This window comes from Acomys russatus, chromosome 12 (assembly GCF_903995435.1).
Source record: "Acomys russatus chromosome 12, mAcoRus1.1, whole genome shotgun sequence".
NCBI lineage: Eukaryota > Metazoa > Chordata > Mammalia > Rodentia > Muridae > Acomys > Acomys russatus.
The window spans coordinates 14,150,063-14,211,010 of NC_067148.1; the positions used below are offsets into that span (position 1 = coordinate 14,150,063).

The window sequence follows — 60,948 nt, forward strand, 5'->3', positions numbered from 1 at the left end:
ATGTCTGTACCTATTGTTATGTTACATAGATATAATTTAATAAACATTTTCAGATAAATGCACTTTTTTAAATAGTAAGGAAATACTTTATTACCCAGTAAAACAATAAAAATGAAACCCTTAGATACAGAGCAAACCTGTTATAAAGGAGACAGACATTGTAAACATTAGATACAGAGCAAACGTGTTATGGAGGAGACACACTGTAAGCCACCGTCATAAAACTCATGTCTAGTGGTTGCTTTAATACAGTTGACACAGTTACATGTAAGGAAATGAAATGGGAAAAGTTTTCTGTAAAGATGTTTTAAACAGAAACAATAATAATTGTTTGACACTAAAGCCCAAATTATTCCTGTGAACTGGGCAAACAGATGTATTCTGTGTTTTCCTTATTGGAAACACACACACACACACACACACACACACACACACACACACACACACACACACACACAACCCCAGGTTCATTCCCCTTTTATTTTGAAGAACTAATTAAGTTAAAAGGAGGCTAATTTCTACAATTCCAGAGCCAAATAGGAGCAAAAAACCCCAGGAAAAGAAAGAAAGAAAGAAAGAAAGAAATCCCAGCAAGATGTAAAAGGCAGAGGAGAGAAAAGAGTAAGGCAGACTGACAACCAGCAAGTTCTAGAGTAGGACTGCACAATTTAAAATTATTCTTTCTCTCTCTCTCTCTCTCTCTCTCTCTCTCTCTCTCTCTCTCTCTCTCTCTCTCTCTCTCTCACACACACACACACACACACACACACACAAACAGAAAAAAAAAGAAAAGAAAAAATGATTCACAAACTTCATTTTGAGCAAAAAGAATCCAATGCAAAAAAAAAAAAAAAAGGACTAAGACTCAGTATCAGAATCAGAGTGTTTGCCTGGCAACTATGAGGTCCTGGGTTCACCCCCCCCCCCACACACACACACACTAATCCCCAAATCAAACTCAATTAAAAAAAAAAAATCTTGAAAAGCTAAAAGCCACACTACAATCCAAGCACATGCTATATGATATTCACCTAAAACAAAATGACACAAAAGGAGTAAAAATAAGGAGATATGCCATAGGCAAATCTTACTAACATACACACGAGACAATACACAATAAATCTATAGAAAATATTGAAACAAGTCAGAGAACCCAGTTGTGAAGTTCATATACTTTAATTAAAAATCAACTAGATGTGGCTGGAGAGACAGCTCAGCAGTTAAGAGCACTGGCTGCTCTGCCAGAGGACCTGAGTTCAATTCCCAGCCTGCGTGGGGCAGCTCACAAACAAATGTAACTCCAGTTCCAGGGAAGCCAATATCCTCTTCTGAACTCTGCCAGCACCAGGAATGCACATGGTACACAGACATACATGCATCCAAAACACCCATATAAAAAAGGAAAAGGAAAAGGAAAAAAAAAAAAAAAAAAGGAAAAAGAAGAAGAATAGAGGGTATAGAGAAATTTTCCAGTGGTTAAGCGGCTGCCCTTCCCAGGACTCAGGTTCAATTCCCCGCACCCACATGGTGGCTCACAACTGTTTGTCTGTACCTCCAGTCCCAAGGGAACCTGAGGCCATCCTCTGACCTCTACAGGTACCAGGCATGCACATGGCACACATAAAAACATGCAGACACACATGGTGTGCATAAATACATGTAGGCAAAACATCAACATGGAAAAATAAAGAATTTTTTAAAGACTTTGACTGGATGGCTAGCGTGGTGGTGCACACCTAGAACCCCAGTACTGGGGAGGCCGAGGCAGGCGGGTCTCAAGTGCAAGGCAGCCTGGGATACACAGTGAGACTCTGCCTAAATAATTAAACAAGTAAGTCAAACTGGCTGAAATGGCTTAGGAGCAAAGTGAAATAAAAATGAAACCGTAAGAATTTAAGAACAGGGATGGTCGGGGAGGGGAAAAAAGAATTTAAGACCAGCGCTGGAGAGATGGCTCAGAGGTTAAGAGCACTGGCTGCTCTTCCAAAGGTCCTGAGTTCAATTCCCAGCACCCACATGGTGGCTCACTACCATCTATAGTATGATCTGAACCCCTCTTTTGGCCTGTGGGGTTTATATGCAGGCAGAGCACTGTATACATAATAAATAAATCTTTAAAAAAAAAAAAAAGAATTTAAGAACAGAGATATAAGTAGATAGTGGGACAGAGAAAGACTATTTAAAAAAAAAAAAAAAGACAGAGTGGGACAGAAAACACTCTAAGAAATACGGTGTCCAGGGCTGGGGAGATGGCTCAGAGGTTAAGAGCACCGGCTGCTCTTCCAGAGGTCCTGAGTTCAATTCCCAGCAACTACATGGTGGCTCACAACCATCTATAATGAGATCTGGTGCCGTCTCCTGGCCAGCAAGGTGTACATGCAGGCAGAACACTGTATACATTAAAAAAAGTAAGAAAGAAAAGAAGAGAAATGCCGTGTCCCTCAACCGTGTGAGTGACAGTCATAATGTATAAATACAATGAGGTGGACAAGCCCAGGAAGGACAAAGAAATAAAACCATAAACGACAGGAAACAAAGATGGCAAAGAAAATACTTCAAAGGCAGAAAAAAAGTATTTTTTTTGAGAGAGAGATTTCCACTCTGTAGCTCACTCTGATCTGGAACTTACTAACTCACTACTTGGCCTTGAACTCATGGTGATGCTCCTGCCTCAACATCCTAAGTGCTAAGATAGCAGACAGGAACCACCAGACCAGGATAAGAAAATCTATCTTGAAAAGCACAATGAAGCCAAGGCAGCGGTGGCGCACGCCTTTAATCCCAGCACTGGGGAGGCAGAGGCAGGAGGACCTGAGTTTGATGCTAGTCTGATCTACATACCAAGTTCCAGCACAGCCAGGACCATACAGAAAAGCCTTGCCCTGTTCCCCTCCACCGCCTCCCCCCCCCCACACACACACAAAAAGAAAGAAAAAGAAAAACACAATGAAACAAAAATACTGATGTGAGTTTTCAATAAAATAGCAAAATTAAGTGAAATAGAAAGCTATACTTAAAATATTAGGAGAAAATTTTTAACCCATAATTTTGTATTTATGAAGCCGTCCATTAAAAATAAGCCTGAAGTAAGCCGGGCATGGTGGCGAGCACCTTTAATCCCAGCACTTGGGAGGCAGAGGCAGGCAGATCACTGTGAGTTTGAGGCCAGCCTGGTCTACAAAGTGAGTCCAGGACAGCCAAGGCTACACAGAGAAACCCTGTCTTGAAAAACCAAAAAAAAAAAAAAAAAAAAAAAAAAAAAAAAAAAAAAGCCTGAAGTCAAAGAATTAAAGAGATTAAGGTAAGATTATCATAAGTTCCAGGCTATCCTGGGCTACACAGAGAGACACTGTCTTTTTTTTCTTTGGTTTTTCGAGACAAGGTTTCTCTGTATAACAGTCCTGGCTGTCCTGGACTCATAACAATCCCCCTGCCTCAGTCTCTGGAGTGCTGGGATTAAAGATGTGGGCCACCACATTGGCTCAGACAATACATTTCTATCACAATCTTTTTTCTTTTTTGGTTTTTCAAGACAGGATTTCTCTGTGTAGCCTTGGCTGAGCTAGACTCGCTTTGTAGACCAGGCTAGCCTTGAACTAACAGAGATCTGCCTGATCTGTCTCCCCGAGTGCTGGGTCTATCACTATCCTTAACCAATCTGTAAAGTCTCTTTGCCACAGAAGGCAACACCTCTTTCGGGCACAATACCATGGTGACTACAGACTATCATGAGAGTTTCATCCCTGTCTGACAGAAGAAACGGATCAAGTAATTTGCTTGGGAAAAGGAACTTGGAACATAAACTTTCTATGTCCCTGGATGTCTTAAAATAAAATCGTTTTGTTCTGATCTGCCATTAGAGAACGGAAAGGGGCCTTTGGCCTCCGGTTTGTAATATTGCGCTCCCACCCTCCCTCTTTTTTCTGAGACAGGGCTTCTCCGTGTAGCTCTGGCTGGCCTCACTTTGTAGACCAGAGTGAGGCCAGGACAGCCAGAGCTACACAGAGAAGCCCTGTCTTGAAACAAAAACAAAACAAACAAAAAAATTCCATCTGTCTAAATCCTTTCATTTTAACCTCAGGAGTAAAAAAGGCAAGCAGTAATGGGCACCCTAAAATCCAGGCAATTTGTGGTACATTTAAAATTAGTTTTTGCACTGGGCATGGCACACACTTTTCATGCCAGCAATCTGGGAGGCAGAGGCAGAGGCAGGCAGATCGCTGTGAGTTCGAGGCCAGCCTGGTCTAAAAAGTGACTCCAGGACAGCCAAGGCTCGAAAAAACAAAACAAAAACCCAAAACAAGAAAAACCTTGCTTAGAAACGAGGGGTGGTTGTATAGAAAACAGAAACAGGAAGCACATCCATCAAACCAAAGTGAACCAAGCCACCACAATCAGCCTTGCCGGCCTCTGGAGCAAAGGCAACCGTGGCACCCAGCGGCCACTTCCTGCAGAGACTAAGCTCACCAGTGCCCAGGGCCCAGGCTGAGACTGCACCGCAGCTCTTCCCCAGGTGACTAGGGAGGGCTCATGTGGGTCTGCTTTTACTATTCTCAGGCGAAGATCCGGCTAGAAAAATAGATAATGTACAAAACAAATAACAAGAAAAAGCAGCATTACATGAAATTAAAAGGAAATACACAGAAAGAAAGAAAGAAAGAAAGAAAGAAAGAAAGAAAGAAAGAAAGAAAAGGCAACTGAAAGAATCCCAGCACTTGCGAGACAGAGGATGGGGGAGCCTGGTCTACAGAGTGTTCCAGGGCAGCCAAGGCTACACAGAGAAACCCTGGCTCAAAAACGAACAACGAAAAAGGAAAGAGAAAGACATATTGATTTGAAGGCACATTACAAACAACTAGAGGCAGAGCGGCTGCGTGAAAACCCCATCTGACAGGCTTTGAAAGAACGGCAAGTCCAGGGCAAGCATGGCTTGGTTTGAACAAGGATGGCGGATCTAACGTGAGCAAGAATTCTGGATGGAGAAACACAGGTACTTGGAGTAACCAAAGCAAGGGGGGGGGTTTAAAACTAAAATGGAAAGGCCTTACCACACACTCCAGGACAAACTGATAATGGTCCAGACTGAGATGTCTCCTGAGCATTCTTCAAGTTCAAAGAAAAATAAAGAGTGCTCTCAGCACCTGGACAGAGACGCCGGCGCCACCTCCAAAGTGCGTGATTTATACCGCCTCGGGCACCCACTCTCAACATAAGGCGGTAAAAAAGAAAAAAAGTGAGGGTTGAGGGTGAACCTCTCCCGCAGAGAGACTGCCTGGCATGTGCGCGGCCGAGTTTGAGACCCAGTACTACATGGAGAAAAAGGTAAACACTGTGTCGGGTGCTGAGGGACAATGACTACCATATGGAATCGTCTACCAGCCAGAATAGAACAGCAATGTCTACATGACATTCCGTCGTACGGATTGTACTGGTTTATTCTTGATGGATATACACTGTTTTCAGACTTGGTGTGACCTCAGACAACAACACAGAGAAGACTTAAGATACATACAGGCGTATCTGTTGGAGAGCCTTATCCAAGAAGCAGAAAGGCACAGACGCATTTTAAGATGTTCAGGTGGGCTGGAGAGATGGCTCAGCGGTTAAGAGCACTGACTGCTCTTCCAGAGGTCATGAGTTCAATTCCCAGCAACCACATGGTGGCTCACAACCTTCTATAATGTGATCTAATGCCCTCCTCTGGCTGTAGGTATACATGCAGGCAGAGCACTGTATACATAATAATAAATAAATAAATCTTAAAAAAAAAAAAAAAGATGTCAGGCTTTGCTACGGTGGCCTCCATATCACACCAACCAGTACCATTTCCCCGACAACACGTGCTTATGCTGTTCATCGCCACAAGGTTAGCTCTGCTAATACTATCTTACAGAAGACAAGGGGCGTTCATAGGGCTCACGAGGCAACGCACAAGACTCAGGAGCCCTTTCGCTCCCCAAGATAAAGAAGCAGTTCATTCTCAGCGGAGAAGCTCCCTTCTGCTGGCACAGGGCCTGTACACAGCCTCAGTTAAACTCTGGGTCACTGGCTAAATCACTTCTTTGTTTCTGTCGTCAGTGTCCCATCTAGGGTGGGTAAGATGTCTCCCCAGAAAAAAAAACAACACACAACATATGGTGATCTGTGACTACTGTAATATCTGTGTTGTTACAATTACAAGTAGTTTCAGGTGCAATGAACAACGCCCACACATACAGGCAACTAAGTAAATGGCTTAGTTTACTGTTCTGGCTGCCCCAGCTGTTAACTATTATATCTCCTATCTCTCTCCCTTTCCCTGCGGCCAAACAGTATTAGAACTTGGTCAGTTAATAATCCTGTAGTGACAGCCAGGCAAGGTGGTACACGCCTTTAATCCCAGCACTCGGGAGGTAGAGGCAGGTGGATCTTGGTGAGTGTGAGGCCAGCCTGGTCTACAAAGAGAGTTTCAGGACAGCCAAGGCTATTACACAGAGAAAATGTCTCAAAAACTAATAATTAATAATAATAATCATCATCATCATCATCCTGTGGTGATCACCAATCCTTCAAGTAAAAAAAGAGTGGCTTATCTCTCATCTTAAGTCAAATGCTAGAAGTTAAAGTGAGAAAGCTACAACAAACTGAAAGTTGGCTCCTATACTGACCAGCTAGCCTGACTGTGAATGAAAGCAAACAGTCTTGAAGTAAATTCAAAGTTCCACCCCAGTGACCATACAAGCAACGAGAAAGCGAACCAGGATTACAGAAAAAGGTTTAGTGGTTTGGACAAGATCACCCTGTGAAGCCTAATCCAGAACAAGACCCTAACTAACTCTCCTCAGTCTGATGAATATATAGAGAGGTCAAGCCGGTGCAGAGAAAAAAAAAAATAAGACTGTGTGAACAAAGTGTGGCCCATGGGGCTGTCTTATTTAGGGCTGGAGCTTTTTGTCTGTTCTTGTCTTGTTTTTTTGAGGCAGGATCCTGCTTTCTACACTAGGCTGGCCTGAATTCGCTTGCCTCAGTCTCCTGAGTGCTGGAAATGCATGTGACATACCATCCAGCTCTGGTTCATGAGGATAGGGAAAGATGCCATCTCTATAACCTTGTCCCGGTCAGTTTCAATTGTCAACTTGCAAAGTGGGAACCTCAACTTAAGAAATGCTTCCATCAGCTGGACGCTGCGGTCTATACCATTAATCCCAGCATTCAGGCAGCCTGCTCTACAGAGTGAGTTCCAGGACAGCTAGGACTACACGGAGAAACCTGTCTAGAAAGTCCACCCCTCCTCCCCACACCCCGAGTTCCATCCAACTGGCCTGTTGCTGTGTCTGGGAGATTCTCTTGATTGGTATGAAAGGGCCCAGCCCACTGTGGGCAGCACGATCCCTAGGCAAGTGGGCCTAAACTGTATAAGAAAGTTAGCCGATTATTAACCAGTGGGTAAGCCAGTAAACAGTGTTCCTCCATAGCTTCCGCTTTAGATTTTCTCGTGTTCCTGCCATGACTTCCTTCAGTGATGGACTGTGACCTGAAAGTGTAAGCCAGATAAACCCTTTCCTCCTCTGAGTTGCTTTGGTCGTGGTATTAATCACAGCAACAGGAAGAAAACTAGAGCAGACACGACAGGCAATGTGAACCACCCAGTGCTGGCGCAGAAGCTGCAGGAACTTCTCCGGAAGACCCAGCTAAGATGACTGAGGCGGGTAGCCACACATAAACAACAGATCTTTTTTGTTTTGTTTTGTTTTGTTTTTTGAGACAGGGTTTCCCTGTGTAACCTTGGCTGTCCTGGACTCACTTTGTAGACCAGGCTGGCCTCAAACTCACAGCAATCTGCCTGCGTCTGCCTCCCGAGTGCTGGGATTAAAGGTGTGCGCCACCACCGCCCAGCACATAAACAACAGATTTTAAGGGAGATGAAAATGCCTTCTGATGGGAGACGACTCATCTAGGACTTCCCACAGCCAGAGAGAAGTCAATGCTGACTTCAAAGGACAGGATGACTCTCTTGTCAGGGGCTCATGCGGCTGATGACTTTAGGCTGAAGCCAGGAGGGCCGGGCCCATTGATTATTCTGAAAAGTCTAGGTTATTTAGGAAACAGCGTGACTATCTACCACTTCCGGTTCTTCAACCTCTCCACTTCCTCTTCTGCAGTGATTGCAGAGCTGAAGTGACGGGGCACTACAAGGAAATAGTGTTTTCTATACACCGCAGGGCAGTCGCACACATGACCTCACAGAGGTTGTGATGGCATGCACAACTCCTGCAAGACACAGTCCCAGTACTGAGAGGAGGAGAAGTGGGCACAAAGTCCCACCGCTAACTGCAGAGCCTTGGGCAATCGATAGCTTTAAGGGTGTGCCCCACCCCCACCCATAGATCTACCATGCTCCATTGATTGGACTTGGATGGGGTTTGTTTTGGGAGGGGGAGGGCACAAAATTGGATAGGTAGATATGGGAGCATGATCTGCGAGGAGTTGGGGGAAGAGAGTGAATATGGCTAAAATATACAAAATTCTAATACACTGTAGAAAAGAACTAATAATAAAAGTGACTGCATTTCTGTGCACCAGCAATGAAGCATCCAAAAAGGAGTGCTGAAAATTCCACGTGTGATAGCAAAAAGAAAGATAAAGTAGAAACACGTGTAACCAAGGAGGTGTAAGAATTTTACATCCAGAACTACAAAACATTGAAAAAAAAAAAAGATCTACAAAAAAAAAAAAATGCTTAGGAGACTCCTGGGGTCATCTAGAGATGGACAGAATTACTGTCTGGGGTGAAAAAATGTTCTTGGAATAGACAGTAATAGTTACATTGCTGGACAGTGGTGGCACATTCCTTTCATTTATTTATTTATAAATTTTTTGAGGCAAGGTTTCTCTGTATAGCCTTGACTGTCCTGTATTCACTTTGTAGACTAGGCTGGCCTTGAACTCACAGTGATCCACCTGCCTCTGCCTCTCAAGTGCTGGGATTAAAGGCATACACACAGGAGTCAGAGGCAGGCAACTCTCTGAGTTCAATACTATCCTGTTCTACAGATCACCAAGACAGGCAAGGCTGCACAGAAAAAAAAAAAAAATCAAAACAAAACAAGATAATTGTCATACATACATACACAACAATGTGGATGTAGTTAATGCTGCTGAACTTAAAATTGCTTAAGTGGAAAATGTTGATATAGACATAAATTTATCATCTATATAACATATGCATTTATAGTCAAAATAAAAGCAAAGATATTCACATCACACATGGACAGTCACAGTAAATCTTCTGTGCCTGTGTGTCTAAGTTCAATAAGCCTGGATAACAGTGCCTCTGTTCACAGCATTGTTTATCGACTGTCTTAATCCTAATCCTGAGACCCACTGCTCAGGAAAGAATGGTCCTTTCATCAAAATATCACTGAGAAGCTGAGCACAGTGGTATGTTCCTAGGTCTCTGCTGAAGCAGAAGGATTGCTTGAGCCTGGGCAGCATAGTGTCATACCATCCTATATTTGAAACAAACAAACAAACAAACAAAAGAAACAAAACTTTTTCAGTAGTCATTAGCCACACACCAACCAAGTCACCCCGGATGTCTGCTGGAGACTCACAATGAAATGGATGTTGTTTTCGCAGTTGATAACACAGCATCCGCTCTGCACTCAGTAGACCAAGGAGTGATTTCAATTTTTGAAATATTACTATTAAAGAAATGCACTGCGCAGATCCATGGCATCCATTCCTAGGACAGACCCAGGAAGCTACATAATGACCTTTTTTAAAGAGCCAGCATTTCAGATGCCTTGATTCAGGGTTTATGAGAAGACAGCAAAGCATCAATATTAGCAGGTGAAGCTGGGCGTGGTAGCACATGCCTTTAATCCCAGCACTCGAGAGGCAGAGGCAGGTGGATCACTGTGAGTTCAAAGCCAGCCTGATCTACAAAGTGAGTCCAGGACAGCCAAGACTACACAGAGAGACCTTGTCTCAAAAACAAAACAAAAACAGACAAGTATATATATGCATGCAGGTGTCTGGAAGAAGCCAGCTTGAACTCTCAGCTGGCTTTGATAGAGAAGTGACTGCAGATGTCGTGAAAGCAGCAAGAAAGAGAGGACTGGGTGTGGAGCCTGACATGCAATCTAATGCCAAACAGTGGGTGAGGAGTGGCTTTTTGAGCTGCAATTTATTAGTGAAAATACAGTGAGCAAGGTGGGGGGCCGGAGAGATGGCTCAGTGGTTAAGAGCACTGAATGCTGTTCCAGAGGGCCCAGGTTCAATTCCCAGGACCCACATTGCCATGGGTCACAACTGTCTATAACTCCAGGATCTGACACTCTCAGACAGACATACATGCAGGCAAAACCCCAATGCACATAAAATAAAAAATTAAAATACAGTGAATGTTGATGAAATAACAAAAGATGTAGGGTATTACATAAGCTTAGCTGATAAGGTAGATGCAGGGTTTGAAGGGATCAGATCCATTTTGAAAAAAGTATGCTTAGCCGGGCGTGGTAGCGCACGCCTTTAATCCCAGCACTCGGGAGGCAGAGGCAGGTGGATCGCTGTGAGTTCGAGGCCAGCCTGGTCTACAAAGTGAGTCCAGGATGGCCAAGGCTACACAGAGAAACCCTGTCTCAAAAAACAAAAAAGAAAAAAAGAAAAAAAAAAGAAAAAAGTATGCTAGGCTACCAACCAGTATTAGTATTGCAAGCTACAGACAAATCATTCCTAAAAGAGTGAATTGACACAGCAAACTTCACCGACGTTACAAACAACTCACAGCAACTCAACCACCACCATCTAAAGAGCCTGCAGCCGGGCTGGAGAGATGGCTCAGAGGTTAAGAGCACCGGTTGCTCTTCCAAAGGTCCCAAGCTCAATTCCCAGCAACCACATGGTGGCTCACAGTCATCTATAATGAAATCTGGTGCCCTCTTCTGGCCTGCTGGCACACATGCAGACAGTATACTGTATAAATAATAAAAATAAACAGTCTGCAGCCATGGAGGCAAGACTTCTCCCAGCAAAACAACCATGCTGGATAAAGGTCCAGATGGAAGCACTTTTTTTTCCTTTTTTTGAGACAGGGTTTCTCTGTGCAGCCATGGCTGTCCTGGACTCACTTTGTAGACCAGGCTGGCCTTGAACTCCCAGAGATCCGCCTGCCTCTGCTTCCCAAGTGCTGGGATTAAAGGCATGCACCACCATGCCTCGCTTTAATAATGTATTTTTAAATAAAAAATCGGTATGACTTTTTAGACAAGTGATCGCACACTTTTAGATGGGCTTGGTGTGTGCGCCTGTAAAGCTGGCATTTAGGAGGTGAAGGCAGGAGGATCAGGAGTTCCTGTCTCAAAAACAACAAAATAACTTCTATGCACACTGGGAAACTACAAGAATTATGTAGCTACTTTACTGTGGTGGCTTGTAACTGAATCGTCAATATATCCAAGTTATGCCTGGCCAAGTCGACTTGGGGCAATAATATCAAAAGACAAATTCAAACACCATCAGCTAGAATGCTGAAATCCTGAAATATCACAACCCCCAAGCTACAAGTCCAGAAATGATAATATAAAACACATATTTGGGCTGGGTATGTAGCTGGTATGCTTGGAGGCCCTGCCTTTATTCCCCAGCACCATAAGCAAGATTTTAAAAAAATAAAATACCAAAGATATAACAAAATGTTAACAGTTGCTACTGTTGGCTTTCTGTAGATGTTGCATTCATCTTTTACCTTTAAGCTTTTTGCTTAGTGCTATTCAAATGGGCCAACAATGGTAAAATAAGACGTATATAGGTGGTCATTAACTCTTAGTATAGACCTGGATCTAAACAGAAATCTGAAAGACTTACTACAGAAAAAAGGCAAAACTTAATGTCAGCTAATTAAAAAAAAAAAAAAAAGAAAAGCCAACTTGGAAAAAAAATGAAAAAGACCAAATGACAAAAAAGGAAAAGGGATATTTAACAGAAGCAGTCCACATACGGTAAACTTCCAGTTTTAGAAATATTTTAAAGTCCTTTACACATCCCACCTGTTTCTAATAATATAAAAATAATACAAATTTAAAGACATAATGTTGAAAAAGTAAAAACAGAAGATTTTGCTCAATTTGTAGGTATACATTACAAAAAGCCAAAGTTAGTTAGTATAAAACAACATAGAATATTATGTTTCACATTCTGATAGGTCTTCAGTCACTGGACATTTTTAATTTTATGATAAACATCTATAACGAAAATATGTCTTCCCTCTTTACCCATCAGTCTCATGTTTACAATTTTGCCATTTGAACTGGATCTCAGCACCCTTTCATGCTGTGATTATAATAATCTCCCTAGCAATTAGAATTGCTGGTAATTAGACAGTGCTTTGCCCAAGAGGTACACGTGCATTCATTTTGCATTATTAAAATAAGTACAAAGAGCCCAAAGAAAACTGGGAATGCTTTGCAGTGATAACAAATATGATTTTTAAACTTTGGCTATATAAAAACATACACCCACCATTAGGAGACGTTTAACTTGGCCAATACATGTATAATTGTAATCTATAATTAATTCCCACTAAAGAATGAGGTACCTGTAGCTGCTAAGTAAATATTGATGGGAAGACGATTAAAGTAATATCACTTTACAATACATTGCTTGAGCCAGAATCAAATAAAGGAACTCAAAGCCCAGGGAAACATCATCTCCCCACAACTGCTAAGAGGTTGTATGTTTTGTATATGAAGGGCATATATTACATGACAGACACACACACACACCCCACACACCGCTGGCAAGCCCACAGCCTCACTGCTAGGACGCCAAGCAGGATTGTTTTTCCCTTCTCCATCTTTCTTATAGCATCAGGAATCTGGCCTCTGGCATCGTCGCCCAGGTGAGGTCAGTGGTCAGAGGCACCTGGCCTGCTTTTCCGCGGCCGAATCCATGCGGGGATGCGGGAGTCCCCACCTGGGAGAGGAGGCTTTGTGCACCGACACCCTCGCGAGGCGATGCATTCCGTCCTTGCACGGCCGCACAGCCTTGCTCGGGTTTTGTTTTTACCACGCCGATCCCGCAATCGGTATGCCAGGCAGACATCCCGTAACAGGACGGTAATCAATTAAGCTCGCCGTACAAAGGCGGCCCTGCGGGAAAGCGCGTGAGGCTGTGAGCACTTGCCCCTATCCGGGAGCACCCCGGGCCGGTCTCAGGCCGCCGCTTCTCCGGGAGGGACCGCGGGAGCCGCCCCCGCCGCGGAGGGGCCAGGCCCGCCGCCGCCGCTGCCGCAGGCCAGCCCACCGAGAGCGCCCGAGGCCCGGCGGGACCCCGCGACCCAGCCCGCCGTCGTCATGGGAACCAGCTTTGGCCACCGCCGCCCGCCGCCCGGAGGGGAGCGGTGGGCCGGAGCCCGGGACGCTCACCGCGCCGCCGGAGCCGCGCCGCTCCTCGCCGCTCCGCCTCGCCGAGCTCACCCGCGCACCCGCCCCAGCCGCCGCCCGCGAGCCCGCGCCCTTCGCGCCGGTGCGCCGAGGTGCGGGGCTCCGCGGCGGGAGATTTAAACCCGCGGCCCTGCGCGCACCCGCCGCCCCGGCGTACCTGTCTCTGTTGTCGCCTGCCCGTGACAAGTGTCCGGCGCCGAGCCCCGGAGCCAGCCCGGGTGGATGCGTGGAAGACCGGCGTGGCCTTGCCTCCAGCCCCCCACCGCCTTCCCCGCGCTGCCCTGGCGCCCTGGTCGCCACTTCGTACTAGAGCTGAGCGCGCGGCCGAGGTTCGCGCGGGGCTTCCCACTCTCATTTTTAAAGGTTTAAAGAGGGACAACTGTTAATAACTGATTTCAAGTGCCATATGCTGAACTATAGTTCCCGAGTGTGAGAGTGAGTGATAAACCAGTTTTCAAGAGTAAAAGGCAAATTCGGAGGCTAAAAACCTCAGGAAAGGATGGAAATGAGGCCAAAGGAAAATTGTTATTGGTAGGGAATAATAAACTCAAAATGCTTTACTTTTCAAGTTGATGTCCGAGTTCAACTTTCCTAAAAGTGAACTTAATATACAATGATTTTATATAGGATACATAGACTAGCAATAAAAAAACAAAAAACAAACAAACAAATAAAAACCTGACTTGTGAGGTAACTACTGTGAGGGATCATAGAAAAATCACATGAGGTAAGGATCCATATTGAATATTAATTACAAAGTAGTCGCTGTAAAATTTTTAACTTTTAGACTAGAAAAAGAGATACCTCTTCTGTAAAGGGCTGATTTGGACTAAAACTTTTAAGATGAATTTAGATTCCTACACAACTAATTGGATTTCAGATAATGGGTAAATACTTGCACCCCGCCGCGCCCCCTCCCATAGGAAGTGTCAGCTTCTCTTGCTCTCAAAATCCAAACCATTGAAGGAATATTAATTAGCAGGCAAGGGGACATGGATGTTTTAACTGTAGTTCTCCAGATCTTTCCTAGGTCATACTGAGACGGTAGTTGGGGGTCCCAGCTTTTTCTAAGGCTCCAGAAACTTCTAAACAGCCAGGAGCCCTGCGCAGAGTTAGTAGCGGTCACTTTAATCTATTGAATGAATCCACTAGTCAGCGAAGCACCAGGTGAGCGAAATGAAAGCCTCTAGCTGGGTGGAAACGGATGTGAAGAACGCCTGGTACAACCAAGGCAGGAGTAAGCTGCAGCCCACGCTGTTGACCATGTGTTTCTTGGAGGCTGCTGTGATTGAAGCGGGAAAGCTCCTGGCAGATCGCTGCAGCAGCTTCTGTGGGAATGATTGAACCATCCCTACCCTCAACCCCCCAGCAGCTAGAAACTGACAGAAACTCCCGAGCCCTTTAAGAAAACAAAAAACAACAGCAACAACAGCTCAGAACCTGCTTCCCTACCCCCGCAGTGTTGCCCCTCCGACCAGGTGAGAACGCTTAGGTGGCTCAGTGCCCTTCTCCAGCTCCGGGAGGGAGGCTGGGCGTGGTGGCGCACGCCTTTAATCCCAGCACTCGGGAGGCAGAGGCAGGTGGATCTCTGTGATTTCGATGCTAGCCTGGTCTACACAGTGAGTCTAGGGCAGCCAGGGCTGTTACACAGAGAAACCCTGTCTCGAAATCGGGATGATTGTTTTGTTTTTTTCAAGATGAACCCTCACTACGTAACTCTGGCTGTCCTGGAACTACCTCTGTAGACAAGGCTGGTTTCAAACTGGAGTCAGATCTCCCTCTGAGTCTGACAAATAACCCCCCCCCCCCCCCAGTTCTTTATGAATATATAACTTTATACTATTAAATGTTTGCCTTCATCATAGATTCCCACAACTCAAAAGAAAACCAGATGACTTGGGATGCGGGGCTCCACAAATGCAATCCAAACGGGGGGGGTGATTTGTTTGTTTTAAGATTTATTATTATGTAGACAGTGCTCTGCCTGCATGTACACCTGCAGGTCAGAAGAAGACATCAGCTCACATTACAGATGGTTGTGAGCCACCATGTGGTTTCTGGGAATTGAACTCAGCACCTATGGAAGAGCAGTCAGTGCTCTTAACCTCTGAGCTATCTCTCCAGCCCCTTGTTTTTTCTTTTAAAATCAAGATCTCACTATGTAACCCTGGCTGGCCTGAAACTCACTGCGTAGATCACGATGGCCTCAAACTGTGATCCACCTGCCTTGGGCTGGACTGAAGGCATGCACCTCCACGACCAGAATGATCTTTCCTCTTTAAAAGATATTTTGAATATTTGTGTATGACTGTTTTGCCTGCATTAATGTATATGCACCTGATCAGGAGTTGTCATCAGAGGCCCTGGAACTGGAGTTGCAGATGGTTGTGAGCTCCAAATTGAATGTTTTGTAAGTTGCCTTGGTAGTGGGATCTTCTCACAGCACTAAAAAAGCAACCAATTTGTAAGGATGTGTACGTCAAATGAAGCACTCACCCTTCCCTCAAAGCTGGAAGCATGGAGCTGTATGACTGCATAGCTGGTAACAGTTCCACATGGAACTTTAATTCCAGAGGAAGAGGGCAGAAAAGCAAGTATTTATGTTAGGACCCTTCCAATGGGTCTTCTCCAGGTAAATCACCACAGCAAGGTTTTCATGTTTTCCAACATGAAATTCTATGTAAGAATGTAAAGGTGGCTTGAGAAAAGTAATATTTCTTGGTGTATGAAGTATTATACACACTTCTTTCTCACAGTATTCAAGCTGTTGTTTAGGATGTTTCTGTGCCTCTCAGTTGAAAACAACCTAAATCTTTCACCTGCCCAGATGTGGCTCAGCTGCCACTCAACATACCATTGTCCACCCCACCCCATTTATTTATATAATCACTCTACAGCCCTCTCTCTCCTCTCCTTCCAGAGAGAATGGGAGGCCCCCAAGGGCACCAGTCTACCCTGGTGCCTCAAGTCACAGCAAGATTAAGCAACCCAGGTAGCGGAAAGGGACCGGGCAACAGAGGCAGAGGCGTCCCTACTCTATTGTTAGGGACCTGCATGATGACAAAGCAGCACATCTGCGACCTATGACCTATGCATAGGGGGCCTAGATTCAGCCTCTGTGAGTCACCATCAACATACCATTCTTTGTCTTTTTTCTTTGACAGGGTCTCTCTGTGTATCCCTGGCTGTCCTGGACCTGCTTCGTAGACCAGGCTGGCCTCAAACTCAGTGATCTGCCTGCCTCTGCCTCCCGAGTGCTGGATTAAAGGAGTGTGCCACCACGCCCAGCTAACAGCATTCTTGACAGCCAATTTGCTTTCTACATTGCTGATGACACCGTGCTTTTTACTACCTCTTATTTCTTTGCGCTTCGGATACAAGTGTGACTAAATCCTTAACAGGCATCTGTTGCCTTTTTGGAGTAATGTTGACATCTTACTTTGTGCTTTTCTACTTTCCTACCCCTAAAAACGCCCTGGAGTTTAATAATTCCATTTTTTCCTTCTGTTGGCTTAATTAGGTATAATCTAAGTTTGTGTGTGTATGCACACACATGAGCACACTTGGGGCTTTGAACATGCTAAGTAATGGTATTTACCACTAAGTTATACCTCTAATGCCTACACCTAATTTTAAATTTAGGAAGTTTACTGTAAACACTAGGAACATACATTTGTTAAGTAGGAGAGCTCAACATGTTTATAAATTCCATTCTGTAAGACAGCATAAATAACCAACCCCTGCACACCAACTTATCCCAGTGCTGGGCAAGCAGGCCCACGCCCATGAACCTCAGAAACAAACATGTAAAAACACAGGCTTCTGCTGGAAGGGACTACAGAAAGGAAGACAATTCATGAGAAAAAAAGAAAAGCATGTTAGGGCATGGCTCAGAGGTTAAGAGCACTGTCTGCTCTTCCAAAGTCCTGAGTTCAATTCCAGAAACCACATGGTCACAACCATCTATAATGAGATCTGGTGTCCTCTTCTGGTGTGCAGGTGTACATGCAGACAGGGCACTGTATACATACTAAATAAATGCTTTTAAAAAATAAAGAAAAAAGCATGTTAAAAATGGCTAGATCATTTTTAACTTGCACTGGCCTCTTGTAAGTTCTAACCACTTACATAGCCAAGATCAGATGGCTCAGATACAATCTCTGTCAGTACCTGGCCAGGATTGAGACTAAGACTTGGCAAAGGTTCAGTTTCAGACACCACTTCCTTTTTTCCATTTCCTCTGATATGGAGGCCCTTTCTCTTTTTTAAAGATTTATTTACTTATTTATACAGTATTCTGCCTGCAGGCCAGAAGAGGGCACCAGACTCATTATCGATGGTTGTGAGCCACCATGTGGTTGCTGGGAATTGAACTCAGGACCGATGGAAGAGCGGCAGTGCTCTTAATCTCAGAGCCCTTTGTTCTTTTTCTTTCTTTTTTTTTCTAAAATAAATATGTAAAAATGAGTGCCTAAAGGTATGTATATGCACCATGTGTCTGGTGGCCCTGGACCTGGAGTTCAGCTGTGAGCTGCCGTGCAGATGCAGGAAATGGAGCCCAAGTCCTTGGCAGTAGGAAGTGCTCTCAGCTGTGGAGCTGCCTCTCCAGCTCGACCTCCTCACCCAGACTTCACTCATTTAGAGTCTGCACAATTAATTTGAAAGATTTTAGGGAAAGATGCTATTGTTTTGCTTTTTGAGACAGTCTGGCGTATCCCTGGCTCGCCTGGAACTCAACTCTATAGACTATGCTGGCCTTAAACTCAGAGATTACCTACCTCTGCCTTTCGAGGGCTGGGATTAAAGGTGTACACCACCACACTAGGCTGATCAATAAATTCTTTTTTATTTTGAGACAGGGTTTCTCTGTGTAACAAAGCCTTGACTGTCCTGGACTCACTTTGTAGACCAGGCTGGCCTCGAACTCACAGCAATCCGCCTGCCTCTGCCTCCTGAGTGCTGGGATTAAAGGTGTGCGCCACCACTGCCCGGTTTAAGTCTCCATTTTGATCCTAAAGTGACATTGAGTTCCGGTTCTCGGGCTCTGCTGACCTGGCGCTTGAACAGCCTTTTACGTATAGTTCAATCCCTGTTGAACTTCTGCTTGAATGACGTATGTTCTACTTAAAGGAAGCCACAATGCCTTGCTATGTTCCTTTCTCCCAGAACTGGAAAGTCCTCCAGCTTAAAATGCCTGGATACATTGTGCTCAGAACAAAATAAATTCTTGTGTTTAACTAGTCAAAATGATATAATGCCATCCTCCTCGTTTCCCACCTGGTTCCCTCCTTGTTTCCTGGTTAAGATTTTTCTTATAAAAGGCCTGCCTTAGAAACAGGCTGGTGGCGGCCAGTCGGTGGCGGCATTGGGTAGAGTATTCAGGCCACACTTTTATTGTATTTTATAAACACGAGAGACAAGAGTAGTAAAATGTAGCTATTATGAAAGATGAACCATTCAAATAAAAAGCATTATTCAAATGTTTCTTGTCTCTGCACTAACATGGTATCAGAGGATTATCCATTGATGTCTTTCTTATGGAGACAGAGCCCGTTGAAACCATGGCTGGCTGCCTTTGAGTCCACTATACAGCTGAGGATGACCTTGAACTTCTGATTCTCTTGCCTCCAGCTTCTTCAGGTTTCGGGATTATAGGAACACATGCTCTACCATGCCCATTTTTTTGCGCAGTGCTGGAGATAGTATACAAGCTTTGCACATTTTAGTCAAGCACTCTACCAACAGAGCTGTATCCCTGGCCGTCTCTCCAATTTCATTCACAGAGTCTAAGATATTAACAGTCAAGCTGGACGTGGTGGCGCACACCTTTAATTTCAGCACTCGGGAGGCAGAGGCAGGTGGATCGCTGTGAGTTCAAAGCCAGCCTGGTCTACAAAGTGAGTCCAGGACAGCCAAGGCTACAGAGAAACTTCGTCTCGAAAACCCAAAAAACCAAAACCAAAATCAAAACAAACAAAAAGAACATAACAGCGAGACACTAAAAAACACAACACAGCGCAGCAAGAAGTTCCCCTTTATCAGTCTTTCTCAAGCCCCTACATGGGAAGAGGTAGGGGAATATTTGTAGGAATATAATTTATTGTCTGCTCCTCCACTCAAAAGTAGCTGTGTAAAAAGAGAGAGAAATGTAAATACAAATAAATACACAGTAACTAGACATGATTAAATATGACTTTGACTTTCCCCCCCACAAGACAGGGTTTCTCTGTGTATCCCTGGCTGTTCTGGAACTCAGGCTGGCTGGCTGACATCTTCTGCCTCCCAGGTGCTGGGACAGAAGGTGAGCAGCATAGCCCTGGCAAGACAGTCTTCATGCAAGCCTTCTATCGCGTACTTTGACCACACTTCTCAACCAGACTCTCCTTGGCTCCCATCCTCTCCCTTCCCAACAGTCTTGCTTCTACATTCATGTCACATTTAGAATTTGGGTTCCATTCTAAAATATCTCATATACATGCAAATATTCCAAAATCCGAAATGCTTCTGGTCCAAAGCATTTTAGATAAGGGATGTTTTTTGAAGACAGGCTTTCACACTACAGCCGAAACTGGCCTTAAGCTCACAGAAGCCTTCCCTACCTCAGCCTCCTAAGTGCTGCAGTTTCAGGTGTATGCTATTGTGCCCAGCTAGGAATATTTTACATAAAAAATATGGATTATAAAATATTTAGGGAATTACAATCATTTTTATGTGCACATATAAGTTTTTGTTGTCCAAGAATCCTTTCCAGATGTAGGTCCTTGCGCCACTTTGATGGTGTCTCACAAAAACAAACACCGACAAAAAACTTTCTAAAACAGATTTTTCAAAATAGAAATACCGTGACACCATCAGTCTGAAGTAGTGAATTTATGGACCTAATGGGATTTGTAAACAATGTCTTATTAAGATATTCATGAGGTACCTGGACCAGCACAGGCCTGTAACACAAGTTACTGAGACAGAGGACCAGAAGCTTAAGTCTGCCTGTGCTGGGATAACTGTCAGGCCAGCCTGGGCGCCTGAGTGACAGCCCAGCTCGGTGAGAGCCCTGGGCACCTGAGTGACAGCCCAGCTCGGTGAGCGCCATGGGACTCTGCAGATGGTCAAAAGAAGTAAAATGATAATCATGTGGGGAAAAGGCCTGTTTTAAAATGTCAATTTTTACAATTCTTTAAATTATTAAAGGGCAATTTTTTTTGGTTATGGGATATAAAAACAACCATAAAACTCAGAAATATTAAAACTGCTAACTTTAATAAGTTAAATTAAGTTGGGCAGTGAGGCAGTGCGGGAGGCAGAGACAAGCAGATCTTTGAGTTCTGGGCCAGCCAAGTCTATACATGGAATTCCGGCACAGCCAGGGTTACAGAGTGAGACCCTGTTTTGAAAAAACAACAAAACAACACCCACCCCCAACTTAAGACACCTTATTTTTCCCTTCAGTGAGTAATTTGTAAACTCTTACCCCTGTGTCTGTCCAGTCCACACTGAGAACTTTATCTTCGTGAGCAGCTAGATCATAGAGCGGAGCCTTACAACTGCAGATGGAAAGATACATGTTACATGCATTCACTGTTTTAATACAGATGAATAATCACTAATACTTTTCTCAAAATTTTACTGGATTTACTATAGATTTATTATATAAACACTCAAGAAAAATGCTATTCAGTTGCAAAAACTTATTCATATTAAGGCCCATTTTCACACTTTTGAACTTTAATTTTATCCCCTATTATGGCTTTATATACTCTTTGTCCAGCCATTTGTTGTTTTTTTTGTTTTGTTTTGTTTTGGTTTTCGTTTTTTGTTTTTTTGAGACAGGGTTCCTCTGTGTAGCCTTGGCCATTCTGGACTCACTTTGTAGACCAGACCAGGCTGGCCTCGAACTCACAGTGATCCGCCTGCCTCTGCCTCCCGAGTGCTGGGATTAAAGGCATGCACCACCACGCCCGGCTCACAAACCTTTTTCTTGAGCATGATATATACGTGTATGTGTAAAGCTGCATGGGTAAAAGACAGAACCAAATCAAAACTCTATAATTTCCCTCATAAACCTATTTTTCTAAAAACTGAAACTATTTTATATTTTGATATATATTTTGTATTTATTATTATTAAATAACTATTTTTACTTTAGTTTGTGTGTGGGTGTTTTGCCTGCATATAGGTCTGTGCACCATATATTCATACGGTGCCTGCAGAGGCCAGAGTTCCAGATTTGGACGCCCTGGGACTGGAGGGCTGTGAGGCACCACGTGGGTCCTGGAAGCTGAGGCCAGGTCTTCTAGAAGAGCAGCCAGTGCTCTTCTTAACTACTGAGTCATTCTCATGCCCCATGTTTTCCCATTTTTTTATCATAGTAAGTAGCATTACCCAATCACTCAAGCAGAAATGTAGGCAATATTCCTTGATTCCTATCTCTGTATTTAATGCATAAGAAATTAATCTTGCCAAAGACCCACATTCTAATACGGTTAGAACAAATCACTTCTCTCTAATGTCACCACCACATGCCGTGATCCTATGACCATCTCCTGAATAACAATGGTCTTTCAGCTTCTGTGTGTGTGTGTGTGTGTGTGTGTGTGTGTGTGTGTGTGTGTGTGTGTGTTTTTAAAAAGAGAGGTAAAAATAAGCAACAAAGCAGGTGCCTTTAATCCCAGCACTGGGAGGCAGAGGCAGGCAGTTCTTCATGAATTTGTGGCCATCCTGGTCTAAAGTGTGGCCAGGGCAACCAGGGCTACACAGGGAAACCCTGTCTCAAAGAAACCCAAAATATCCCGTCCTCAAATCAACCAACCAACCAACCAACCAACCAACCAAAAAGCAACAAAACCTACCAGCTGGGTGCGGTAGGGCACACCTTTAATCCCAGCACTCAGGAGGCAGAGGAAGGTGGATCACTGTGAGTTCGAGGCCAGCCTGGTCTACAAAGTGAGTCCAGGACAGCCAGGGCTACACAGAGAAACCCTGACTCATTTTGTTCCTGGGCTTTGTGTGTACATAATGTACAGGTATACATGTATGCAAGGACAACCCTAGTGACGGGCATGACGTTACATGCTTTGTTTGTTTGTTTGTTTTTTGTTTTTTTGTGACAGGGTTTCTCTGTGCAGCCTTGGCTATCCTGGACTCACTTTGTAGACCAAGTTGGCCTCGAACGGACAGTGATCCACCAGCCTCTGCCTCCTGAGTGCTGGGATTAAAGGCGTGCACCATCATGTCTGGCAAGGTTACATGCCTTTATTCCCAGGCAGAGGCAGGCAGATTGCTGTGGGATTGCTGTGAGTTTGAGGCCATCCCAGTCTACAAAGAGTCCAGGAAGCCAAACCTACACAGATAAACCCTGTCTCCAAAAAACAAAAACAACTTTAATCCCAGCACTTGGGAGGCAGAGCCAGCCTGGTCTACAAAGCGAGTGCAGGACAGCCAAGAGAAACCCTGTCTCAAAACATAAAAAAACCAAAAAACTAAACAAAAACAAAACACCTCCCAAAAAGAAAGAAAGAAAGAAAAAAAAAAATCAATTCTCATCATTATTCCTTAAGTGCTGTCTACTTGTTTTTTTGTTCTGAGACAAGGTCTCACCAAGCAGGTGAGGGTGGCTAGCAGGCAGTCCCCAGCATCTCCCCAGTGCTAAGATTACACTTTATTTACTGAGCTGTTCCTGTGGACTATTTCTAGGGTTTTTTGAGGATTAGTATTTGAGTATTGAGTATTAGTATTTGTCATAACAAGTACTATAACCCTCCTGCAATTCTGTGTCTCATTATTTATCACATTCTCTGTATATAATAGTAACTGATATATTTGTTTTATAGATTGTAATCACAGTTTACTTTTTTATTTAAGATTTACCTTTTTTTCTTTTTTAAGATTCTTTTTTAGTTATGTACACATGAGTTCAGTGCCCGAGGCAGGTCCCCCTGAAACTGGCATTACAGGTGGAGGTAAGCTGTCTGACTCCTGTGTGCCAGGAACCGAAGCTGGTCCTCTGCAAGAGCAGCGAGAGCTCTTAACTGTTTCCAACACTTACCTTCTTGTGTCCCACAGCTTGACAATGTTATCTAAAGAGCCTGAGATCAGCTGCTGCTCGTGGGTAGGAGACCACGTCACTGATGTCACCCAGCCCGTATGGGATGTGAGGGACAGAGACACCAAAGAACCATCTGAACGAAGAAAAAGAAAATGTGATGAATTTTAGGAAAGAAAAGCAGAGCATACCTAAAGAGTAGTTGTAGAGACTTATCTTTTAAATTATTATTTTTTAAACATTGCACACTGGATACAACATACCTTTAGTTCGGGGATCCCACAGTCTAATATGCCTATCTGTGCTTCCAGATGCCAGACGTTTACAAAGGGCAGAATAGGAAATACAATTAAATACTTTATTTCCTGTCTGAAAATAAAAAGAATGAACATTTAGCCACAGTGAGCTAAAAGTACCTGCCTTTAGAAATTTACTACTGAAAAGACTATTAATCAGAAACGCCAAAATTAAGTCTTACCAGAGTTGACTTAAGCCCGCCAGACTCAACATCCCACACTCTGATTGTGTGATCCCAAGATGCACTGCAGATTTCTTCAGCATCTGACCAAAGAACTGAGGAAATTGCTTCTGTGTGGCCAGAGAGGGTCACCAGGGGCGTCTATAAAGGAAAGGTCCCCAAAAGGAGAAAACATTTTCACCACAGAATAACTGAAACAAGAGTAGATTTTAGGGTCAGGTGTGGTGCTGCACACCTTGTTCCAGGACCCAGGAGGCAGAGGTGGGCAGAGCCCTGGGTTCTATGCCAGCCAAGGACACATAATGGTGCTCTGCCAAAAGTAAAGAGTAGATGTTAATGCGGCAATTTTTTTGCCCACTGGCTTATTTTGTTTTTTATAGCAATTCTCCAAGATGATTTCTGTGTTTGTTTTATATATATGAAGGGGTCAGAAAGATGTGACTCAGAGGATAAAGGTGCCAGCTGTCAAGGCTGATGACCTGCGTTCAACCCAGGGACCCAGACAGTAGAAGAACCAGCCCCCAAAAGTTGTTCTCTGACCAACACACACACACACACACACACACACACACACACACACACACACACACACACACACACACACACGTCAGGAGGCCAGAGGGATGACTGAAAGGGCAGGGGTTCTTGCCACCAAGCCTGATGACCTGAGTTCAATCCCTGAAACTCATACCATGGAAGGAAAGAGCTAATTCCCTCAAGCTGTCCTCTCCTTCCACACATGTACCTAGGCTCAGACCCCCACCTCAAATCAATATAAAAGCAAAACATAAAAAGCAATGGGTTAGTGCTGGAGGGATGGCTCAGTGGTTAAGAGCACTTGCTGTTCTTCCACAAGACTCATGTTTGGTTTCCAAACCCCAGACAGGCTGCTCATCACCACCAGTAACTCCAGCTCCAGGTAACCTGATATCCTAATGGATCAGCCTGACTGCACCTTAATACAAGGTCAAAATACAACTTTAATCCCAGCACTTGGGAGGCAGAGACAGGCGGATCGTTGTGAGTTCGAGGCCAGCCGGGTCTACAAAGTGAGTCCATGACAGCCATGACTACACAGAGAAACCCTGTCTTAAAAAACCAAACAAACAAAATTAAAAAAGCCCACAAAATAAAACAAATCAAAACTTACTCTTGTTAGTCCCAATTGCTCTGTTTTTTGCTTCTTTCTTGGTCGATTTGTGGATTCTTCCATCTCCTCCTCTTCATCTGTAGGGACTGCAGCATAGAGAATAACAATCAAGTACCCACCCACCCCTTTTTTTTAAAAGCATATTAAAACTCAGAATTAACCAGGTACTGTCTTTACAGCCATTGTTATGAATATAAACCATTTTATCATAACTATAAAAAAACTGCTTCCAGCTCAATCCAGATTAGGTTATGGCCATATTGTATTTATGCCATGCAGGAAATAAGGCAAACACAGGTTAGATGACATATTTCAGCCATGTTTACTCTTATTAACTATTCCCTTTTGTAAAAAGAAAAATGCTTCATAGTTGTTTTGCAGTTCTAGAGATCAAAGCCAGAACCATCCAAAGTCCCTTATCAGTAAAGTTACACTTCCAGATCCTTGGATTTAAAAAAAAAAAGTAACTTTCATGAGTATCGATTTCATGAATATTGGTTGATATTCATGAAAGTTACAAAATATTCAAATCTATAGTTTTTCAGTCTGAGTGTGCTACTTGATATACATGACAAAGATGTCTTAAAATTAAAAACAGTAGCTGGATGGTGGTGGCTCATGCCTCTAACGCCAGCACTCTAGAGGCAGAGGCAAGTGGATCTGTGTGAGTTTGAGGCCAGCCTGGTTTACAGAATGAGTTCCATGACAGCCAAGGCTACACAGAAAAACTGTGTCTCAAAAAAAAACAAATATAAATAAAAAGAGTAATAGCTGGTACCAAACACTGTCTCATTTACCTGATACTCTCGAAGATTAAGACAATTTAAACTAAACTTTCTTCTTTAAAAATTTGGTGGGTTCCCCGCCCCCTCCTTTTTTTTCTCCTGCTCCTATCAGCATTTCCTAACCTCTTTCAAGAACCTCCAATTGAGTTTTTTAATCTGTATTTTCAAAGTGGTGCATGATTTCAATCCCAGGATTTGGGATGCAGAGGCAGGAAGATCACAAGGTTAGGCTGGTCTACAGAGCCAGTGTCAGGTTCCAGCACAGTGAGAATATTTAAAAGATGCCTTGAAAAAAAAAATCCTTTTAAAAAGGATTTTTATGTGTAGAGTGTTTTGCCTCTATGTATGCATGTGCACATGTGCACCTAGTGCCCGGGAGCCAGCAAAGACAATCAGATCCCTAACTGGAGTTGAGGATGGCTGCGAGCTGTCGTGTGAGTACTTAAACTAAGTCTGTGCCCTCTGCAAGAGCAACAAGTACTCTTAATCACTGAACCAGGGCTCCAGCCACTCAAAAATCATTTTAAAGTGACTTACAGTGAGTCAGTATCAATCAAATAACAATTTCCAAGTTTTTTAGTAAATGCATTCTGAGATCTAAGATAATTTGTAATGTATGTGGAAAATCAGTGACTTTCAAAGAGGTGGTAGGGTTAAAAAAAAAAAAAAAAAGAAGCAAAAAACTCAAAGCAGAAATTCATATTACACTTCTTTTTGTATACACTAAAACACATTGGTCTATTTTTATAGCAAATATGAGCTATAAAAGTCCCTCACTGAAACTCTAGAAACATCAATAATAAGTCAAAGTACAAAAAATATTTATACCTGTCGACCAGATCTTTAGCATCTTATCCCAGGAGCCACTGCAAAACTAAATAGATACATACAAAGGAAAAACATATGTAATAGCTTACATTATTTCCCCGCCCCACTTTACTTTCAAAGTTTTGCTTTGCTTGCTTCATCTCTCTCTGTACATAGGCTCTAAAATCACTACTACTAGATACTCATATACGTCTAGTCTTTCGGAAGCTGCAGCCTTGGTCTCCATGGTAACCAGCTGCCATTCTTATGTGTCCTACATAGCTGTTTAGATCAAAGCTGGCAACTAACCCACACTACACTAATACGGCTATTCTGCCTCTAGAATGTTTACAAATAAATCCTGAGACATGAACTTAGACTTCTCCTGTGGCAAACAAAGAAGACTTTTTCCCAAAGGACAAATAGTACAGGGTATAAAAACTAGGAAATGTTTCCATGTAGAGAAAACCAGAATAAGGTTCAAAATCAACTAAAGTGATTTGTGAACACAGAAGGCTGGGGTTTGCCGGCCGCATTCAGCCTCCATGCTCTAACAAGTTGAGGATGAGTTTCCACCTATGTTTGAACAAAATACAGGTCTCTTAACTTTCCAGCCAGAAGATAAGAAAGGTTAATTCATTTAAATTTGCACTCAACAACAGATACTCTCTGTGACTCAAAGTAAACCTTTATCTTTGAGTGCATAAAACATTCTTTGTTACTCCAAGTTGTAGAACACTTTTTTTGGGGTGGGGGGTTTGGAGACAGAGTTTCTCTGTGTAACAGCCCTGGCTGTCCTGGACTTGTTCTGTAGACCAGGCTGGCCTTTAACTCACAGAGATCCACCTGCCTCTGCCCCTCGAGTGCTGGGATTAAAGGCATGTGCCTCCACGCCCGGCTGTAGAACACTCTTAAACCTGAAATTCTTCAATGTAGCAGAGGAACTTTCAAATGCTAAGAGGGTTTGAAAGTCCTCATAAGTCAATGCAGTTATTACTCTCTGGTTTGTATGCTTACCTATTATCATTTTGGTATAATAAGGAGTAGGGCAGGCTGGGTATGGTGGCTCATGCTAGACTGCACTACATGAGGAGACTTCCGGGCTAGAGTGATAGCCCATCTCAAAAAAACAAAAATAAGGGACTGAGGATTTCAGTTCAGGTGCAAGGACAAGATGTCTGTCAGCACCGATGGTAAAATAAGTGGTTAATATTACTTAGAGCATGTAAGGCTTGGGTGTCAACATTTTCAGTTGATGACGGCACCATAAGAGGATGTGATGAATTAAAAAAAAAAAAAAAAAAAAAAGACCTATCAATTTCCATCATTTAAAGTTATATAAAGAAATTACTAGTTTACTTGACTTTTCTTTTAATCTAATATTAAAAATATAATTTATATAATAAAAGCAGATAGATACCCAGGCTAAAGTAAATCTTTATTATATGACTGGTTACTTTGGGTCTAAAAATCTTAGTGTTTTTTAGCCTCTGATTGTTATACAAGTTAGATAACCATTAGGATGCATATGTAGGGGACTGGAGAGATGGCTCAGAGGTTAAGAACACTGGCTGCTCTTCCAAAGGTCCTGAGTTCAGTGAACCACACGATGGTTCACAACCAATGAGATTACTCTTCTGGTGTGCAGGCAGAACACTGTATATATAATAAACAAATCTTTTTTATAAAAAGAATGCATATATATATAAAATTTTTTTCATTTGATTAAAATTCCCAATTCAACACAATAGTGACAGCACAAAGGCTACTTACTTTAGTTCCTGAGCTATCAACTGCTATAGAGTCCACACTCCCAGCATGCCCTCTGCAGCAGTGTAGGGCTTTCACTTTGTTCCTCTCTACATTCCATTCCCATAAGAGAATAGTCTGATCCATCGAGGCACTCAGTAACAAGCAGGACAAACCGTCTGAAACAAAAAGAAAACAAGAAACAAATTAGTACAAAATCCTAACTGCATTTTACTCTTTATCATTCAGAATTTTGTGAATGTTTTAGTAGTAATCAGATGTGTAGAGGACTGTTAATTCAGAACATGGCTGCTCTGGCAAGAGATCACATCCAAAGACCTTCTAGGTCTGTGTGATTCAGCTGGAACACAAACACGCCTTTAACGCAGGTGACAGGCATGCAGATCTGAGTTTGAGGCCAGCCTGGTGTAGAGCAAGTGTCATTAGGTCCATGTGTGGTGGTACACGCCTTTAATCCCAAGCAATGAAGGTAAAGTTAGTTTGTAGAAGGAGCACTTATGTTTTAAAGTGATGTCTAATTGAGTGGCAGAAAAACTCAAATCAGAGAAAGATTTGACAGATAGGACACGCCCAACTTTCACAGGAAGAGAGAGGAAAGGAAGCTACTTAATGGGCAACGCAGAGATTGAGAGGAGGAAGTTTTACCAGAAGAGTTTTATAGCGAGAGGTTGAATGAGAGAACCAGCTAGACACAGGCTAAGACAGATTGAGCCAGAGAATGAGAGGTAGCCTGGAGATTAGAGCAGACTGGTGACGTTAGTTTGAGGCCAAAAGAAAAGTCAGGTGGGACAGGAGTGTGAGCCAGGACAGCTGAGTTGAACCAGCCAGCCAGAGTTCACTAAGAACAAAAAGGGTGAGCTTATGAAGCAGTGAAGAGGCTGAAACATTCTAGGCCTAGGTTAGATTGTACAGAGAGTAGAAGTTTCCAGGACTAGGCCTAGGTTAGCAGAAGAAGGCAGTAATCCTCCCAGACAACAATTGAAGCAGGCAAATAAAAGTTCCTTTTACACAGATGGACTGCTTTTAAAAGAGAGCTAACATGGTAAAAAGGGAAAATTCATAATCCAGGCCTAGTAGTGTGCCTCTGCAATCCCAGCCCTCAGGAGCCTGAGGTAGAAGGGTACAAGTTTTAGGCCTGCCTGAGATGTAGAGCAAGGCCAGCCTAGATACAGTGAGAACCTGTACCACACCTGTATTCCCCGCCCCCCGCAACATGCTTTAAAAACAGGAAAAATGTGTTCAATACACTTAGTAACTTGAAAAGGCACACTGATAGTTTTGTTAAAGATTTTCTTCCATATTTGATGCTAGGTATGTGGGTCAGTGATTGAGTGTGTGCCCAGCATGCGCAAAATCCTGAGTTCAATCTACAGGACCAGGGGGAAACAAACAGCAATCTATGGAATTTAAAACTCTAATTCTTTCTTCCTTGAGTACCATATTTCTGAAAGACGTCACAGCAACCGAGGAGTGAAGCATTTCTTACCCAGTCACTCTTCTGCTACACTAAAATTAGTTCTGTCAGGCGTGGTGGCACAACGCCTTTAACCCCAGCACTTGGGAAACAGAGGCAGGTGGATCGCTGTGAGTTCAGGGACAGCCTGGTCTACAGAAGAGTGCAGGACAGCCAAGGCTACACAGAAACCCTGTTTTTTTTTGGGGGGGGAGGGAGAAGATTCTTCTTAAACTGGGTGTGGTGGCACATGCTTGTAATTCTAGCACTTGGGGAGGCAGAGGCAGGTTGATCTCTATGAGTTTGAGGCCAGCTCAGTCTAAAACAAACAAACAAACAAACAAATAAACGAACAAAATTGTTAAGTAGAAATTTACCCTTTTTCACCCAAGCCACGTCTTTCACCACATCTGTATGCCCCACAATTGTCATTATTGACTTCCCTTCCAATGACCAGATCCGAGAAGTCTTATCGTAAGAACCAGACAGGATCCTACAATGAGAAAAAAAAATACTATGAAATTAAAAAAAGATGACTTTTGAAGCTCTGAAAATCAACCGTTTCTATGGCAACAACAAAGTAAACTTTGGACAATGAATTCTTTTTATGAAGAATAAGATTTCAAAGCATAACAATAGCTCAGATGTTACACTATTTTTCTGAATCCCTATAAACATGAGACTTCACCTTTGTTGTTGTAAATACTGTACTTCACGAAAGCAATGCAAACTGCTTATAAAGCCTAACAGTCCTTAATGAGCCACTGAAACTATTAAAGAGAGAAACAGGGATGGGGATGTAGCTTAGTGATGGACACCTGCCCAGCAAGCAGAAGCCTCTGGCTTTGATGCCCAGCACCACACAGACACACAGACACATACACCAGAGAAAAATACCTAATAATAAATAAAAGTAAAGAGACCAAAAAATTAAAGACAGAAGTAAGCTACCCCTCCAACCAGCCCCTAAGGCATTTACTCTTAGATCTGCACCCACACCTCTTTGCCTCCAGGCTGCCCATGTGAGCCCCAGCGTAGTGTGTGTACCTTCAGGGTAGCAGCTAGGGAGATCTTTAGCCATGAAAATTAAGTTTTCACCTCTATGAAGCAGCCTCTATCTCTGAGTGCTGACATATAGAATACAAATGTCACAACACTTTGAAACAAAGAAAACCTAGTAATAAACACTGTTTTCTTCTTGAATATACTAACTGCCAAAGCCTGTTTGGTATGGTCACCAATATACACAGCACAAGTTACTTTTATGGAGAAAAGAGAATCAGAGAGAAACAGCTACACCGAGGATGGCAAAGGCGGAAGGAGGTACATAAGAAAACAAAAGCAAGCCCACTCCCATGGCATCGTACCATTCCTCTGCCCCTTTAACCGAGCTGATCCAGTCATCGTGGAACATGCACTGCTCTGGCTGGGGTGCACTGTATTTTTCCACGTATTCTAGCTCCACAACCTCTTCCTAGTCACACAGAGAATAGAAAAGAAATGAGGAGATTTTAAAATATTACTTTGAAGAAAAAAAATTGAGACACATTTAAAAGTTAAGATTTCAGCCTGGAATGGTGGTGTACCCATTAATCCCAGTACTCAGCATGCAGAAGGATCTATAAATTTAAGGCCAGTCTGGTCTATAGCGAGTTACAAAATATCCAGGGATACATATGCTGTGCCCCACGATCTGCCTGCAAGTCAGACATAGGCATTGTCATGATCATTGATAAATGTTGTGTGACACTGCTCCCCCAAATCTCTGATTGGTCAATAAAGAAACTGGACAGCTAATGACTGGGTAGAGAAGACAGGAGGGCTGGACTTGAGTTCCCAATCTTGGAGGCTCAGGGAAGGACCAGGAGGTGGAGAAGAGGAGAAGTAAGGGAAAGAGAAAGAACGTGGCCATGAGGCCTGGCCTGATGGAGCAGCAGCAGCCCAGGCAGGACTAATACGGCAAGCAATTCAGGGTGTGTGGCTGGGAAGTAGCCAGACTAGCATAGAGGGTTAGAAGATTATCTGCCCAGTTATAGAGCTTAAGACTTGTTGAATAGGGGCCGGGCGGTGGTGGCACACACCTTTAATCCCAGCACTCGGGAGGCAGAGGCATGTGGATTGCTGTGAGTTCAAGGCCAGCCTGGTCTACAAAGCAAGTCCAGGAGAGACCCTGTCTCAAAAAACAAACAAACAAACAAACAAACAAACAAAAAAAGTTGAATAAATATAAAAGATACCTGTTTCATTATTTGGGAGCTACAGCAGGTGATTAGAAAAGACCCCTCAAATTATACAATGACTCAGGTCATCAGTCTCTGTGGCCAGCACCTTTACTCAGTAAGCCATCTTGCTGGCTCCAAATCACCCTCCCTCCCCCATCAGTCTTACTATACAACCCTGGTTGGCCTAGAACTTGTAACCCTGGCTAACAAGGGACTTACAGAGACCAGCCTACTACCTCTACCTCCTGAGTACTGGGATTGAAGATACGTACCACTACTCTTGGCTTTTTGCTTTACATTTTATTTGTTTTTATTTGTGTGTATGGTGTTTTGTCTGGGGAAAGATCACCAACAGAGAGTTTGAAAACTACAGGGAGAGGTAGCACAGCCACTGTAACCTGCCCACATTTTGTGAAATGTGTGCAGTTATGCTGTCCTCCTGGTTTAATAATATACATATACTTGTTATGTAAAAGTCTATATTAACCCATATGCATTTTCTTGAGTAAAATGCTCTTTGAGGGGGGTCTACAAGATGACTATATAGAAACATAAGTTCAAATTTCTGATGAGTGGGCAAAAGAGCTTGCTAGCAAGCCTGAGGTCCTAAGTTCAATCCTCGAGACCCACAGACCTTAACTGCCTCCCACTAATTGTCCCCTGACCTTCACATGCAGGCTGCGGTACCTACACGTACCATACAATAAATAAGTAACTAAACACAATTTTAAAACATTTTCTGAGACTCTTGGGTGGATCAATTTAAATAGATTCTATAAGGAGTTACTCAAAATACTTTGCAATGCATTAAGTCAAATACAAGCAGCACTTGGACTTACCGATGAAATGTTCTCCAGTTCCATGTGCTTGACCAAGGGCATTCGAAGAAACTGGCCCTTGATAAGGAAATCGAACTCGACCCGTTTGTGGAGCTCTGAAAAAGAGTAAGGGGCTTAAGAAAGTTGGTGCGCAGGTATGAGGGCCCCAAAGCAGTCAAGGTCACAGTGCACACTGCTGCCTCCGCTACTGCACAGCTCGTCACGGCAGCAAACTGCCTGCTCTCTGGTTTGAGACTGGGTCTCTGCCTTAGTACTCAGAGGTCCACCTGACTCTGCCTCCTGAGTGCTGGGATCAACGGCCACCACACCAGCCAGCTACGTGAATTTTACAGAACCAGCATACTTTGTTCTGTTGGCTTATTTGTGTTTTTATGGTTGGTGTAATTATTTTAGGGAGGTAGAGGCTAAATCTAGGCTGTATAGTGCTTAGCACATGTTCTACCCGTGAACTAACTACATCCTACTGATTACTTTTTGTTTTAAAAGAGTGGTTTATGGGTACACTACAAGAAGGAAACAGGCTAGACATTACTGAAAGTACCACCTGGAGCCCATTACCTGCTTTGTTTTTCATTATTTATTTATTCTTTTTGTGTTTTTTCAAGACAAGGTTTTCACTGTGTGGCCCTGGCTGTCCTGGAACTCACTCTACAGACAAGGCTAGCCTCAAACTTACAGAGCTCACCTGCCTCTGCTAGGATTAAAGGCATGCACCACCACTGCCTGGCGATTACCTGATTTTTAAAAAGCTTTTAGTTTTACAGAAAATTTACGACACACACACAAATATAAATACACTGAGCATCCATATCCTACTCCAATACCAAGCAACTCCTGAATAACTGTTTCTAGTCATCTCCATTGTCCCACCAGCTGGTTTTAAAGCAAACCTCAGACACCATACCATTTTGTTTGTAAATGGCTTTATTTATTATAGATTTCTAAAATGTAAAAACTTGAAACATGTTAAAATCTTAACTATGTTACTATCAGATACTGTTTACTCTTCATGAAGTTTTTATTAATTTAACTGTGTGTTGAAGCTCACACTGGCTTCAAACTCACTACATAGGCCTTGAACGCTCCATCCCGTTGCTTCAGCCTCTAGAGAGCCGAGGAGTGTACCATCGTGTGCAGCTATTCATGTTTTAGAGTTAAGCTCCTTTTTCTTCTTGTCATTTCTTCACTGAGGAAAGTGGGTCAGCTATCTTCCATTTCTTACATTCTGGGCTTGGTTAATTACATCTCCAAGGTGTCTTTAATTTTTAAGGTTTTTTTTTATTATCATCTTGGGTATGTGTGTATGATGGGTGTTATGGCAGTGTGCCACGGTGCCCAGGTGGAGGTCAGGCGACAACTAACTTTGTGGAGTTGTGTCATGAGGGTTACATTCAGGCCACTGGGCTCGCAACACTGGACAACAAGCGCCGTTAGCGCTCTGAGCTATGTCATGGCCCTACAAAGTGTCTTTTAATATGGTCCTCTGATCCCTAGCATATCCTGGAAACCAGTGAGCCTTTAATGACTGGTAAGGCTTCAGGGTTCTTTTTCGCAAAGTCTTCATGGGGAGTACTGTATGTGCCACATCAACAGGATCCATCAACTAGGTTTAAAGTTTTTTCCCCCCATGTGTTGTGAGCACATGTGTGTGCGTGAGTGTTTTTCAAGACAGGGTTTCTCTGTGTGTATCCCTGGCTGTCCTGGACTCACTTTGTGTTGGGATTAAAGGCGTCCACCACCTTGCCAAGCCAGTTTGGTTTTTCAAGGCCGCGTTTCTCTGTGTAGCAGCTCTGGCTGTCCTAAACTCACTTTGTAGACAGGCTAGCCTCAAACTCACAGAGATCTGCCTGCCTCTGCCTCCTGAGTGCTGGGATTAGAGACTAATTCTATTTTTTGGTTTTTTTCAAAGATGATGCTTTATGTGGTTTTCAATTTATTGCATGTTTATGAAATCTAATTATATCCATTACTTTTGGGGTAATGTTTCACAAGAAACACCAGTATTAATAATGACATTTTGTTATTGCATAAAATAAATGCAAAGATATACTGATAATTTGTTTTGTACACCTCTAGCCAAAACAAGGCCTAAGCACCAAGGTGCTTGTTTCACTTGGCATGAACACAATCTTTGATTACCATTACTGGCACACGCTAAAATCTCTACTCCTAAATTACACTTTACCTCCAAATTGTCTTTAAAAAGCAGACTGAACAAATATTTTTTCAGAAAATTTACTCTCAAAGCATTCACCAGAGAAATATGTATGTTACAATTGATATATTTTATTATAAAATTGATGTTCTGTGTACCAAAAGTGGAACTAAAAAATTTATTTAAAGCCAGGCATGGTGGCCTAAGACTTTAATTCCGACACTCAAGAGGCTAAGGCAGGGAGATCTCTAAGTTTGAGGCCAGCCTGATTTACAGATCAAGTTCCAAGACAGCCAGGGCTACACAAAGAAACCGTCTCCAAAATAAAAAACAAAATAAAACATATCTAAGTATAGCTGATGGCACTGTGCCCTCTCCTAATTTCTTGGAGCATATATACTCACCATTTTTGGTCTCCAGCAATTTATTGATGATGTTACTAAGGTCAGCAACTTCAGAGGTGGCAGGGATTGAGAAAGGAACATCATCTACTGCGAATCTATAAAAGGAAATAATATGTCAGCATTATGTCTACACATATCTTAACAAATCTGCATTTACTCATTCGACAATTATTTATTGGGTACTTTATCCAAGACATTTACTATATAGATTAAACAAAATGATGTGATATCTCTCTCTCTCTCCCTCTCTCTCTGCTTTTTGAGACAGGGTATCTTTGTGTAGCCCAAGTTCCTGGAACTCTTCTCTGTAAACCAGGCTGGCCTCAAACTCACAAAGATCCTCCTGCCTCTGCCTCCCTAAGCACTGGGATTAAAGGCGTGCACAACCACTGTTTGGCTAAATGTCTTTTTATTTTATTTTATTTTTTGGTTTTTTGAGACAGGGTCTCTCTGTGTAGCCTTGGCTGTCCTGGACTTGCTTTGTAAACCAGGCTGGCCTTGAACTCACAGCAATCCACCTGCCTCTGCCTCCAGAGTGCTGGGATTAAAGGCGTGTGCCACCACACCCAGCCAACGAAATGTCTTTACTCTTAAAAGAACAACGAAACCACATGAACAAGGAAGGTATCATACATGATGAGGTTATCATATAAGTCACTTCAATCAGAGATGTTCAGGACCCAAAAAGATACACAAAAAATATCATTCTTGGGTCTAGAGAGATGGCTCAGAGGCTTTTCCAGAGGTCCTGTGTTCAATTCCCACAACCACATGGTGGCTCACAACCATCTATGATGTGATCTGATGCCCTCTTCTGGCCTGCAGGTATACATGCAGACAGAGCATGCATATACATGAAATAAATAAATAAACCTTTTTTAAAAAATCATTCTTAAGCCACAACTACAAAAAGTGATGTTAGCCAGGGAAGGGAAGCCTGGAAAGGAGAAGAGTGGGAAAGCAACAACAGCAGACCAAAGGAACCTGCTCCTGTGTCAGGCACTGATTTTGCTTTAGGCAGTGTTCAAAGATGTGACAAAAGAGAGCTTTAAATCTCATATTCTATGAAATTGTTTTTGATTCTTTGTGTAGGCAACAAGGAACCACTGTAGCGTCCAAGGTAAGGACAATAGCGGTACCTTGCTTACTTCGTGCTTTATAGCTGCTTAACATGCTGAACTAGAAGAATATATGACCAGAAGCAGAACAGGACTCAAAGGAAAGCAAGAAAACAGTTATAAGCCGGGCGTGGTGGCGCACTGATGCCTTTAATCCCAGCACTCGGGAGGCGGAGGCAGAGGCAGGGCGGAGTTCGAGAACAGCCTGGTCTACAAAGAGAGTCCAGGACAGCCAAGGCTACACAGAGAAACCTTGTCTCACAAAAACACAAAAACAAAACAAACAAACAAATAACAACAACAAAAAAGAAAACAGTTGTAAATTATTTATCTGGTAAGGAACTTGTATCCAGTTCCTTGTATAAAGAACATTTACAATTCAGTATTAAAAAGTCAAAATTTTTTTTATTGACCAAGAGATTTGGATAGATAGTTTTCCACAGAAAAGAACAACAACCAACAGGTAAAGGACCAAACCACAGTGAATATCACTTCACATCCATTAGGGTGCAAATTAAGTGTTGGGGAAGATACAGAGAAAGAAGAATCCTCACTCATTGCTGGTGGTACTGTAAAATGGGGCAGTTACTGTGGAAAACTGCGTGCCAGTTCCTCTAAAAGTTAAATGTGGTCTTTACATTTGGCCCAAGAACCACATATTTTAGGTATATACCAACAAGAAATGAAAACTCAAGTTCACCGAGCAACATTTGGAAGGCAAAGGTAGGCGGATCAGCAAGTCTCAGGCCAGCCTTGGCTACACAGTGAGATCCAGGCCAGCCTGGCCTACACTTGTTCACATAAAAACTGTACATTAATGCTTACATGGCCACTACCTTCAGTAGCTACGATATTGAAAGAACCTAAATGGCTAACTGGACAATTAGAGAAAATGAGCCATATGACAGACCATTTGGACATCAAGTCTGGTGATAGTCTGCCTTGTGAATCAACTATAAAAAGCACAGTAAGCGAAAGATGCCACCCACAAAAGACCACATTATTTTGTATATTTCACTATACAAAATGCCCAGAATAGGCAAATTTACAGAGACAGATGGTAGGAAGATAAGTAGTTGACTAGGGTGGGGAGCATTTAAGGGATGGGGTTGCAACGGAGAAGCTTGGGTCAGGTGATGGCAGTGCATACCCTTAATCCCAGCACACGGGAGGCAGAGGCAAGTAGTTCTCTGAGTTCGAGGCTAGCCTGGTCTACAGATGGATTTGAGGATGGTTGTATAATTCTACTAATATTATGTGTCTGAATCCCACACATACTGTCTATGTGTCACTGGTAAAGTCAGCTATGACTTGTATATATATAAATACATAAGTACATACATATAAACATACATACACACAGTCCTGACTAGTTATACAACCCTGGTGGCCCTGGGTTGTATGTAAAAAGTAGGCTTCGCTAGCCTTGGGGAGAGCAAGCTTCCATTCAGGGGCGTTTCTCCATGGTTTCTGCCTCAGTTCCTGCCTTGGCTCCTCTGAAGATAACTGTAGCCTGTAAGCCAAATACACCCTTTCCTCTCCAAGTTGCTTTTGGCCAGAATGTTTTGTATCAGCAAGAGAGCTGTAGCTAGGACAGGCATACATAACACACCCAATCAAATCGGTAACTGAACTGACTCCATTCTTAAAAAAAAAAAAAAAAAACCCAAAACCAAAAAAACACAACAAAACAAAACAAAAAAACCTCTACGAACTGAACCCCATATTTAGAGATCCAGTTTCTAGACTGGTTGGAAAAAAGCAAACGAAGGTGTGCTGTCAGACGCCGTGAGACACCGTTAACAGCCAGCCTGTAAACAGAAGTGCCAATTCCTAAAATTATGAGCACGTGTGAGCATCTTTCAGAAACCAAACTCGATGCCCTTGTCCTCTCCACAACAATTAAATTATAAAGCGCTCAGGCACGAAGGTGGGTAGAAAAACGTTGGTTCAGGAAACCGGCTAAGACGAGCCTACCGCTTCCCAAAGAGCCGGGGCAGCAGTGGGGGCACATGACGACGGGAGGGCAAGTGACGTCTGATTCATATTTCTATCCGGCAGTCAGGTTATCTCATTGGCATTAAGCCATTTTTTAATTCCAGCCACGTACGTATTAAACTCCTTTCAGCTTTGATTCCCAGTCAAAGCCGCAAAGATGACCAGGAACTACAAGGTCCAAACCGAAGGAGTATTAAAACAAGATCGGCTCCGGGGTGGCAGGGACAGGAGCTGGGACCCTTACTTACTTCTTATTCTCCGTGTAGAAACGTGCCTGGAGTTGCGCCATGGCGGAAAGTACACACGAGATTTCTCCACAAAAACGTACGCGTTGATAACCCCAGTAGCTTCTACAGTAGACAAGTACGCCGCAAGCGCGCTCTCTTCCCCAGACTTCTCAAACCGCACCACGAGGTTCTCTTCCTACAGGCGCCCAGCCCGCACACATCAACTACCTATTCCCGAGATTTAAGAAACATCGATCAGTAAAGCTCAGTCTTAAAAGCAGCCTGTCAGTCCCCTTAATATTCTGATGCTTCTTACTAGCTATCTAGATCCATAATCGATTCGGAAGATAGGGAAAAAAACTAATCTGAATCTTTTTTTCTTTTTTTTTTTTTAAAGGGTGTCCTTAGGCCGGATGCTTTAGACTCAGCTCTCGGGTACTACAAACCCCAGAAGGGAGCGCGTTTCAGACTCGGAATGCTGGGAGTTGTAGGTTTTCCTTACTATTTTGCCACACTGCACTCGAGTGCCCACATTTGCTTCTAAAACTACATTCTCCGGGCAGATATTACATTTCCCGCTCCTTAACTTGGAGCGACAAAGGTCCCGTCTGTCTGTCTTTAATCCATAGTTCTGACAGCCTGATTCAGCTGAGACCATGCGTTCTTACCTCAGGCTGCAGAGCGGAAATACGGAAAGGGAGGCGGGGGACCAAGCAGAAAGGGGACTGCGTGACGGTGGCCGAGAAGGGTCCAATCTTACGGGCCGCATTGCGCCTCCCGGAGGGGTGCGCCTGCGCATTGTGCTGGTCTCCATGGCGGGGCCTCGGAGCCAAGACGAGGTTGAGTAGACTCGTTTTGAATTTTCTCCCTTCTGCTCCGGCGGACTCTCTTCTCGCGTTGTGGGGCTCACTGTGGCGGCAGGGCTAGGGGGAAGCCGGAGGTCTAGCAGAGCAGTCTGCGCCCACGGACCGGACGCTCCCTCCCTCTCTCCCTCCCTTCTTCCTCCTGCCTCCTCCTCCTCCCATCACCTCTTGACCCTCCCCGGCTGGGAGCAACCGCCGGCCCCCGCCCTCGGCTGTCGCCGGACGCGCCGCTGCGTGCTGGCCCTGCGTCCCCGCCTGTCTCCGGGGCGCGTCCTTCACCCTGGTCCTGGGAGGGGGCCGGCGGCCGGGAGGAGGCAGGCTGCGGCCGGGGGAGGGAGGCTAAGTGTCCTGCGGAGGATGCTGAGCCCCAGAACGAGCCACCGGCGCGCAGCGCCTGCTAGAGAGGGACCTTCTCCCCTCCTTTCTGAGTCTGATGTTTAGAAAATCCTCCTCTGCTTCCAGTCCCTCTCCTCCTCCCCCTCCCCCTTTTAAAATCTTGAAGTAACTCAAAGGCTTGTCTCGGTTTCAATGGTCCCTAGTTTTACTCTATTTTCCTGAGCGGAGAATAGATGGGGGTGCCCTCTTTAGATCCCAGAGTCGCTTTTTAAGACATTCGCCTGAGAACCCTCCGGGGGAGGTTGGGAGGCAGGCGGTACACGCTCTTCTGAGACAGCAATTTACAGCCCAGCAGAACTGGACTGCAAAATGTGCTGGCTTAGTGGTATGTGCGTGCAGGTGAAGACAATGCAAGCTTTGCTCTTTTCTTTGCCGCCTAATATTTGAATCCTCTGTAGAAAATTGGAAGTGGCTTAAACTGCTGGAGGCGAAAAACAATAATTTAAGTGAGCAGTGACAGAAAAAGCATGACTGTTTTCAATGTATGCACCCTACAGATTTGCATGCCCTGTGCCAAGAACGACTGAATTGAATTGTACCTGGCTACTTAACCTCTGTGCCACACTTTGATAAGTAGTGAGAACCGAATGTCACATGAGAAGACTCAGTAAATGTTAACTATTGCCCTTAGAAGAATCAGCAGTAAAGTTTTTACTAGAAACTACTGATGTAGGTGGAGGCATAACATGAGAAAACCTCTGCACAAGTTCCAGTTAAGCTTTGGCTTTGCGTTGGGTGGTGGTGGCGCACGCCATTAACCCTAGCACTAGGGCAGCAGAGGCAAGTGGATCTCTCTGAGTTCGAGGCCAGCTTGGTCTACAAAGTGAGTCCAGGATAACCAAGGCAACACAGAGAAACCTTGTATCGAAAAACCAGGAAAAAAGAAAGAAAGAAAAAGATTTTATTTGCTTATAACATGATAGCAGTGTAGTCCTTTAAACGTGAGCCATTTGCAATGCTGAGTATTTACATTACGTAAGCTGGGACATTCTTGCTTATTGGTAGCATAAAATTGATTAAAACAGCTTTTTAAAACTTCCTTTAATTTGGACTTTACTAAGTTAGCAATACTTGAAAGTCAGTAGATTTTTATCTTAATTTGAATGAAAAATCTATAATGAGGAAGATACAGAACACGAATTGCTCAAGAAAAGTCTTCAATTTGCAAAGCAGAAATATTGAATTCACTAAAATATACTTTTATTTGGTTAAGATGTTTAGTTAAGGAAAAGTTAGTTAATAAGAATACTTAGTATGGTGGTGGTGGTTGTTGTTTTTTTTCAACAATGACTTATTTGTCTTGTCTAGTGTTGCTTCCAGGCAAATGCTTTTTTGAGTCTTGGTTTTCTTAAGTTTTGTTCATATTAACTGCAATTTTGGGGGATTTATTTACTGTGGTCCTCATGAGGACTCACTGTTATCTGGAGAACCCCCAAGGTCAAATATTTCTTTTTGTTACAGCCTTTTCTTTTCTTCTTTGAGACGCTGTCTTAAAAAAAAAAAAAAGACAGGGTCTCTATGTACTTCAGGATGTGATTTGAATTGGCTGTCTTTCCCCAGATTAGCTTTGAACTCAAGGCCCACCTGCCTACTACCACACTTGGCTGTTGCTTGTTCTGAACTGGAATCTAAAATTTTGGAATTAATCTCAGGGCTTTGTGTGTGTCCTCAGCAAGCACTCTACTGCTGAGCTACGTCTACCTCGTAGCCCAAATTCTGGGATCTTAGGGAGTTTTTTTGTTTTTTGTTTTTGTTTTTGTTTATCCCTTTTATCCATAGCTTTGTGTCCCCCTGCTTCAGTTACCTGCTGTCAATATTAAATGGTAATCCTAAAAATAATTCATGAGTTTTAGATTGTATGTCTTTCTCAGCAGCATAATGTCTCGCACTGTCCTACCTGGGGCATGAATCATTTATTTGTCCAGGACGGTATCCACTCAAAAGACTGCCCACCCAAACAGAGTTAGTAGTCTTTCAGTTATTAAGCCAGTGACACAGTCTCTGTGTGACAGTAATTGCAAAAGGGGAGTAATGGTAGTTCACATATGCCAAAGAGAAGTTATGAAGTGTTTGAAATATAAATGAGGAAAATCTTAATTTGGAAAGAAAAGCTGTAGGCTGGTTTAATAACATCTACCATAGCAAGCTATTTCAGAGGCCACAGTCACTAAAGTATATTGTTGAAACTTGTTTTTAATCTCCCTGCTTAATTATAAATGAACCATCATTGGTTTGTATGTACAGAAAAAAGCATAGAATATTTAGCTATTCTTGATTTCAGGTAATCATATCCCCCAAAGATAAGAGGGCAGGGCATTACTGTATTCAACAGATAGTAAAGTCACTTTAGAGTCAGTATAAAATTTAAGTAATTTTTAAGCTCTCAAAGAGCAAAGAAATAAAAAGGTAATTTGTGTGCAGGGTAAGAGCTATAGAAATTGCCTGGCAGTGGTGGCAGACAATTTAATCCCAGCACTCAGGGAGGCAGAGGCAGGCGGATCTCTGTGAGTTCAAGGCCAGCCTGGTTTACAAAGTGAGTTCCAGGACAGCAACAAAAAACAAGCCATGAAGAAAAAAAAAAACAAAACAAAACAATAGAAATCAAGATTTTAGAAGTTTTTAGGGAAGAAAAACCTTAAATGATATTGTAAACATGATCATTAACTTTTCTTCTAAAAAGTAACAAGTTTAATCTGCCTACCTCTGCTTCTTCAGTGCCGAGATGAAGGATGCGTCCCACTCTGCTTGCCTTGGATTGTTAGTCTTAAAGGATATATATTTAATCTATAAAGGTTATGGTGGAAATATGACCAGATTGGTATTGATAGTTTTTAAGAAAGTATGACTGAGAAACTACCCTTAAAGTTTTGAACAAATGTATTTACTGTTGATCAAAGTCAAATATCCATAGCCCAAGTATTGCCCTTTATAGAGAAAAATCCATATATCCTGACCAGTTGCTAGCCCTCTGCCATGAATTCACCATGTGTAAACAGTCAGACAGCCTTTGTAAAGTAAAAATCACAGAAGCACTCATTTTCAGTCTCTGACACACCTTTTTTTAAATTTGATTTTTAATTATCTGTATGTGTTTGTGTCTTGTTTGTGGTTTATGCACGTGAACGCAGTGCCCACAGAGGCCAGAAGAGGGCGTTACATCCCCTGGAGGTAGTTGCAGGTGTTATGAATCACTTCACGTGGGTGATAGGAACCGTGTTCTGGTCCTCTGGAAAAGAAAAACAATATATGTTCTATTTTTTGTTTTTGTTTGTTTTTTCAAGACAGGGTTTCTCTGTGTAGCCTTGGCTGCCCTTGCTTTATAGACCAGGCTAGCCTCGAACTCACAGAGCTCTGCCTGCCTCTGCCTCCCCAGTACTGGGATAACAAGTGTACTCCACTGCCACACTGGCAGTATGTGTTCTTAACTACTGAACAATCTCTCCAGCCCTGTAAATTTTACCTTTGATAGAGAATAAAATCTACTTTTCTATAGTGATATAAACATCCTAGAAAGCAATTTCTCTGAAAACAAAAAGGGGCTTTCTGAAATTTATTAAAAAGGCCCATCTTCAACGCTTCTTTCTTTCTGCTTCTAATAGTCAGTCCTGGTACTTCCTGCTTATAAGACACATTTGTCAGTTCTAGGATTGAAGGGTGTAGGTGTGGAAACTTTATTTTCTTTGTTTGTTTTTAAGGTTTTTCGAGACAAAGTTTCTCTGTGTAAGAGTCGTAGCTGTCCTGGACTCACAGTGACCTGCCTGCCTCCGCCTCCTGAGTGCTGGGATTAAAGGCATGCGCCACCACACCCAGCTGGAAACTTTCTTTTCTTTTCTTTTTTGGTTTTTCGAGACAGGATTTCTCTGTGTAGACTTGAGTGTCCTGGAATCCCGTTGTAGACCAGGCTGGTCTCGAACTCACAGCGATCTGCCTGCCTCTGCCTCCCAAGGGCTGGGTAAAGGTGTGCACCACCACCGCCCGGCAGAAACCCTTATTTTCAAAGATGCTCCACTTGTAATTATTTTCATTGAGGAGGAAAAAAAGATATGTGGCTACAGAAATCTTTGCTTCCGTGATAACCGTAGACTGTTGGACCTGAACTAAATCTAGTTGTGGAGGAGGAAGCAGGGGACAAAGGTTAAGTCGTTCGAGGACACAAGTCCTGGACTTTAGCTCTTATCAGCTGAGTGGAGTAAGGGTCTGGCATGTTAGCCTGGTAAGAAAGAAAACATATACAATGAAACTCAGCACTTATTTATGTGTAGAAGAGTAAAATATACATTGGCTGTCATTTCCTTACAGAGAGCATGCTACCGTGAGCACACAGTTACAGCTTTCACACAAACAAAGCCAACACTGTTGTAATTTAGTTTCCCTGAAGGAAGCCGGTCAGTGAACATAAAAGGACATTCCTGAGGCCAATAAAATGTAGGACTCTGGACTTGAAACTTGAGCCACTGCCTGAAGGTAATAACTTCTTCAGCTTTGTTTCTTTAAAATTCATCAGTTGTTTTTGTTTTTTTTGTTTTTGTTGTTTGTTTGTTTGTTTGTTTGGCTGATTGGTTGTTTGGTTTTGGTTTTGTGAGACAAGGTTTCTCAGTGTAGCCCTGGCTGTCTTGGAACCCACTATGGCCTTGAAATCTGCTTGCTTCTGCCTACCGAGTGCTGAGTCAAAAGCCACCACTGGGCCACTGCTGCCTGGCCATCTTTTTATTTTTGTAATTTTTATGTTTTAACTAAAGTAAAGTACCAAGTGCCCTCTCCATTCCTCTCCTCTCTAATGTCTGACCCAGCTCCACCACCACCCACTATTCCCTCTCAATTTCATGTGCCACCCTTTTTTCTTCTTCTTTTTTAACCCACTGAGTCTTTTTAGTCTGGCTAGTATGTGCATGGTGTAGGGTCATCCACCTGAGCATGGGCAAGCCCTCAACGGTCAAATCCCTGAAAAGAAAACTAACTCCCCCACCCTTAGCAGCCACCAGCGGCCGACTGTTTTTCAGGTGGGAGTGGAATGTTATGACTTCCCGTCTCTTTCCATTCTTGGACTTTGTCTAGCTTCATCTTGCGCAGGTCTTATGCTCGCAGTCAAAGCTGCTATGAATTTATGTACAGACTATATGTCAGCAGGGATGGTGTCTGGAACATACAAATAACTCAAAACAGTAAACACCAAAAAATGAACAATCCAGGGGGCTGGAGAGATGGCTGAGTGGTTAAGAGCACTGACTGCTCTTCCAGAGGTCCTGAGTTCAATTCCCAGCAACCACACGGTGGCTCACAACCATCTATAATGTGATTTGATGCCCTCTTCTGGCTTGTGAGTGTATATGCAGGCAGAGCACTGTATACATAATAAATACATATAATAATAATATAAAAATGAATAAACACTTAAACATTTTGGAGTAGAACTAAGCAGAGAATTCACAAAGGAAAACAAATTGAGATTGCTAAGTTTTTTTTTTTTTTTTTTTTTTTTTTTAATTTTCAAGCACATTTAGCCATCAGGGAGATTCAAATTAAAACTACTATGAGATTTCATATTATTCCAGTCAGAATGGCTGTCAAAGCAAACAAATGCTGGCAGGGGTGTAAGGAAAGGAGAAAGATGATTTGTTTATTGAAGTTATATGTTTGTCTGGTGTTCAAATCTTTGAAAAAAAATGAGTGTCCATGGCTTAAAGATTTAAGAACACTCTGAGTTCATTGAGACCTAATAGGTGTAAGGAGGAGTTTCAGATGGATGAAGGGAGATTTCAGCCACGTTTTATCAATCCATCAGAAATGGGAACAGAATATCTGTTCGACCCACGGCAGAAATGATCATAAGGTGGGTACCAGAGACTCTGAGGGGAACATGGCCCCAAGGAATGTGATTCAGAACGCAAAGGCACAGTTAGGAGATGTGTTTAGCATATATTTTTATACATTTGTGAGTTTTATCTAATAAAAATCCATTTAACTTTAAAAGACTTACGGGCGGGCAGTGGTGGTGCACACTTTTATTCCCAGCACTCAGGAGGCAGAGGCAGGTGGATTTCAGAGTTTGAGGCCAGCCTGCTCTACTAAGCAAGTTCCAGGACAGCCAAGGCTACACAGAGAGACCCTGTTTCATAAAATCAAACCAAACAAAAAAAAATTTAAAAGACTTAAGTATGGAACAAAAGCTTGAAGTGAGGAAAGCCCATACAGCATGGTTTCTTTTGTTTTCCTTTCTTAGTGGCACATAAGTAAATTGAATTTAGTTGAAAACAGGCCTTTATTAGACTGATGATTTTTATTATGTGCATGGTGTTTTGCTTGCATGTATACCTGTATACTGTGTGTACAGTGCCTGCAGAAGCCAGAGAAAAGTGTCCCCTCTGCTGGAGCTGGAGTCCTATGGGTGCTGGAACTGAACCTGGGTCTCGTTCAAGAACAGCAAGCATGCTTAACTTCTCAATCATTTTTTCCAGCTCAATATCAGAGATTTTAATGATTAAATTTCTTATTTATCTAATGTCTTACTTGGTATGGGCACCTACATGTGCAGGCACACACAAGTATGTGTACATGTGCTTGTTCAAGCACACACCACTATGCACATGTGGAGGCCAGAGAATAGCTTGTAGGTCTTGCCTCTCGCCTTTCACCATCTGGTCCCAGGAATCAAGCACAGACTGTCAGGCTTGGCAGCAAGCCCCTTACCACTGAGCTGTCTCATAGGCCCCGTCAGAGTTTTTTTGTTTTTTTTTTTTTTTAAGACATTGCTGAGTTTTTTTCACTGTGATTTTATTTAGGAGTTTTGTGTTCATGTGTTCATGATTTTTTCTTTTTTAGGTATGGTGAGCCCAACAGATGAAGAAGCGACTGTCTTAGAAAAGATAGCCTGTCGTTCACAGTTCTCAAAAGGAGTGGGGCATGCTCTGCCACGAAGTACCACACAAAATGTAACACCAAGGTTGGTGGCAGGTAGACATGGGGTAGAAGACTGCAGAAGAACCTTGCTTGTGGTTTTTGAGGGAAAAATGGGCAAAGAAGCCTAATCAGACTAAGCTGGTTTAAGATCAGATAGTTCAAATTTACTTTCCGGGCTCTGGCTGGGACTGGCCGATAGCTGGCCCTCCAGTGGTTAGGGCTGGAGAAGGATGCCCTATGGGGTTAGAGCCCACAGCAGAGCTGGCAGTGGGTAGCCTGGTCTTCTCACTCGTTTTCACGGGAAGGGTAATTTTGTAGGAGTATCTTTTATGTCTCTAGGAACCGATTAATCTGGACCAGAGAGGTTCTTCCGTGGCCTGTAGGACTCTAGAGGTGGCAGAAAACATGACTGGTAGACAAGTTAAACTCAGTTAGAATTTCTTCCTTGTGTGTCCTTACAGAATGAATTAAGAGTAACCCCCTCTACTATCAAAGGTTCTATGCAAGACTGTACCTAGTTGGTCTCTGAAAATTCTCCTTATACAATGCCTTGCCTTGATGCTCATTCTGTGGGAATTTTAACTTTTAATTTTTAAAAATACATAGGACCGTTCAGCCATTATAATTCTGGGATTTGTTTTGGTAAGTTACTTTTCTTTCTAGGAACATGTCCATAATATCTTCAGCTTAATGTCTACCATAGTTAGTACACTTTTATTCCTGAGACTAATTTGTGCTTCTTTGGCCTCACTCTTTTGTTTTGTTTTTTTTAAAAGATTTATGTATTCATTTATGTATATAAGTGCTCTATCTGCATGTGTATCTACATGTCAGAAGAGGACATCAGATCCCAGTATCGATGTTGTGAGCCATCATGTGGAAACTGGGAATTGAACTCAGGACTTCTGGAAGAGCAGACAGTACCTGAACTGCTGACCCATCACTCCATCCCTTTTTCCTCATTTTTTCTTCTGTTTTTTCAAGACAGGCTTTCTCTGTGTAGCCCTAACTGTCCTGGTCTCTCTCTGTAGACCAGGCTGGCCTTGAACTCACAGTAATCCACCTGCCTCTGCCTCCCAAGTGCTAGGATTACAAGTGTGTGCCACTGTGCCCAGCTGATATTTGTCATTTTAAAAAATGTTTTTCATGTGTAAGATGTCAGCTATATTTACTACCTGTTTGTCCTGTTTGTTTACTGTTTAGAGGTGGTGGGGCTTGGGAGAATGGACGCATTAAATGAGGCAAACTAAAGTCTCATGCAATAGCATAAAAGAAAAAGAATGTTTTTCATTAGAAACTTAATTGGTTCCTTTTTCATAAATTTTTATTCATTGACAAAAGTGTATATATTTATGAAGAAAAACATATTTCATGTGTATGCATTGTGGAGTTAAATCAAATGAATTAACATATTCATGACTTTTATTTTCTTTGTGTGTGTGTGTGTGTGTGTGTGTGTGTGTGTGTGTGTGTGTGTGTATGAGAGGGGGGATATAGATTCTTAAGATGACACCAAGGTCTTTATGCATGCTAGCCAAGTACACTGACACTAGGCCATGCCCCATCCCAACTACCAGGCTTTTTTAAAAAATGGTATTATATATTTTAAAATTAATTTTAAAAATTCTATGTGTAACACACACACACACACACACGCACTGTACATTTATGGTAGGTACCCTAAGAGACCAAAGGCATCAGATTCCTTGGAGCTGGTGTTACAAGCTACCTTGTGCAGATGCTGAAAATGAAAATCCGATCCTCTGGAAGAGCAGCAAGTACTTTCAACTCCTGAGCTATTTCTCCAGCCCCCATTAGTCTTTTTTGTCTTAAGAATAAAACCACAGCCAGGCGGTGGTGGCACACGCCTTTAATCCCAGCACTCGGGAGGCAGAGGAAGGCAGATCTCTGTGAGTTTGAGGCCAGCCTAGTCTACAAAGTGAATCCCAGGACACCCAAGGCTACACAGAAAAACCCTGTCTCAAAAAAAGAAAACAAAATAAAACAAACAAACAAACAAACAAACCAAAAAAACACTTTGAAAAAATCTGTATTGTCAAATAATACACAAAATTCAGAAAAGTAGACAATAAAATTCCTACTCTAGTGCTTGCTTCGGCAGCACATATACTAAAATTGGAACGATACAGAGATTAGCATGGCCCCTGTGCAAGGATGACACGCAAATTTGCAAAGCGTTCCATATTAGAAAAAAAAATCTCGGGACTGGAGAGATGGCTCAGAGGTTAAGCTCACTGATTGTTCTTCCAGAGGTCCTGAGTTCAATTCCCAGCAACCACATGGTGGCTCACTACCATCTATAATGTGATCTGATGCCCTCTTCTGGCCTGCAGATGTACATGCAGACAGAGCACTGTATACATAATAATAAATAAATCTTTAAAAAAAAAAAGAAAAGAAAAAAAATCTCCTCTATTGTTCAAGAAATTAAATAACTATAGGCTATAGATTTTGTTGAATTTTTATAGTAATTGAGATTAGGATATATGATCATTTAAAATCTTAAATGAGAAACAATTTAAAGGTACTTTATAGCTATACATGAAAGTAGTACTGATTTTATTGTCTCATGAACTCATCTCAAAGACAAACATGGCCCAGCACTCAGGAGGCAGAGGCAGGCAGATCTCTGTGAGTTCAAGGCCAGCCTGGTCTACAAAGTGACTTCCAGGACAGCCAAGGCTACACAGAGAACCCCTGTCTCAAAAAACAAAAACAAAAACAAAAAAGAAAAAGAAAAAGAAAATCATGTTACTAGGCCTAAGTGCCTCAAAATTTATATTCATAATCTCTCATCTTCCAGGCTTGTCAAGCTAATATGAGATAGTGTGAGTGTTTAGTTTTGAGTTTGAGGTAGGTCTCATTTGATGACCAGGATGATAACATGGTTCATGTTTAATCCTAGAACTCAATGCTCCCACCTTAGCCTCCTAATTACTGGGAGTATTTAGGCATATACAACTGTGCCCAACTGGTAGAGACAGAAAGATTGGAAGGGTAAGGTTATCATTGTCTACTTCAGGATTTAAAAAAAATTTTTTTTAAATAATTTTGTACACATATACAGTGTATCTTGATCATAACCAACCCAAATCCCACTTCCTCCAGACATCCCCAGTACTCATCCCTCTTACCTTCATAATCCACCGAGACCAGTTAGTGCTTCCTGGATGCACCTGGGCCCACCAGTGGCCACAACCCTGGAGAAAACTTATTCCATTTTCCAGGAGCAATTAATTGCCAGTAGCTCCTCAGCTAAGAATAGAGCCTTGTGAGCGCCTCTTCCATCCATGCTAGAATATTGACTAGCTTGAATGTGTGTGTGTGTGTGTGTGTGTGTGTGTGTGTGTGTGTGTGTGTGTGTGTATTTTACAGGTAACCATAGCTGCTAGAAGTTCACAGGACAATAATTATCTTATGTCCAAAAGACAAAAGACATTTCATAACACTCTTTCCCATCCCTGGTTCCTACTTTCTTTTGCACCCCTCCTCTTTTCTTGGTGTTTCTTGAGCCTTGGGGGATAGGTAGGATGGTATAAACATCCCATTTGGGGCTTAGCACTCAAATTTTAAAATCTGAGCACTTTGACTGGTACCCACTGCAGAAAGAAGCTCCCCTAACCAGAATTGAGAGCAGCACAAATCTCTGGCTATAAACATAAATATTTAGAAGACAGTTTGATATGTTCATTAGCAAAACAATAGGTTTCCTTTTAGTGCCTGTGATCTCCCTAGCCATGGTTTAGAGTACCAGACATTCCCTTCAGTACAGTAGGTCTCAAATCCAATTAGGAAGCAGTTGGTTACCTCCTTAGCAGTTGTGCCACGAGGTACCAAGTCGTGCCATGAGGTACCAATGGGCACTATTGTAGCATGCAGAGTCTACTACTAAGTCCTTTGATGTCTTTTCCTCACCAGTGGCCAGAATAGTGCTTTCTAGCACTGTGAAAACCAGCTTGTAGCTGGGTGTGGTGGTGCACACCTTTAATCCCAGCACTCTGGAGGCAGAGGCAGGTGGATTGCTGTGAGTTCAAGGACAGCATGGTCTACAAAACAAGTCTAGGACAGCCAGGGCTGTTACACAGGGAAACCCTGTCTCAAAAAAAGATCTTTGGCTGTCTATAGAAATACACACAAAGGACGTGGTCCTTTCCGAGGTTATAGACGTTCACTGGAGTAATTGGAATGTATCTTGTAGGACACGTATTCCTATGTGTGCATAATCCTGTCAGCACCAAGGCATTTTTCTAAAGTTATGCAAGCTATATAGGTTACACCCAGCCCATAAAATTAGTCTTTTATTTCATTAAATAATTGTGCAGTGAGTGTAACATAACTTTATAACACAAATTCAATTTTAATGAGCCAATATAGGGTGTAATTAAGGAAAGAATGAGGGAACTATGTCATCCTAATATTTAATTTGCCTTACATGCATTCTGGTGCCTTGGCAAGTTAATGAAAAAAAAAAAAAAACAGTAATTATCTATCTATAGAAAGGAAATTACCTAAATTGTGTAAGGTACCACAGTATAGAAGATGAAATTTTTACTTAGGATTTACAGCCCCATAAAAACGTTAATTGCTACAATTGACCAGATGTTTAATCTCTCAGCTATTAACCAGTGGGAGAAAATGGGATTGAATATGAAGCCAGCATGGAGCAGTGTCATTCATTAGGAGTCAGCCGTGACAATGGTGAAGAGCAGTCTGAGGTAGGGATTCAGCAGAAAAACATCCTAATTTTTTTTTTTTTTTAATTTTTAAGATTTATTTATTATACAGTGCTCTGCCTGCATCTGTACTTGCATTCCAGGACACTGGATCCCATTATAGATGGTTATGAGCCACCATGTAGTTGCTGGGAATTGAACTCAGGACCTTTGGAAAAGCAACCGGTGCTTTTAACCTCTGAGCCATCTCTCTCTAGCCCATAATGTCCTAATCTTGAGAAGAGCACGATGTCATTTAACAACTTTTCATGCTTAAAGAACAAAATCCCAGCACTCGGAAGGCAGAGGCAGGTGGATTTCTGTGAGTTCAAAACTGGCCTGGTCTACAAAGCAAGTCCAGGATAGTCAAGGCTACATGGAGAAACTCTGTCTTGAAAAACAAAACAAAAAAAAAAAAAAAAAAAAAAAGAATAGCTATTTCCCTCAGTGATATGAGGTGTTTTTATATGCCGGAAGTACACACTTGTTTTTCCATGACTCAGAGGCACAGGCCTCTAGAGGGTCAAGAGTTCAAGGTCAGGCCTGGGATACATAGTTGAAATGCTGTTTCAAAGAGTTTTGATTACCTATCTATCATCTTTAATTTTATTATATAGAATTTTTATATTAATGGCTAGATACAGCCATAAAATTTGTGTACTCAACTGCATATTTTGAACCATTTCACTTAAGGCAGCCGTTCTCGGCCTGTGGGCCACAACCCTCTATGATCCTTCCACAGGGCTCACGGTAGACCATCTGAAAACAGATATTTATGTTAGGATTCAAAACAGTAGCAAAATTACAGTTATGAAGTAGCAACAAAAATAATCTTATGGTTGGGGTTCTTTACAACACGAGGAACTGATTTAAAGGGTCTCAGCATTAGGAGAGTTGAGAACCACTGACTTATGAAAACTTTGGTCTGGAACATAGTTCAGTGTAAATAGTTTGCCTAGTGTATAGAAGCTTCTAGGGCATAGTGGTCCACGCCTGTAATTTCAGCCATCAGGAGGCATAGGCAGGCAGGTCTCTGTGAGTTCACGACTAGCCTAGTCTGCGTAGTAAATTCCAGGTGAAGCAGAGCTATGTAGAGACACCCTGTCTAAAAAAAATAAAAAAACTTGCTGTAAAACTAAAATGAACAATTAACTGAAATAGAAATATTTTTGTGTTTATTATATACAATCTTTTATAGAAACTGTAAAATATATAGTATTTCTTCCAAAGACTGAAGTAATTTTTTCTCCCTTTCAAAAGCGTCTAGCCTGTATGGATTCTGGGGAGCCTTCCTTTGGACGGAGTGACTCCCCTACCATCTTGCCCATTGCTGCTCCTGAGACAGATGCTTTACTCACCGCACAGGGTGTGCCAGGGGCACTGACTGACGCACAGGCCCTTCATGCAGAGCAGTGTCATCTTTCGGACCAGAATGGACAGGCTGTTCAATATGAGCCTCGGTCTCTGAGAGATTCTAATATGCAGATGGTGAGAATATTTTATAACTAATGAGTATTATGCTATTATGGTATTTAACAATATGTATTAGTCATACTAAATGACCTTAGTTCTTTTGTTTGGTTGTTTGGTTTGGTTTTTGTTGTTATTGTTGTTGGGTTTTTTGTCTTTGCTTTTATTTGTTGTTGTTTGTTTGGCTTGCCTTGGTTTTTCGAGACAAGGTTTTTCTATGTTATCTTGGCTTTCCTGGACTCACTTTGTAGACCAGGCTAGCCTCAAACTCACAGCGATCCACCTGCCTCTGCCTCCCAAGAGCTGGGATTAAAGGCGTGTGCCACCACGCTGGGCTGTTGTTTGTTTTTTTGAAGCAGTGTTTCTTTGTGTGGCCTCTGCTGTCCTAGAACTCACTCTGTAGACCAAACTGGCCTTGAACTTGAAGATCTGCCTGCCTCTGCCTCCCGAGTTCTGGGATTAAAGGCGTGCGCCACCATGCCTCGCTCAAAAAATTCTCTCTTATATCACATCCTGACTGGTTTGTCCTCCTTCCTCTCCCCCTCAGTCTCTCCCTTCTACCTCCCTTCTCCTTCAGGTCCACCAGCCTTCTTCCTTCCCTAGAAGAGAGCAGGGCTCCCAGGCACATCAACCAAACACGGCATAAGATCAGTCATGTGCCATCACATCAGGGCTAGACAAGGCAACCCAGTAGGAGGAACAAGTAGACAAAAAGAGTCAGGGACAGCATCTGCTCCTACTGTTAGGATTCCCACAAGAACACCAAGCTACCCAGCCATAACATGTATGCAGAGGACCTAGCTCAGCCCCTACACGATCCCTGGTCTCTGCGAGCCCCCGTGAGTCAGGTGGTTCTGTGGCTGTGTTCTTGTGGTGTGTCTCTGGCCTCTCTGGTTCCTCTGATCCTCCCTCCCTCGTCAGGACTCCCTGAATTCCGTCCAACGTTTGGCAGAGATTCTGCATCTGCTCCAATCAGGTGCCAGGTGAAGTCCCTCTGATGGAGATTGTGCTAGGCTCCGGTCCCAGAACACTACAGACAGGACAGACTGTAGGTGGAAAGTTTTGTGGCTGGTTGGTGTCCCAATCCCTCCACTTGAGACCTTGTCTGGTTACAGAAGATGGCTTGTTTGGGTTCCTTGCCTTCCATTACTAGGAGTCTTTGCTAGGGTTACTCTCGAAGACTCCATGGAGTTTCTCTTGCACTAGGTTTCTACGTTGCCCCTGAAATGCCCACCAGTTCTAGTTGTTTCTCCCAGTATATTCTCCTCCCCAAGCCCTCCTGTTTTCTACCCCACCTGCCCCCAGTGCACAAGTGAAATCTCTTCTATTTCTCCCTGCCAGGGAGAACCTTGCATCCCTCCTCAAGCCCTCCTTGTTACTTAGCCTCTCTGGATCTGTGAATTATCCTTTACAGCTAATATTCACTTATAAGTGAGTGTATACCATGTTTGTCTTTCTGGGTCTGGGTTACCTCACTCAGGATGATTTTTTTTTTTTCTTGTTCCACCCATTTGCCTGCAAATTTCATGATGTCTTTTGTTTGTTTGTTTGTTTTGTTTTGTTTTGTTTTTTGAGATAGAGTTTTTCTGTGTAGCCTTGGCTGTCCTAGACTCACTTTGTAGACCAGGCTGGCCTTGAACTCACTTTGATCTACCTGCCTGGCTGATGTCATTGTTTTTAACAACTGAGAATACTCCATTGTATAAATGTACCACATTTTCTTTATCCATTCTTCCATTGAGGGACATATAGGTCTTTTCCAGTTTCTGGCTTATATGGATAAAGCTGCTATGAACATAGTTGAGCAAATGTCCTTATGATAGGATGGAGCATCCTTTAGGTATATATACAGGAGTGGAATAGCTGGGTCTTGAGGTAGATTGATTCCCAGTTTTCTGAGAAATCACCATATTGACTTCCAAAGCAGTTGTACAAGTTTGCACCCCCACCAGCAGTGAAGGTATGTTCCCCTTTCTCCACATCTTCACCAGCATGAGCTATCACTCTTAGACACTCTGACATGTGTAAGATGGAATCTCAACGTTGTTTTGATTTGTATTTCCCTGCTGGCAAAGGGTGTTGAACATTTCTTTAAGTGTTTCTCTGCCATTTGAGATCCCTTTGTTGAGATTCTCTGTTTAGATCTGTACCCTGTTTTTAATTGGATTATTTGGTTTGTTGATCTCTAGTTTATATTGTATATATTTTGGATATTAGCCCTCTGGCCGATATGGAGTTGGTGAAAATATTTTCCCATTCTGTAGGCTGCATTTTGCCCTATTGACCATGTCCTTTGCCTTACAGAAGATTTTCAGTTTCATGAGGGCCCATTTATTACTTGTTGATCTTAGTGCCTAAACTGTTAATATTCTGTTCAAAAAGTTGTCTCCTGTACCAATGAATACCCACGTTCCCTTGTATTAGATTTAATGTGTCTGGTTTTATGTTGAGGTCTTTGATCCACTTGGACTTGAATTTTGTACATGGTGACAAATATGGATCTATTTGCATTCTTCTACATGCAGACATCCAGTTAGACCAGCACCATGTATTGAAGATACTTTTTCCCCCCATTGTATATTTCTGGCTTGTTTATCCAAACTCAGATTTCCATAGGTATTCGGATTTACACCTGAGTCTTCAATTTGATTACATAGATCAATGTGTCTGTTTTTATGCTAATACCATGTGGTGTTTATTACTACAGCTGTTTAGTACAGCTTGAAGGGAGGGATGGTGATGCCTCTGGAAGTTCTTTTTATTGTACAGGTTTGTTTTTGCTAATCTTTTTTTTTTTTTTTTTTTTGAGTGTCCTCGACTTGCTTTGTAGACCAGGTTGGCCTCGAACTCACAGTGATCCGCCTGCCTCTGCCTCCCGAGTGCTGGGATTAAAGGTGTGCGCCACCACAGCCCAGCTCTCTTTTGTTTTGTTTGTTTTTCCATACAAAGGTGAGAATTGTTCTTTCAAGGTCTGTAAAGAATTGTGTTGGAAAAATAAAAAAAAAAAGAATTGTGTTGGAATTATGTTGGGGATTGCATTGAATCTGTAGATTGCTTTTAGTAAAATAGCCATTTTTACTATATTAATCCTACCAATCCATGAGCGTGGGAGATCTTTCCATCTTCTGATATCTTCTTCAATTTTCTTCTTCAAAGACTTGAAATTTTATCATATAAATCTTTCACTTGCTTGGTTAGGGTTACCCCAAGATATTTTATATTCTTTGTGGCTGTTATGAAAGGCATTGTTTCTCTGATTTCTTTCTCAGCCTGTTTGTCATTTGTATAAAGGAGGGCTACTGACTCTGTGTGTGTGTGTGTGTGTGTGTGTGTGTGTGTGTGTGTGTGTGAGAGAGAGAGAGAGAGAGAGAGAGAGAGAGAGAGAGAGAGAGAGAGAGAGAGAGAGAGATTGATTATCTTGTATCCAGCCACTTTGCTGAAGGTGTTTGTCAGCTGTAGGAGTTCCCTGGTAGAATATTTTTAGGTAGCTTATGTATGCTATCATATCATCTTTGAATATCGATACATAGATTTCTTCCTTTCCAATTTGTGTCCCCTTGATCTCCTTTAGTTATCTTATTGCTCTAACTAGAACTTCAAATACTACATTTAATAGATGTGGAGAGAGTGGACAATCTTGTCTTGTTCCTGGTTTTAGTGTGATTGCTTTGAGTTCTATTTAATTTGATGTTGGCTATTGGCTTGCTGTATATTTCCTTTGTTATGTTTGGGTTTGTCCCTTGTATCCCCAATCTCTCCAAGACTTTTATTATGAAGAGGTGTTGGATTTGTTAAAGGCTTTTTTGGTGTCTAATGAGATGATCATGTGCTTTTTTTCTTTCAGCTTGTTTTTAAGATGGATTACAGTGACAAATTTTCTTATATTAGACCATCCCTGAATCTCTGGGATGAAGCATACTTGATCATGGTGGATAATCTTTTTGATGCGTTATTTTGTTTGCAAGTATTTTATTGAGTATTTTTGTATCAATGGTCATGAAGGAAATTGGTCTGTAATTCTTTTTCTTTGTGAATTTTTGTGTGGTTTGTGTATCAGGGAGATTATGGCTTTATAGAATGAATTTGGCAATGTTCCTTCTGTTTCTATTTTGTGGACTAATTTGAGGAGTATTGGCATTAACTCTCCTTTGAAAGTCTGGTAGGATTCTGTGCTAAACCTTCTGGCCCCAGGCTCTTTTAGGTTGGGAGACACTTAATGACTACTTCTATTTCCTTGGGTGTTATATGACTATTTACCTTATTACCTGATCTTTATTTAACTTGGGTAAGTGGCATCTACCATTTCTTTTAGATTTTCCAATTTTGTGAAGTACAGGTTTTGAAGTATGACCTAATTGTTCTTTGGATTTTCTTGTCATGTCTCCCTTTTTGTTTATGATTTTGTTAATTTGAGTATACTCTCTGCATCTTTTAGTTTTGATAAGGGTTTATCTATCTCGTTGACTTTCTCAAAGAACCAGCTCTTTGTTTCATTAACTCTTTGTATTGTTCTCTTTGTTTCTATTATATTGATTTCAGCCCTGAGATTGATTATTTCCACTTCTCTTGGGTGTGTTTACTTCTTTTTGTTCTAGAGCTTTTAGCTGTGCTGTTAAGTTTCTAGTATGAGATCTCTCCAGTTTCTTCATGAAGGTTCTTAGTGCTTTGAACTTTCCTCTTAATGTAGCTTTCATTGTGTCCCATAGCTTTGGGTACACTGTGCATTCATTTTCATTGAATTCTAGCAAGTTTTTAGTTTCTTTCTTTATTTCCACCCTGACCCAGATGCCATTGAGTAAAGAGTTGTTCAGTTTCCATGATTTGTAAGCCTTTTGTTGTTGACATCCATGGTGGCCCGTAGCTGACCCTGCTACTTTATGGGCTCTTCTTTCTGCCACCCTTTGTCCCCACCTGGCACTAGATAGGAGAGAGAGGAGAGGAATTAGAGAAATTCCTGAATCTAGTTTCTTTCCTTTTCTGTTTTTTCCTTTGACCATGACTACTAGCAAACCACAGCCAGCCTCCCTAAACAACCCTCAACCACCCACCCTGCCTCTCAGGGCTCTAGCATTTATATACCCTCTGAAAACTTCCCAGAAGTCCAAATGTCACACCGTTGTAGAAACTATCTGCAGCTGGCATGAGGCAAATTTTAGTCAGCTGCTGCAGACTGTCTAAAGTAGCCCCATATCTTCACAGCTGGGATTAAAACAAAAACATAGTCTTATAATATTTCTGTGGGGTATTTTTGTTTTGTTTTTGTTTTTTTATGTTGTTGTTGTGTTGTTTTGTTTTGTTTTGTTTTGTTTGAAGACAGGGTTTCTTTGTGTGGCCCTGGCTGTCCTGGATTCACTCTGTAGATTAGGCTGGCCTCGAACTCATATCACTCCGCCTGCCTTTGCCTCCCTGAGCACTGAGATTAAAGGCCTGCACCACCATGCCCAGCTTATTTCTCTTTCTCTCTCTTTCTCTCTCTCTCTCTCTCTCTCTCTCTCTCTCTCTCTCTGTGTGTGTGTGTGTGTGTGTGTGTGTGTGTGTTTAAAGAAACCAAAATTCCAGAATTGCCACTATAGTGGTCTAATAGGATACTGAGGGTTACTCTAATTTTCTTGTATTTGTTGAGACTTGCTTTTGTGACCTAGATTGTGGTCAATGTTGGAGAAAGTTCTATGATGTGCTGAGAAGGCATATTCTTTTGTGTTTGGGTGAAATGTTCTGTAGATATCTGTTAGGTCACTTTTTTTTTTTTAACAGATAATAAGTATATGTTTTGTTTAATAATCGTGTCAGCAGCTTCAGTCAGCTCTGTAATTTTTGTGATGAGTGCAAATGGTGCTTCCCTGCATATCCTCAGTGCTGAGAAAACAGGCTGGGGAAACCGTACATGATTCCAATACCTTGGAGGAGATTTCCTTCTACTTTCCATTGTTCTGTAAATGAAAAGTAAATTATGCTTTGTTAAAAAAAACTTTCCATTGAATAGTTTTATAGCAAATGTTTCATTCACTTCAATAAATAAATGTACAATATTTTTTGAAGATTGAGACTCAAGCTTTGCAAAATTTAACAACTCTACCAAATTAGTCTCTCTGGTTCTTATTCTACAATAAAAAATTATACTTTTTAACTTTTAGTTAAGTAGCATTTAAATAAAACGTCTAATTCACTGCTGAGCCCTTGGGGAATGTGAGCTTTGTGATGCGCGGAGGAAGTTAATATTACAAAGCTGAGGGAATTTAATGATTGCACCCTATCTTAAAAAGTGGGGCAATCTGTGTGTGTGTGTGTGTGTGTATGTGTGTACATGTCTGCATGTGTGTGTGTGTGTGCATGCATGCCTCTGTGTGTGTGAGTGTGTGTGTGTGTGTGCATGTTTATAGTTGGGAGTGTGTAGGGAATGTATGTGGAGACCAGAGGTTGAAGTCAGCTGTGTTTGTGTGTAGTTCGTTATGGTAGCTGGGTGAAGTGCAGGAGATGGATGACAGTCATGGGGATTCTGAAGATTGACTCTCAGGAGGAGAGGTCACAGGATTCTGAAGATTGACTCTCAGGAGGAGAGGTCACAGGATTCTGAAGATTGACTCTCAGGAGGAGAGGTCACAGGCAGGGAGCCAATCAGCACCAGTGAGAAACGAAAGCAAGCAGCTCAGTCCTAAACTTTAGAATCCGGTCTTGAATTTCTGTTTTAAAAAATGTATTTTTTTTTAAAAGGTCACTTCTTTTATAAGGTCTGTTACCTTCATTATTTCTCTGTTTAGTTTTTGCAGACAAACCATCTATTGCTTAAATCTCCTACTATTAATGTGGAGGTTTAATGTGTGATTTAAGTTTTATAATGGTTCTTTTACAAATGTGGCTGCCCTTGTGTTTGAGCCATAGATATGTTACTTGCCCTTTTCCCTTGCAGCTTTTAATATTCTTTTTTGTTCAGTATGTTTAGTGCTTTCATTATCTTGTGGTACTTTCTTTTCTGGTCTAATCTATTTGGTGTTTTGTAAGCTTTATAGACATGTTCTTGAAAAAAAAAACCCACTTTTTTTTCTTATCTTGGTTTTTTGAGACAGGGTCTCTCTATGTAGCCTTGGGTGTCTTGGACTCACTTTGTAGACCAGGCTGGCCTCAGTCTCACAGAGATCCGCCTGCCTCTGCCTCCCAAGTGCTAGGATTACAAGTGTATGCCACTGAACCCGGCCTCTCTTCCATCTCTTGTATTCTGTTGATGTGCTTACCTAGATTTTTCATTTCCAGAATTCCTTCAGATTGTGGGTTTTTTTTTTTTTTTTTTTTTTTTTTTTTTGAGACAGGGTTTCTCCGTGTAGCCTTAACTGTACTGGACTCACTTTGTACACCAGGCTGGCCTCGAACTCACAGCGATCCACCTGCCTCTGCCTCCCAAGTGCTGGAATTAAAGGTGTGTGCCACCACACCCGGCTGGATTGTGTTTTTCTTATTGTTTCTATTTCCATTTTCAGGCCTGGAACAGTTTCCTTCACCGGTTTGTTTGCTTTTTCTTAGGTTTCTTGGCATTCTTTAAGAAATTTATTGATATCTTCCAATTTTTGTTTGCCTTTTCCTTGATTTCCTTAAGGCATTTACAATTTTCTCTTTAAGGACATCTGTCAGTTTCATAAGCCTCAGCCGTGCTGAATTACTCAGGTCTTGTTGTCACAGGCCCGCTGGGGCTCTGGAGGAGCCACATTGCCCTGGCTGTTGGTGATTG

General features: G+C 42.4%; 1 protein-coding gene, 1 long non-coding RNA gene and 1 other non-coding gene across 3 annotated transcripts; 2 read left to right on the plus strand and 1 right to left on the minus strand.

Annotated features, from left to right (window-relative positions):
- Nucleotides 1-19,471: 19,471 nt before the first annotated feature.
- Nucleotides 19,472-39,324, minus strand: Wdr12 (WD repeat domain 12). Its single transcript, XM_051153878.1, has 13 exons — nucleotides 38,891-39,324; nucleotides 35,527-35,621; nucleotides 32,968-33,062; nucleotides 31,274-31,380; nucleotides 30,284-30,399; nucleotides 28,457-28,611; nucleotides 26,705-26,750; nucleotides 25,092-25,177; nucleotides 23,942-24,082; nucleotides 23,727-23,832; nucleotides 23,467-23,599; nucleotides 20,893-20,965; nucleotides 19,472-19,550 (listed from the first exon to the last, which is right to left on the minus strand). Exons 1-13 carry the CDS (start codon nucleotides 38,929-38,931, stop codon nucleotides 19,473-19,475), a joined length of 1,272 nt encoding a protein of 423 aa, XP_051009835.1. The 5' UTR covers nucleotides 38,932-39,324; the 3' UTR covers nucleotide 19,472.
- Nucleotides 39,325-44,263: 4,939 nt separating this feature from the next.
- On the plus strand, nucleotides 44,264-51,753 carry LOC127196315 (uncharacterized). The gene is made up of 3 exons (XR_007831474.1): nucleotides 44,264-44,592; nucleotides 46,948-47,068; nucleotides 51,662-51,753. It is a non-coding gene; the product is annotated as an uncharacterized LOC127196315 (long non-coding RNA).
- Nucleotides 49,132-49,235, plus strand: LOC127196759 (U6 spliceosomal RNA). The gene has a single exon (XR_007831531.1). It is a non-coding gene; the product is annotated as a U6 spliceosomal RNA (small nuclear RNA).
- Nucleotides 51,754-60,948: the final 9,195 nt, after the last annotated feature.

What these genes read in the sequence shown, in the direction of transcription:
- Wdr12 (XM_051153878.1), bottom strand. Translation starts at nt 38,931, where the DNA reads ATGGCGCAACTCCAGGCACGTTTCTACACGGAGAATAAGAA. An exon ending in GCTAAAGATCTGGTCGACAG is followed by an intron (nt 25,178 to 26,704) that starts GTATAAATATTT and finishes TCTATGCTGCAG; the next exon opens with TCCCTACAGATGAAGAGGAG. An exon ending in AAGCTGTGGGACACAAGAAG is followed by an intron (nt 20,966 to 23,466) that starts GTAAGTGTTGGA and finishes TTCCATCTGCAG; the next exon opens with TTGTAAGGCTCCGCTCTATG.